Source organism: Symsagittifera roscoffensis, chromosome 8 (assembly GCF_963678635.1).
Source record: "Symsagittifera roscoffensis chromosome 8, txSymRosc1.1, whole genome shotgun sequence".
Taxonomy (NCBI): Eukaryota; Metazoa; Xenacoelomorpha; order Acoela; family Convolutidae; genus Symsagittifera; species Symsagittifera roscoffensis.
The window spans coordinates 11,030,717-11,095,332 of record NC_087069.1 but is presented as its reverse complement, the minus strand read 5'-3'; the positions used below and the strand labels follow the sequence as shown (position 1 = coordinate 11,095,332).

Genomic DNA, 64,616 nt, shown 5'->3' with positions numbered 1-64,616 from the left:
TTGCTGCTTTTGCGTTAATTGGAAGAAATATATCGCGCGTTAGTTGTCCCAAATTGAGTTGTGGTGGTCAGAAGAGCCCCAAGTTCATTCCTTTTTACAATAATAACAAGACTGCTTTTTTTCAGGGTAAGCCTTGAATTTTCCGACTACCTCCTAGCTAGTCTTGAATTTTTTTGTTTAATAAAATTCTGATGAATTACAATAACTAATTTTGGATTGACAATATCAAACAAAATTTGCTAAAACTTGAGTCGAATTAAAATGACCAATTGGTTTGCAAAGTTAAAAATAAATACAAATTGCGTGGCTCAAGTCAAACCGGAATGATGCATACGCGTTAGTGCAGGATGCCTCAATTCAGTTTAAAACGATTTATGAGTGTTTATATTTCGTCGTATCGGTTAGCGCGTTGAAATTATCACCTATTAACCTTTACTGCAACTCCTTTGTAGGTAAGTGGCAAGCACACTCGGATCGCCAGCCGAAGATTTCCGGTTCGACACCCAGACCCTGTCAACTTTTATAAGATTGGTCTGAATAAAAAAATCATCTAAGCAAATTTATCCTTTACTTTCTTCGAAGTTTGGAACATTAAACAAAAAAGCTCATTTAACAGGGTGAAGTCCTGAATATTCAGCCTGCTATTTAGGGCCATTTTTTATTTTTTTTGGTAAAAAGTTGACGAAAAAATGGAAAACGGCTCTTTTCCAGTCCCCCCTTTCAAGTAAAATTTTGAAAAGCTTATTTAACGTTATCATAAAGCAATGAAAATTGGGGTGGTGAATAAATCAACAATTGTGAACAGATTTGGTCTTCATACTTTACAGCGTAACATCACGCATTAGCCGTAAAAACACGTAAAACAAACATAAAACTCGGGATTTTGAAAGAGGGGGAACTGGAAAAGAGCCTGGAAAACAATCTTTTTCCTCCTTTCCAACTTCATCCCCCCAGAAGCTAATGTAAATTACACTACAAAGAGATGTAAACAGCTTCTTGTATCCTAATATTGAGACCAAGTGAATTGTCTCAATTCAATTTGGAACGTTTTAATCCGCCGCTTACGCGTGCTATCGTGCTTTAAAAATCGCGCCCTACTTACCCTAAATTGGTCAAATGAGCAATTTTCAAACCCACATAATTTGACAAAAAGTTGTCTCAAAAAAGATTTTTTTTATAAATTTGATTTAAAGAAAAAAATGTTTCAATTGATTGAAAAAACTTGTCGAAAAAAAGCTTTGTTAAAAAAGCGAAAATTTACTGAAAAAAACCTCAAGCATAAATATTCCGCTCTTTCTTCGAAAGTCGGAACAAAAAAATGAAGATTTTTATAGTTTGATCTGTGGATATCAACATCTTTTAGATTGTGTAAAAAGTTCGCAATTAGCAAATTTAAAAACCAGTAGCAAATTTAGTAATGGGGGACGCCTCTTCCTTAGGTATACGACCTTCTGCCGACTCAAAGCGTCCCGTTTTGTCCTATTTTGAGATATCTATTCCTAGCTGACTGACCCTAAATCTTTAAGTTCGCTTTCAGCGCCAATTTAAACTAATTTTTAAGGGGCGTGCGCCAAGACTAAAAACTAATTTTTTTGGAGTATTTCCAAAAAATACTTGCGGCAATGAAAATTTGGCCAAAATAGGGTCTTTAGGGAGAACTCAAAAATTTGGGAGAGCTCAAAAAATCAATTTGGTCGACATAGAGCAAAATTCGCCCTCGGGAAAATCCTAGATCCACCCCTGTAACAAAACAGAATTTTGGTGGGAGAAATTTTGTCCTGGCTCATTTGTCTTTTCAGCATGTGTTTTTAATTATCGAGCAATTCAATTCAGTTTCATGAATAAAAACGGTTCATGATTAAAAAAATAAATTGGCTGATGGAATAAATGTTTCTGTGCTTGCAGGTCAATCTCTGATATAACATGTCAATTGTTTAAAGAGTGATTTTTAGTTCAATCGTTGGTAATAAACACGTTGCAATGCTCCATTGGGACTTTAATTGTTTTTCTTCGATTGAACACTTTTTAGTTGACCTGCAAGCTCAGCGAATTCCGTAGACTGTTACCATAATCACTAGTTTGCAGTTTCTTTGAATTGCAACTCAGCGATTGAGCTGCTCAAACGTTATAAACTCAAGTTATCTCTACTGAGACTCAAAAAGGATTATGCTGGCTAAAAGAAGCCAGTTGTAAGATAAGACTGCTCGTATCAGTATTGAGAAAAGTTCAAAAGCTAAAAAAAAAGGATGACAAAAAATCATATTTTAAGTGTTAACAAGACACTGCTCATATCGGAGGCGGAGCCCTAAAGATTACGACTGCCTTTTAAGGTCTAAGGAGCAGTAATAGCACGACAAATTTAAATGTAAAAAAAAATATCGATTTTTTTTAATTACAGATATTTTGTGAAAATCATCACACACACGCCATATAATGTAACTGTTATTTACTAATGTAAATGTAAATATAACAACACATGCCTTTTAAGTTCTTTGGAGAAGTGTTTGCTTTTAAAAAATGTCGCAATTTTCAAACATCAAGAAAAAATTTGGATGACCATTGATAATCATTGAGAAGACGAAATATGATGCTTCCATTCAACTTAGAATAACTTCTAAGAGGGATTAAATCTTCTCCGATGACGCTTTAATAGCACGAAAATTATCACGTGTTAATTATCCTGATGATTTGCAATCTTTAAACACCTATAAAAAAATGATCACATGTAAAAAATATCTTTATTAGATTTGAGTTCGGGACTATATTTTTCAGCTGATTTGAAAGAAGTCCATCAAAAATGTCTAGTTAAAAATTCGAAAATTCGAAATTTATCTGGCGAAAAAAAGCACGAGCAAAAGTATTCCGTCACTTCCTCCGAAAGACGGATTATAAACAGTGAAAATGTAGTCGAGAAAAACTTATTCGTCAAAAGATAGTCAATATAAAAAAATATCTCATTAGGAGAACAAGAGCCCTCGTATATCAGAGCAAAGGCTCGAATCGCACTGATTATAAAGTTGATTCGAAATTAATTATACTGTTAACATTTTTCGAAACATTCGAAACCATTTTATAATAGATTATTTTCAACTTATTTCCAAAAACTTTTTTCGAAAGGAAAATAGTCCCTTTTAATGTAATATAAAGGATTAAAGTTAAAGTTTAACAATTTACTGAGCTAATTTCATTTATTCATAATAAATTTCATCGTTGTCAGTTATTATGTGATATTCCCAAACTCTGTCTAATTTTGGTGTGTGTAAAACGTGGTTAAAGTACTGTTAAATTTAACTTGCTAACCAATGTTTTAACAAAGGTTTATCGTAGCTTTGATTTGTTATGGTTTGCATACGAGAGTACATAACACTGAACAAACCATTGATACGATTCTAGCACCACCGATGGCCTTAACCACGCTTACATAATAAAAAAGTAATTATATAACATTAATAAATACGCTTACTGCAGTTGCAGTGACCGTTTAGCTGTCGCTCAAGGTTAGCTACTGCTAACGCAGTGCCACATTCCCCCGAGGACCAATAAAATTTTATTATATACATATAAAATTTTAAGGTTAAAAACATATCAAGAGTTTTTGTCTCAGTTTGTGATCCGGTAGGTGTCGCAAGTTTTAGTGGACAGTTTTAATTTTGTTTCTAGCGTAAGATCTAGTGGTAATTTCCACTGTGTTTTCCATGGTCGCGATGTGTCTAACGCTGAGTAGCCGAAATTTCTCCTGAAGAGATGCCGTTCTAGGAGATTCAGTCTCGTTTCCAGTGGCTTGCTCGTGTCCGTCTTCAAGTTCGCAAGTTTATATCTGTACTGTTCCAAAGCCATCGCATTCAGGTCTGCAATGTCCTCATCAGTACTTATATCTTCAACTGAATGTTTTCCCGGGCTACCGATTCTCTTGGGCCCTTGGTTTTTTGTAGCTCTTTTACTGCGTCTGACACTGGTTCCCGTTTGCTCGTCAATCATCGATTCGTCCGAGAAATCTGGTGGAGAGCAATGTTCCCCTGTCGCTTGTTCCTTTGACACAGTGTCCCTTGAGTTTAGTATTTCCTCCGCTGTTTTTTGTAATCCTCTTGTAAGTACTTGATCTGCGAGATTTTGCCACTTCTCTGGGGCCATGTCTTGCTTCTGGAATGCGTTCAGAATTGAGCTGGGAGATGTGTCCCTAGTAATCCGTTTCTTTGAAGGTTTTGGTTTAGCGCTTTCTAAACCTCCTGAGCTGCTAGGCTGGTCTTGAGGATTTATTGTCTCCGCCGGCTTTGATTTCGGAAGCTCCTCCGCTGCTATTGCAGCTTTTTTCTTTTCTTGTGTCTTTCCTCTCGGCTAGATTGCCACTTGTTCTTGAGTTTTCGGCCCCCCCATCACCGGCCGCCTTGATTTGGTTTCGCTCTCCTTACTGCTAGGTTAAGTTCCCCTCCTGTAGGCGTTTCTCTCGATCTGACTATAATGTCGCTGTTTTGGAAGAGGAGGTCTTTTGTTTGCTCGTCAAAAGTGTTTTTATCTTCCTCCTCCTACTCGGTTTCTTCGTCCTGCTCAGCATCCTTCTTTTGATGCTTACTTTTTGGCTTTTCCAGCGGGCTTTTTGCTTTTTCTTTCTGACTAGTTCACTCCTTCGGTGTATTTTTCAGAGGAATCGCCGCTTCGGTCAGATCGCTTTTCCGATATACTGCGCCCGCAGCTGTTGTGATTGTTTTTGGCGACTCGGCCGCTACTTTTCCTTTGAAAGGCTTATTCAGCGCCGCCCCACTTCTACGGTTCTCGTCCCGGAGAAGTAGCTTATGGCTGTTCCCCTCCGGTCCTTTGGTTTTGCCTTCTACGAAGCCGCGCTCGCAGGAATAGAGGAGTTCTTTTCTAAGGTCTGGGTCTATGGTGCTAGTAACATCGACTAGCTGTTGTAGGTCCTTTCCCTCGAGTTTCTGGCGTTCCGCATTCCATTTAGCGTTCGCCTCCAGTAACGCTCTGAGGTATTTTGCTCGATTTCTTTCTTGAGTCGACATATTTTCTAGTTTGAAAAGAGGGGCTGATGTCTCGACTCCTCTGGCCTTTCTTCACAATTTTGAGTGAGTCCCGTGATTGGTTTATTCTCTTTTTCATCTGGCTGGCGGTCAGTGCCGATCTCTCCAGGTGCTGTTTGTGTAAATGATCAAAAAAGTTTAGGACTTGTCCCGAATAATTTTAAACTCCGTTTTTGGTAGCTTGCCAAAATGTGCCTCAAATGGTGATTTCTGGATGTTTTCCTGTTTAATCCAATGCATATCCCAAATTATTGTGCTCAGGCATAGTTTGATCGATTTTACATTTCTCCCAGTAGCATTATCCCCAATCGTCTTTTTATTGTTTGGATTGTCCTCTCAACCAAACCACATCCGCGATGGTCCCCCACCAGACAAAAATTTTGTTCGATGTTATTTTCTATCGTTATTTTTTCATCGCTTTTCCCTTGAATCCCGAGAATTGCTCTGTTTTTATCGATTCCGGAATTCCGTGAGTATCGATGTATGAGCGTAAAAATTTTATAGTAGATTCCCCCACCCCCCCCCCCCCCCCGTTGATTTCGTAACTTTGACAGAAGAAAATTTTGGGTATCTATCAATCGCTGTTAACAAGTAGATTTTCTTCCCCTTACCATCTTCTAGTGGACCAGCGTAATCTAATTGGACCTCCTGCCCGGGCTTTGAAAGCAGCGGCAGAGGTTGAGAGGAGTTTTTAGGGATAATATACTTTGCGTTCTTACCATAGCGTGTGGATTCTCGACGCTCTTCGGCGAGGTTTACGATATCTTTATGCATGTGGGGCCACCACAGATAGTTCGAAACATCGAGCATGGACTCTTGCCCCGGATGACTTCTGTGAATCCTCTTCATGACCGTCGGTCGGAGTTGTACCGGAACTGCTAGAAGATTGTCGACCAGGATGCAGTCGTCTACCACAGATAATTGATTCCATAATGGGTTCGTATACGGGCCCATTAATTCAAATTCTGCTCAACCCTTTCTCTCTATCACGCGACGTAAACGATCCATCCATACATCTTCCGAGATGAGTTCGGCCAGCAAAGTTTTATCGAATAGCTTAGACAGACTGAAAGTTCCAATGTTACTCATGTCCTCTAGCGATTCGTCCAGTTTTTTTTCGGCTTTTGTTCATCCTTCTTGTTCATTGGATTACACTTACGTCCTGGCTGCTGGCATCATCCTCTGCGGTTAGATCAACTTCAATGATGGATTTCACAGGTGAGTTTGACCGATTTCGTGACCTCGGACTGCTGGTGAGCATTTGTGTTTTGTGTTGCCGCCTCCAGCTCTCTAATGTTTCCCGTATATTCTTTTTCTTGACTGACTAAGTCCCAGATTGACAGCAAGTCCTTAGTTTCAATTGCATCCTGGTTCCACGTTACTGCTCGTGCAGCATAGTTGTCTTCGTCGAAGCTATCTGATCCCGATCTGTCCAGCGCTCCCCTCCTGATTCTGCATGTTCTGTGAAAGGTTGTTTCCGTTACTTTCTCCTCCGTTATCTTGTCAACATCCTCCTGCGTCCTGCAGTCTTCAATCCGTACTATTTTATTCTTTGCCTCTCCGCTCTCCATTGCTTCTGTGCTTAACTCTTTTTGTTTCTGAATAGAATTAACGACTGAATTGTATTCGTGAAATTGACAAAAAGTTTCGCTTCAACGCGATATTCGCAGTTGAAAATCGTGAACCGAACTCGTTCTCGTTCCGGTCGAGCTCTGTTAGTTTTTGGACTTTTTGGTTGCTATTGCAATCGTGCCTGGATTTCTCAGTCTTCTGTTGCTGAGAATATTCTAGAATATTCTAGAATAAACTTTTCATTCTGAATTAGTGAATTTGTATCACTCAGCCTACTGTACAAACAGTCGAGTGCCTTATGAAAACATTCAATTGATTTAACTAGAAAATTTTCATCTAGTTTTGGTTTCCGGCCAGGGCTCTCCGGTCGGTTCTCGGGATAGATAATCCACAATACCCATATCTTTACCAGAAATATGTTTGATTTTAAATTGGTATGGTAATAATCTATCCACCCATCGTGTTAATCTTGATTGGTAGGTCTTTTTAGAACGATTTCCTTCTAAGGCAGATGTTAGCGCTTTATGGTCGGTGTTTATTACAAATTCTTTTCCTAATAAGTAATGTTTAAAACGATCAATTGCTCATCCAACCGCTATTAATTTCAGTTCGTTAGTGGAAGATTTTTTTCTTGATTATTCAAATAGCGCGATGCAAATGAGATTGGGACCCAGTCGTTTTCTTCTGTTTTCTGTTCTAACGATGCTCCCAACCCACTACGACTTGCATCACCTTTGACTCGTGTTTCTTTTGCTGGGTCATAGTAATTTAGCTGGGCTATGTTTGCTACTGGCTTTTTAATGTCCTCGAATCCTACTGTATATTCGGGACACCATTCGAATTTTTTGACGGTGGCTTTTATTTTTTTTCAATTTTTTCTTTTTGTTCTCCTCACGTAACAGTGGTCGCAGCTTATCCGTAAGAGTAGCTGCATTCGTGAGAAATTTCGAAAGATGGTTTATGCTCCCCAAGAAAGACCTGAGTTGTTTCAGCGAACGTGGATGCTCTAACTTGAGTATGGCTTCCGTTTTTGTGATTTTCGATGTTAATCCATTTTCCGATAGTTTATGCCCTAACCAATTTACTTCGGTTTTGAAGAATTCACATTTTGATAGTTTAAGGGATAATTTTTCTCTATTTAGCTTTATTAAGACATCTGTTGTTAGTTTTTTGTGTTCTGCCTCTGAACCTTTTGAAACTATCAAAATATCATCTAGAAAACAAAACGTGTTTTTTGAATTGCTCAGTGTGCGATCCATTGCTTTTTGAAATTCCGCTGGCATATCAGCCAAACCACAGAACCCGGTCAAAAATTGATATGTGCCCATTGCCTTCCCCCCTACTATTTTGAAATTGCCTTGTCTTGCAGTTTCAGGTGTTAGCTTCAGTTGACTGTATGCGTACTTCAAATCCAGAACAGTGAAAAAATAAAGTACCTGTTGCTTGTGCAGTCACGTTTTGACTGACCCCATCTAGCAAATCATCTACATTTGGCTTTTGGTACTTATTTTTGTACAGCTGACTATTAATAGGTGTGGCGTCTAGTGCCAACTTGATGGAGTCATCTTTCTTGACAGTAATGACAGTGGGAGCGATAAATCAAACGCTGGTACATTTATCCAAACGTTGAATGTGACCCTCCAGCAGTAGTTTGTCGATTTTTTTTTCGACTTTCTCCTGTACATGATTCGGTATTCGCCTCCCCTTTTCCTGAATTGGGCAGAGAGGATACTTGAATGTAGTGTTTACCACATGGTGTATTGATCGTTGTTGACGTTCGAACAAGTTTTTGAATTTTGCATGAAACTTTTCTTCCACTATTCCGACAGTTCACACGAGAGTACGTCAAATCGAAACTTTTCTTTTGGGGCCGTTTTTTGGGTAGTACTGATACCAACTTTGTTTTGTAAGTCTAGCCCTAAAATGCAGCGCGTCCAGATTTTTGTGATTAAGAATGTGGCGTTAAGAATTTCCCACCCGGCCGAGCCTTTATTTATTTTCATTGCGCCCAAAATTACAATGGGTTGTTTGTTATAATCAACAAATTGGGCTGGCAGGTTCAGTTGTTCTGAGGTTGTAAATTGTACCTTCCCAGACAAATGGAGGATTTGTTTTGCTACTGTCTAAGTCAGGAAAGATTTTAGGCTTCCTGTATCTACAGTCATGTTGATTATCTGATTATCAATTCGAACTAGCGCTTCAAATGATTTCATCTTTTCTGAGGTTGGGGCTCGACGAATATCAATTTTTCGCATTTCTAGTTGTTTGTTGGCAGTTCCAACTTTGTTATTTTTTTCCGATTTTTCTTTGATGCATCTATTTATCTTCTCGAGCTGACTGTTGTTTTGTTCGAAGGACAAAATTTCAAGTTCCTCGCAAGAGTCAAATGTTTGTATTAAATGCATTCTCCCTCCGAGCTCTCTGTTGTCTCTGTTATCTCGTTTACCTGCTGGGAACGACACATGCGTGCAAAATGGTTAGGTTTATTGCAGTTATTGCATTGTTTTCCCATGGCTGCACAGTTTTTTAAATGTCCTTCCGTAAAAAGTTTCTACATCTATTGCACGGTTTCCTGTCGTCTGTATTATTTTTGGCTGGTGCCCTTCCATCCGGCTGTTTTCGTCTATTCCTATCCCGATTGAATCTTTTATTTTGCTGGTTTCTGTTGCAAAATCGGTTCCTGTTTTATCTTAATTTGCGAAATCGATTGCGATATCGTTTGTGCAGTACTTAATGTCGATTTCTGAAATGCTTGTGTTGTTTGCTTACTTTGTTCAAATTTTAATGCACGTTTCAACACTTCATCAGGCGGCAATGTTTCGAACGTAAGTGTGTCTTACAACGCAAGGCTTCTCATCTTGGAAATGAATAGATCTCTCACAAGTTCATCCTCCAATGTGTCCAGTGCCGACTTCGCTGTTAATGCGGAATGAAACGCCTCCAACGATTCCCCAACTTCTTGGGATCTATTAAACTGTTTGTATCGCTCGTAAGTAAGGCTTTGGCATTTTTCGAAAGTAACCTTCGCCAATCTGACCATTTTTTTAAACTCCAGTTTGGAATTTTCGACGTGAGGATTTTTTTTTGAACAAATCGTTTCTTTCCTTCCGTTCCAAACGCCAGAAATAGCCTTGACACTAGACGTTTTTGCACCTCGTTGTAATAGATATTGTGACCAACCTTTGGTCCTCTTTCTCGTCTCTCTTCATTTTCTGCTGCTACGCGATCTCTTAACAGTCTATCCCGTGCTTCTCGTGCTGCTGTCGCAGCAGCGTCTTCGCCCGGTCGAGGCGTTTCCGGACGTGGTTCCGGTTCCTCTATAACAGGTTAAGGATTCTCCAGAAGTACTTCTGGGTTAACTTTTTCCTTTACTCTTACGGCCATCAGGAACTGGTCGAGCCACACTTTAAAATTCCAGGGTGGGTCGGAGTTCGCTGTGGTTCAGAAAACAGGAATGCCCATATCAATTCCGTTGTCCTGAGATAGGAATCCTGCTGGCTGCGCCAAGTTATATTCCCAAATTTTGTCTAAGTTTGGTGTGTGAAAAACGTGGATAAAGTACTGTTAAATTTAACTTGCTAACCGATGTTTTAACAAAGGTTTATCGTAGCTTTGATTTGTTACTAGTTTGCATACGAGAGTACATAACACTGAATAAATCATTGATACGATTCTAGCACCACCGATGGCCTTGACCACGCTTACATAATAATAATGTAATTATATAACATTAATAAATACGCTTACTGCAGTTGCAGTGACCGTTTAGCTGTCGCTCAAGGTCAGCTACTGCTAACGCAGTGCCACAATTCTGTTCTCTCACTAAATTTTATCCTAAAATAATTCCATTGCATTTTTATGATGAGTTTTTGTTACTCAGTTCTGTTCGCTAGTATCACAATCTGACCTCTTGCATACCCACGTTAACCCCTACCCCCAAAATATAAAATTTCAACCCTTTATTTAATTAGTTGCTGAGAAAACGAAGAAAATGTGATGAAAAAGTTTTCTTTCATTTGCTTGTTGAAATCAAGCCTACTTATTTGTTGCAGCTCGATATACCTATTCCAGTGGATCTTTGGGTGGGACTGATTAGTGATGGTGGGGTAAACGCATGGGGGTGTAAAACGCGGGGGGACGGTAGACGTGGGTGTTTTGGTGGAGGGGCAGGTAGCGGAGGACGTGGATGGGTAGATAAAAAATTCAAAACTACTGTGCTTAAGATCTTCGTTAACTAAGATTGGTTGCTCCAGCCTACTTTGTTGTTTCAAACGGTTTTTACAAAAGTTCATTCGGATTTGCCCTAATACCAACGAGCCTGCTGCTTGTCTAACGTTATATGCAAGATCTGGAAAGGAACCTAACGACAAAAATTAAATGTTTGATTTTGACATGTTGACTTCAGAATTGCAAACCTAAGGTGAAGACTGAATGCAGACAGCCAATGTTTCTTTTTTTTTACAAAACAATTATAATACAACAAAATCAACTAATATTTTCAAACTTTAAGCTACTGCTTAGTATAGATTTTTGTATGCTTTCTTTTTTAATCAATCTAATTAGTTTGTTTGCAAATGATTTGCTAATTTGATCTCAGCCAGCACCAAAGTTCCGTGGAAAAAAATCGATTATGACGGATAAATGTTTTCCAAAATTGGATCAAAATAATCTATAGTTGTCGTAAATTCAGGCCATGGAAACAATTATATTGTCATTATAATCGATTACTTGCGTCAAACACAATCCATTGAAATCTATTATCATTGATTATATTCCATTCAAGTTCATTATAATTGATTTACTTGCCAAAAGCTGCAAACTTTTCGTTATTGCGAGGGTGGGGGGGGGAGGAATGGGTAAGCGCATGGGTCAGCAAAAAAAATACAAGCTAAAAAAAACTTATGAGAAAAAAGGTGAACAAAAAAATTGAAGATAAGATAACCACATTCTCAGCTAAAGTGAACCTTATTTGATCTTATGTAATGCGTAAATACTAAAAAGAACTTAATTTTTTAATGTACTGCATTGTGTGTAAAATTTTCAGAAAAATTTATAATTTTTTTTTAAATCTATGTTAAATGGTTATGATCGATGTACAGGGATTTAATGATTGATAAAGAATAAGATAATTATCCATTTTCATTTATTATAATCAATCATTTTTGATTTCAGAGGAATCTTTCAATGATAATCCAGATCAACCAATTTTTCATCATGAAAGTCCAGTGCGCAAATCATAAGCTAACAATCCAGATAAGCTAACAAGCATAAGCTAACAATGCAGACAAATGTTTTTTGAAGAATAAAAAACATATTTGATGAGTTTTTTCAATAAACTCGAACGCGACTTACAAAACTGGGCATAATTCTAATCTACTGGATTTCTGGATCTTTGTAAGTTGAGTTACACAGCACGAAAAAAATAGGCCGATATAAGAAACCCGAGTTGACCAAAATTTCTAATCAAACAACTTCTACTCATACGCTTTTATATATATGAAATACTTCGTATCATACAACTCCAAACGTACAGAAAACTGTACGAAATTTCTATGACAAGTACTTATCCAAATAGGAAAGTTGTATGACAAGTATTTCTCCATAAACCAAAAAAAAATTTTTTTTTTTTAAATTTAGTTTCTGAAAAATTTTGAGTTGTACTCGTGAACAAACGCAGGTGACAAAGGCCTTGTTCTACTCAAAGCTGGAGTCTCCAAAGGTTGGTTGGTCTTGCGAAAACGACCTGAATTTTTATAGAGCTGTTTTACACAAAGGGTATAACAAAAGTAACAAATATTTAAATTTTGGCAAATTTTAACGAAGATTATTTTTAAAATCTAAATTTTTAAATTATCAGACATTAATGAAGACATACACAAACTTGCCATAAAAAAATAGTTTAAAACGTTTTTGAAAAATTAACTATTATGCGACAATGAAAAATTCAACATCTATGACTACGTTATGCACAAAAAAAAATTAAATTTTACATGCAATTTTTTTTTGAAAAACTCAAATGTTTTTTGAGAAGAAATTTCGACTCGCGTTTGAAAAAAAAAAACGCGAAAAATTTTTTGGGGCAATTTTGAAATTACATGTCGCTATAAAAAAGCTAGTCATACAAGTTCCATATATTTTAATTGTATGAGAGCATTTTTTGACAAAAAAAATTAGTTTCTAATTAGTGCGATACACCGATTTTAAGGGCAAAACCAGAAAAAATGCTTTGAAAAAATCGATGACACTATTTTAGCAATTTGTATTAAATTGATATTATTGGTATGTTTTGATAGATAAGTTTATAGAGTTTTATGATTAGAATTTTCGGTCTATGGAGGTCAACCAGGGAAATGCATATCCCATATTCTGAATTGAAGAAACTACCCTAGTCGATCAAGGGAGGTTATCTTGCAAGATCTTGCAAGATTCTTGCAAAAGAGGGTTATCTTGCAAGATCTTGCAAGATGGAGGTTATCTTGCAAGATCTTGCAAGATGGAGGTTATCTTGCAAGAATCTTGAAAGAGGGAGGCTATCTTGCAAGAATCTTGCAAGAATCTTGCAAGATAACCATCCCAAAATTTCTGTCGAAAAACACAAAAAAAATAACAGAAATTAGGTGTAAGATCAAAAAAATTGTTTCTAGAACGAGATGCTTAACGAATAAAATTTCTAGAACGAGATGCTTAACGAATAAAATTTCTAGAACGAGATGTTTCTAAATGCTTAACGAATAAAATTAGACAAAAATCATGCGTTAAAAAGTAGTCGCATATTTGTTGTTAATTTATTCAATGAGATTAAAAGTATCAACCAATCAAATCTTTTTAATATATTCGCAATTATTGCGGCTACTGGTTTGCGAAAATTGAAGGATTATTGGCCAAAAAATTTTTGTGACGAATTGCTTTCATTAGTTCAAACCGGGGATATTTAGTTTTTTCGACTATCGATTTCTAGTTTTGAAAGTGGAATTTACTTTTTAGATTTCCAGAGAATAAAAACTTTACTTATTGATCCAGTTTTCTCAAGTCGGGTTCATGTTATCAAAAAAGCGCCCATCATAAATTGTTCTAGAAATTTAAAGAGCTTAAAGGGCTTCTATTTTTTTCTTTGAGTTTTGAAAGTTGAGATTTTTGAGCGGGCTGTGTGTATGTATGCGTAGCTAAGATTGCTTCCTTCTTCCACGAACGCTACTTGGTTGTCTTCGCGTGTAAAGCTGTTTTTGCCCAAAAAAATTGTATCTTTAAAGATCTTGCAAAAAAAGGTTATCTTTAAAGGAGGTTATCTTGCAAGATCTTGCAAGAATCTTGCAAGATCTTTTAAAGAGATGCATCCTCTTTAAAAGAATCTTGCAAGATTCTTGCAAGATCTTGCAAGATAACCTCCCTTGATCGACTAGGGTAGACTTATTGATTTACTGTGCTCTCCTTGAATTCCGAAAAAAAACTCTTTTGAATTAAACGGAGCTTCATATCAGGGGAGCATCAGGGGCGGACTTCATATCAGGGGCGGAATGTAAGAAAGTAAAGAAAAGCAAGTAATTTTATTTTGAAATTGTATGATGAGAATTTTTTATTTGTGTATGGAGATCTGGGATTATATTAAATATCTTCCTACACGAACACTCTGAAAAACTGAAGAACTCGAAAAACTGAAACAAAAAACAGAAAATCATTTTTCTTTCCATTATCACTGGCAATCGCTGCTTTTCTCGGGATAATGACACTTTGATGATATGTCGCTGAATGTTTCGGCCAATCAGCATTGAAAGTTTTCTAAAGGCGCCTTGGACGCCAATAACCTATCGATCTGAGGAGAGATTATTTTTTGAAGTTAGCCTTGCTAACAGCAATCAACTTTTTTTTGCCAGCGGTAGAGAAACGCCGGGCTCCATATCACCTAATATTGTTATGGGAGAGCCCGGAAGTTCAATTTGGTCAACACAAAAAGAGTGAACAAAAATTCTTCAAAAATTCGAAAAAGGGATCCGGCTAGCTCTGGATGAAAAATCCACGACTCTGAGAAAAGATATATTTACCGAATTGTAAATCTCAATTTTTGAATAGATAGCTATTGATCACCGTAAAATACAAAAATAAGTAACATGTCTTTTCCTCCGCAAATTGACAAGAACTAATGTTTAATGAACGTTTTATTTGGGAAAAATATTGACACTGTTTTTGAAATATTTTTTGCTCAAACTTTTTGGTCATGCAACCACAATTTGGACATGCCTACAATTGGAACAAAAAATAAGGCAAAAAAAAAGAGTGACAATTTTTACCAGCATTTTAACACTTCAAACTTCTAAAAAATGAGGTTCAATGAAAGCAAATAAAGCATCTAATTTTCTTCTCGATAAAAAATTGGTTCCTAAAGACCTTTTTTCTATGACTTAAAATGAGTTAAAATCTTCTCTTCCAAACCTTTCTAAGCTCAATGTTTGCAATAGTTTAAGGATATTTTCTGTTTTCCTATCAGTAAATTTGTTTTGTTTTTCATCTAAAAAGTATTAAGTTTTGAATCAAGCACCTAGTTGAACTTGGAAAATATATTTAAAGTTTGTGACTTCATTCTTTGTTGCAATTTGTATCGGTTTATTGGTTATCAGAACGACTGGTCGCATTTATGAGTCTTTAAAAATTAGGAGTTGTAGACTGGAATGATATTCACAATCGGTCTTCGGTCCCATGGACATGTCGCTCCTGTTCTTCGAAGCTCTTGGCCACATACCTGGCACAAAGAATGTCCACAGTTCAAAATGACAGCATCTCTGGGACGTTCATTACATATCGAACATTCATTCGAGTCACCACCAATGTTTGAGAGCTCAGTTGAGGGTGCGCTGGGAGTTTTCGCTGTTTTAGAGCTTCGAATTCCTTGAAAATCAGTTGCAGGATTCGCTCTCCGGTTCTGACTCCCAGAAGCACCAGCCAAACTCCTCAAAATGATGGCTTGAAAGGCCTCAGTCGCTTCTGAATTCTGTCTGTCAGCTTGAAATGTTTCTGGAGACAAGATTTCTGGATTTCGCTGGTTGCCCCCGGTCCGTTGAGCTTGGGATTTTCTGGGAGTTTGGGCTGAATTTTGGACTGAACTTCTATGGCTGTTCTCGGCTGGCTGAACTTGATCTTCTCTTGGTGTTTGGGCTGAGTTTCCTGATTCAACTCGCTCTTTTATGCATTTTGGACAACAAATTAGATGCGTAGTCGACCACGGCAGAATTTTGTCGAAAAAAAATATTGATGGTTTGCGAAAAATCCAAAGCGGTCGTATGATTGCCATCAAAACCATGTTAAGAAAAGCGTACAACAGAAGCATCACCGAGACTGACATAGTTGTAGGATGCGTTCCGAGGTAACTGAGGTTCCTTCGTATCAATTCGTCGGGAATTCGTACTAGCAATAGCTGCGATAGAGAAATAGCGATCGAGCTCGTCCACCTCCATATTCTCAAACCAATCTTGTTCTTAACAAAACTCAAATTACTAGGGGCCAAATTGGTTGATTTTAAAGTGTAAAATAATCACGTCAGATTATTGGGGTTTTTGCTCCAGCAGTGAAAGCGCATTCGTTTTCAAATTTTGTGGACCAGAACGAAAATATATTGCTTTTTTGTGAGTTCATTTTTCATTAGGTTGACAAATGATAACTTTCTGCCGATCCAAATAGTTTTTTTTTCGCGCAACCAAATTGCACTTATTTTCTAATTTTTTTTATCTTGCTTCGAGGAATAAGTTTTAAAAATTTGTTTTTTTTTGCATTTTGATACGACGGAGTTTCTGGATGGAAAAACTGATTAAGGATGAAGGATAAAAAATCGGATTTTGGTAAACAGAAACAAATTTAACACCTAAAAATTGAACAGAAACATTAAATCAGTTAAAACCATTTGTTTTTTTTTCGTTAATTAAAAACACTATACCTGATCATTGAATTCTGCAAAGTAACCCAGTTCGATTGACAGCTCACTAAAATGGAATATATTATAATTTGGTCACCCATAAACTGTGCAAATTTGGTCGCCCGAAACCCAAATTAGTTCAGGTTAAATTTCAGGTTAAAAGATGTAAAACAGGTAAAATCTGGGTAAAATTACAATAAAAGAAGTTTGGTACAATGTGAGTTAGGTCCTTGAGGTTAACTCATAGAGTAATTTCGGATAGGGTACATCGTCTGCTCGTCACGCTATCTTAATTTACGGCCGGATAGATTCGTGCAACTTCTTAGTCTAATACCGATCCTAATCTTACTCTTATATCTACTAGTCTCAGGGTTTTAACTAGTCTCTGCTAGGCTCGATAGATCTAGAGTATACTGGCTTATTGCGACTACTGAAGTTCTCTTGGAGAGGTAACTAATTTCTAAGTTAAATTCAAATCTCTCTGGTGCTGAAATTACAAGTAATTTCAGCACTTACAAATAAGTGGGTTGTTAGTTGGATGGATTATGATTGGTTAATATTAAATATTTTACAGTGGTAAAATATCTAATTTATCCAATAATAAAATGTAGTTTAGATCAGGTTCCACCCATCCGGGGTTTACAGAGTTTTTTAGAACTATCTTTCTTCTCTGCAATTTGAAGGATGGATGATGAACATTGGTATTTGGCGAACATCATTTTCTTATCCGGTTCCTCTTGAAGAAGAACGTTCCAGGAGCTGGAATCAGGGATAGGAAGTTGTTATTACGTCATTCGACAACGACTGTGATCCCCAATGAAATCAATCCGATTTCAAAATGGTTTGCTATGTCAGGTTTTTCTGTATTAGTAGAGAACTGTTTGTGTGCAGCCTCGTTTGGGAATGGCGTGAAGATCGTGTTTCGAAGGGATGCCTTGTAACTCGGATCTGTATGTATACTTGAGCATCGAGGTGGTCATTGGTCTAGTTCAATGAAGTCCTTTTCTGCGAAGTCAAGTCGTACTCTAAATCCTTTGAGTCGTGATTGTGGACGGCATGTCGGTTGTGTTTAGCCACTCTTTTCTTCGAGTGTGATGGGATCGTCTAGTCTTTGGATGTTCGTCTTTGTTGTTGTGTATGATCTATATACTGCAAAGTATGATTTACATTTTTTAAACTGATGTTAGTTTGGTTTTTTAATCATGAACTTAGTTAGTCGTTTTCACAAAAGCAATTTGTTTTAGTTCCGTTATTTTGACGAGTTACTCACCCTTGAGTACCTCTTATTAAAAATTGAAGTGTGGTCACAAAGAGTGTAGGTAGCGCGGTGGGTTAGGCCGGCTATAAGCATGCCCAGGACAACCTTCTCTGGCGGGTTAGGCCAGGAGTAGGAGTATGATTCGATGCTATTTCTTTGAGAGGTCCTGTTATGTGACAACGTTTTATGTTGGTTTTTTCTGGTCTTATGGTCTTTCTTATGTTATTTTGGTTGTGTCTTTTTTTCAAAAATCGATTTAATTTTGGTTTGGGTTTGTCTTGCGACTTTTTTGTGTTTTATTATTTCTTTCTTAGACTTTATAATAGTCTTCAAAAGAATAAATTATCCAGTTTTAAACTGGGTTAATCCGGTTTGGGTACCGTTGGTTTTCTTTTCTTAGTCATGCTGTTACTTGTGGTGTTTAGTAAGCTGCGTTGGTTAGTTTGATTTAGTATATAATTCCTTTCCAACCGGATTTAAGGAAAGTTTGAAACTTGTTATCGTGTGTTAGAGTTGTTGATAGTGAAAGTTTGAAACTTAAGATCATTATTTAAACACTCTTCGTGGGCGAGCTGTGTGAGTTTGGATAGAATTCTTGTGAGAATGAATAAAAATATTGAAAAGGTTAGTACTGTTTTCTCATTTTATCAATTTATTGCATAGAATCTGAATTTTACTGCGATTTGGGGAAGTTTAAAATTATAAATTTTCATCGTATTTAATTTTACTGCATCGTGGGGAAATAATTTATAAATGAAATTACTACAATGGGTATGAATTTTACTACATTATTTAGTGCTAAAGATTAAGGAGTTTGAATATAATATAACAAGTTCGTATTTTTATTTGTCTTTTTCTGTTTTGTAAATGATTGTGGTGTGAAGACTAAAAGAATAAATCAAACATTGATAGAAAATGGTTAGTACACAATTGAATTTATTAGTTAAAAGTATTTTAATTTATAGTTATCTTAGTCTTATGGGAAAAAGCCGTTGGTGAAGATGTCGTGAATCATGTCTGATGTTGTTAGTAACTTGGCTAGTATGCGTAGGATGTTTTTAGTTTGTAGCAGTGGCCAAAGCAATTAAAGTGCCTTGATGGTGTTTAGTTCTTCTGTGCCTACTGCGAACTCGTAAGGTGTGTTTTGGATGAGGTTATATATTTTATGGTTGTATTTAGTATTGTGAATGAATTCCAGTATGGGTATTTCAAAAGGTGTGATAAATTCATGCGGGATAAGGAAGGATCTTGATTCTTCAGCATTGAAGGTCTTTGTGATGGTACAGAATATGTACATTTGGATAACTGGGTCATAGTTGCGGAGGATGCCGTGTAGGTTAGTATCTTTAATGCAAAATGTAGAATTTAGAAAAATGGTGACGTGTATTTTGAGTTAAGAAACTGAAAACGATGGTGAGGTTGTCTTGATGGAGTGTGAAAATCAAAAAGATTTTGTATAAAACGATAATATGTATATGTGTGCGTTTGTTTAGTGCGTAACATAATATCGGGGTAACAGTGCAAATCGCGTTCCTGTGGTGAAAGAAAGTAAAAGGTTAGTGAAAATAACTAAAATTTATCATAGAAGCTTTCATATGATTGAATATCAACAAGTGATTCGAAAATAAAATGACCCTGCTTTCTGTCAAAAATATTGAGTGTAAATACGTATGATGTTTTAATGAAAAATGTTTCTGTTAGTTGCGGAATTGTGAAGCGGTATTCATCTAAAAATTGATCTTGATTAGGGCGGATGATATTATGATCGTAGTAATCAATTGCAAAATCGTTAGCTCGGGGTGCGGTGAATATTTTTAATAATTTTTTATATCCAACGTAAGTAAATTTTCGAGGTGTTAGTGTTGTGGTGAGAAACATGTTTTTATTTTTCTCGATATTTTCAGTAGTATTAGCTAATGGTAGGCAGAGGGAGTTAGTATAATGATAATAAGCTGTCCAGTGGAGTGTTGGCATTAGAACGTGCTCATCAACAAAATTGCGTGTATCGTTAGCAATGGTAGGTGTATTTAATGTATATTGCGGAAATGAGGGTAATGTGATTTCGAGAAACTTTTTCGTGTTTGTGTGTTCCGGGTGATTGATATATTCGCGGGCTGTTCCGGGTTTGGTTGGGAATGGGTGATTTGGAAATTTTCGTTTAAAAGTGCGATAAGTTCGGTTAGTACTGGTAGGTGTTTCAGTGGATATGCATGATTGTGCTAATGATGGAGTGTAAGCTGAGGAGGGTGAGGGGGTAGGTGGATTTGAGGATGTTATTGTGGATGATAGTTGATGTATTGTAAGGGTGTTAGGGCGTATTAATTGTTGTTGTAAAGTAATAAATTTATCAAGTTCTTCGGAGATTTGTAGGGTGTCTGGGGAATTATTATATGATCTGTCGAAATGAAGTGGAGAATAGGTTGGTGTTACCTGGGTAGCATAAGAAGGAATGGAAACGGATGGTAGTGGTTGAAAAGGAGGCTTTGAAAAAACTGAGGAGTTGGTTTGGGTATGGGTAGAGGGAGATGGTTCGGAGTCTGCAAATTCGTCGGGGGTTTCTACATTAGCGTTATTAAATTGTGAGATAGTATGACAAACCGAAACATCTGAGTTAGTATCAGAATTCGTGCTTGATGGTATATTAATAATTGGAAAATCGGGTGGTGGGAAAGCAAAAAGTGGGATTAATGGGATAGGAGTTTGGAGGTTGGCTGGGTGGGAATTTGAGCGATGGAGGGATCCAAGTTGTCGGCTCATCGTGGGCTAAAAAAATGATTATTTTGAGATTGAAAAGTGGTGGTGTGAGGTTGTTCTATAATTTGTTCATATGTATTATCATTTTGTGAATGATGTGTCATTATGTGTTGGATGAGACTTTGTGATTTGGTCTAGAATTTGGATTATTTGTGATTGCTAGGTTTCAGAAATTACGGGGAACTAATGATAATGGATGGTGTTGTGGTAAGGGTGGTAACTGTGGTGCGGTAGGTGTTATTTCTATATTATTATGTTCTTCGTCGTATGTGTTTTGTCTTGTGGTTATTTTTGTAATAGATTCTTATATTTGTGCATCTAGAAGTATTTTGTTAATTGATAATCAAAAAATTCCAAAAAAATCCTGCAAATAGTATAAGTGCTACACTTGCTTGTCGGTTTACTTGTGTGTGTATAGCGCATGTGTTATAGATTCCTTTTAACAGTAAAAAAAGAAATCGTATAAAAATAAACATGGCGTATAAGATAGTTAATTTTTCTAAGATGTAATAGGGCCATCCTAGAAAAGCTAGAAATTCATTTTTTAAGGTGACAAAACTGAAATTATTTATAGGTGAAATATCTTGTGGTCTGTATTTTCCACCGTTTAAATATATGTAGTCTTTAATATCTTTAAAATATCCGCTATAGTCTTGTGTACAAATGTCTGCAAATCCTGCGGTTTCGGCAAGTTTTCTTACATTCTGGTCGATTGACTGCCGTTGTATTGTGTCCATTTGTGTTAATAATTCCTGAAACTGTTGTGTTCTAAGGTGATGTTGGATATCAGATTTAGAATATATTCCAATTGATTGTAAATCAATATTTGGGTTACGAGCGATAGCTCTGATTTTTTCGGGTGAAACTTTTTTGAGTGGTTGCATTAATGTAGGGTCTGGTGTAAGTAGGTAGTATTTATCTTAATCAGGGTTTAATTGTACTACATTGTGGCTATTTTCTGATCCACATGGGACTGCGGTATCCCAAAAATATGTTCGTCTTGAAAGTGTGTCGACAAAATGTACTTTATTTTTATAGAATATGGGGATTCTTTTATAACAACGTTTGTCTTCAAAAACATATAATGGTGATACTTTTTTGGTGCAAGTATAGAACCATAAAATGTTTCCTTCATAGTCAAGAAAATTTGATCTGTTTCCTGATAATAAGTATCCTGCGTAAGGTATTTTTAGTACTGCTAGTGCGAGTGATTATAGCATTTGTGTTCGTTCTAATTCGCATAGTTGATGAAGTGTTTTTAATTCAGAAAGTGACATTTGTTGGAAAATTCTACTATTTGTATTGTCTAATTTCATTTCTAAGTAGATATCATAATGAATTTTACCAAAAAAGGTGCTATTCATTAGGGACAGTTCTTGTAAACGTGTGCTTTTACTGTCATATGCTTTTAGTTTTCCACCAGGTTGACCTTTGCTTTTATAAAAGTTAACTGGGACGTATGATGTTCCTTCGTTAATAGGATGATTTGTGGCATAAGGGTCTAATTTTTTTTCCAGTGGTCATGTCGAAACCTTTTTCGTATTCGACAAGTATTTCAGAGTATTGTGTTTTATAAAGTGGATTGCTATATTTACATGCAAATTCTGTTTCTTGATAGACTTGAAAGCGTGTTAATTTAATGAATTTCAAAAATCTCATGAATTTTTTTGAAATCAGTGCTATGTTTACAAGATGGGTTCACTTGTTCGTATAAGATTGATTCAATAAAATATTTTTCATGAAATTTTATCATTCGAGCGTGTATTTTTGCTACTTGAAATATTGTGCATGTATCTTTGGGAAACCAAACAATTGTTGCTTGGACCCTTGTTGTAGGCTCACAATAACCTTGATCATTTTTGCAAAGTAATCTAATTCCTTGATAGATCATGGTGTTATCAGTTAAATCTCGTGTAAGTTGTATTTTTTCATGTTGTATTTTCCAATCAAAAAGTATTATTTCCTGATATCCTTTATTTTTGTGTCTGCTTTACAGTTTGAAGGGTCATTTATTTCAATGTGTGGTATCCAGTGTTTGTCGTGTATTTCATAAATTAATCTTCCGTGTGCGCCGTTTTATGGGTATTTTTTGTCAAATTTAATATGTCCTTGATATCGTTCAAGTTCTGCTTGATGTACAGAATCGGCAAAGACTTGAAAATTTACTAGTTTACTGTCTGTGTTTTTATTTATTGTTAGATTTAGTCTAAGTAATTCGTTTTTACAATCATCGGGATTTAGATGTAAAAGACGTTCTATATTACTTTGGTAAAATGATTCGTAATCAAGTCGGTTCTTATTTCCGTTGGAAACTTGTGAACAATGTACTTTCTTTTCGGAAAATGTTGCTGTAAATTTATATTCTGTGACTGTTGTTGCTCGGGCTTTTGAGTACAATGTTGCTATTACTTTTGTAGTTTCTATAGCTTGTGGTTCTGTTTCGCATTGTGATACTTGATTTATTGCATATTTGTGTAGTGTTTTTTGTTCGTTTTCTTCACAATCATAGTGTGTCACTAATAAATCCTGGGGTTCTGTGCAAGGAAAAGGATTTGTGTTTTGGTCGGAAAATATTAGAAAAAAGATGTGTTGAAATGTTAATTTATTTTAGAATGAACATGTGTATGATAATCCTGAGTATGGGTTATAAAATATTATGTAACCAATTGTGTTTTTCGTATATCTATCGTATTTATAGTGGTGGTGGTAGTGAAAGAGTTGTTTTATTTGGTGAATTTAATGGGTAGGGGTGTTGAACAATATTATTAAGTTTGATCGTGATTTGAAATTTTAATTGGGGACTATTTTGTTGAAGTATTTGAATATTGTGTTCTCGAATATCTTCGTGGATATCTTGTCTATATTGTATTCTATTGAGTGCCCAGCTGTCGAGTCGGTTACTTTCTTGATGTTGTCCAAATAATGGGGGAGGTGCTACGAATGTGTTCTAATCTAATCGGAAAGGGGTCCTTGATGATGATTGTTCTCGATATCTAGCGTCGAGTTTATTTGGAAAATTTAAAGGGAAAAGTGTCGGTAAGATTTGACTTAAGGATGGTGTTGACGGGAGTGATAGTGTTTCTGGTAATTATGATAGTGTTGTATCAGCAGATATCTATTGGATCATTTACCAAGTTTGGTCACCTTGTGTATATGAGTGTGTTGCCCAATATGGTAGTCGTGCGGTGGGATTGGGGGGTTAAAGGGATTTTCACGTATTTGTTAAGATGTCGGTGTTGAACCTAGGTAATCTGAGGGTATACTTGAGGTGCTGTGTTGTGAAAGGAGTGTGGGAGTTTCTGGTAATGTACTACTTGAATTTTCTGAAGGAGTTGGTGTTGGTGATTGGGGTATATCAAAATGAACTCTAGGGGTTTGAAAATTTCTATTTCTTCGTGGATGTATAATTTGTCTATTTATTTCGACTGTATTTTGATTTTGACTAATGTGTCTTATTCTATTTAAATCTTGTGGTAATGGGGGGTAAAAATTATATGTTGGTTCACTTAGGGGTGCTTTTCGCTGAACTGGTTCTAATGGTTCAGATAAGCAAGCGTGTCGTTCTTCGAAAGTGTACGGGTTATCTTGGAAAGAAATTCGTGTGGATGTTTGGGGGTTTTGAGTAGTTGTGGGTATGACTGGGTTTTCTTGGGAGGATGTCGGTGAAGACTGATATTGTGGTGGTTGGTTAGCAATTTCGGAAATGTGTCCAAGTGATCTTTTTCTAGTGGGAAGATTTACGTTTGTTGTAATTTTCTTCGATGAAGAGGACTAAAAGTTTTGTGACTATTGCCTATTTTACACATTTGCACATTGTCATGATTAGGGAGGATGAAAATGTGATGAAAATTACGAATTGTAAAAAAATATCTGTTCTACTAAAAATTGTTCGTATCATTTGAATAGACTTTGAATTATCGTACCTGTGAATGTGGTCAATGATTTGGGAAAGTTAGAGATATATTTCAAATAGGGAGTAGAAAATTAAAAATAAATTGCAAAAAATTATTAAAAGGATTATTAAAGCTTCAAAAGTATCAAAAAAAATATGAGCAAAAGTTTGAATAAAATGAAAAATTTTATGAAATGATTTGAGATTGTGTTTTTCAAGATATTGGCTGTTTGAGAGAAAAGAATTTAAGAAATGATTCGTTCGTCGAATATTTTTTGTTGCTTGGTGGGGCGAGATTCAGATGTGGTTTGATTATTTATTGGTTTTTTGACAAGTGGGTTGATTTTTGTGAAAAAGTGTTGGGGGCTAATTTTATGGTGTTCGGGAGGTCTTCACTGCTTTATTTTTATTTGTTGGCTGATCTGGGGTATTTTTGAAATATTTGTACTTTAGGCCAAATGATTATGGTCCTTTTTGACTTTAGGCTAATTCGCCATTTTTGGTTGGAGGGCTTTTGAGGTCTGAGTTGGGAAAATTTTGTTGATCTTTGCGTTATTAGATAGGGGAGGGATGTAATATTATAGTGGTATTTATTTTAGTTGTCAAATGTTAGCGGGTTGCTTATTTTTGACCTGGAGGTTTTAAAGTTATAGTTATAGATATGCCTGGAGTTCAGTATCTATCGGCTCTGCTTCTGTGAATAATCGTGAATTTGCTGATATAAGATTCATTTTATTTGTTTCATTATCTGATTGTAGCAATGCTGCGCCGATGCCAAAATTTGAAGCATCGCACATTGCATAGAATGGTTGATTTGGATCTGGAATTGTGTTTGAAATTTGTTCTGTCAAAAGCTTTTTAATTCCTTCAAATCGTGTTTGATGTTCAGTGGTCCATTCAAAATGATTTTGTTGTCTGAGGATGCTATAGAAAGGTCTTAAGTATGATTGCATTTTGTAGACATATTTCTTAATAAATTCACCATTCCAAGGAATTCTTGGATTTTTTTTTATTTGTAGGTGGCTGAAGTTTTTGGATTGCATCAATGCGTGATTTTAATGGAGTGATAGTGTTTTGTTCAATATTATATCCTAAAAACTTATCGCTTGTTAAAAAGAAGTGTGATTTATCGGGGGATGCTTTCAGATTTTCGTTCTGAAGTATTTTATGATATTGTTCTAAAACTGTAAACATTTCGTCTTTGGTTTGTGATGGCAGAAAAACATCGTCTAAATAGGTGATTGCATTTTTCTTGAGTAATAATGGTCTTAAAATTTTACTCATGAAAGCTGAAAAAGCTGCTGGTTCTATGAATATTCCATAAAATAAGTTATTAAATTCATATTGTTGATTTCCAATAACAAATTGTGTTAAACGTCGTGATTTTTCATCTAGTGGCATTTGATTATAAGCACTATTCATATCTGCGGTTGTGAAATAATTACCATTTATCTTTGTTAAGATAACTTGTATGGGTTCAATAGGCCAATTGCATTTTGATTCGTCAATTAGTGAAATGAGATAGCTAGCGTCTAAAACTATTTTTAGTGATTCACCTTTTGCTAGAAGGATAACAGGGTTAATGAAGGTGTTTCCTTTTGGCTGTTCTTCTTTATTTACTGGTGATATAATTTCGTATTGTTCTAAAATATCAAGTAATCTATTTACCTTGTCGTGTAAATGAATCGGTACTTTACTTGCTCTTTGTTTTTTGAAAACTGCGTCAGGTTTTAATGGGAGGTGTAGTGATGAATTGATTTTTCCAACGTCAAATTTTGATGTTGCGTAGACTGTTGAATATTTTAACAGTTGTTTTGCTAATTTATCAAATTCATCTTGTTTGATTTGTGAGTGTTGAAAATTAAAATTGTTAAAAACTTTTGTTGTTCTTTTGTGTAATTTGTTATATTGAATATCGGTTTAAAATATGGTGTTTTTGTGAAATAATCTGTATTTTTTTTCATTACTTATTATATTATTTTTGGATAATTCTTCATCAAGAATTGTTGATTGACAAATATCTAATAGTTGTAATATATTAATTTCTCGATAGGTGTTTTCAATTATAGGTGAAATTGTAGCATTTGTTTTGCAATATCCTAGAAATCCTAAGGGTAATGTTATTTGATATGGTGTACTTTTGAGTATTTTATGGATGAGCTTGTAAGTTTGAAAAATTTGTGAATAGGTTTGAATTCGAAGTCTGACATAAAAAGCTGTTGTTTGTTTTGACTTTTGTCAAACTGATGAACTTGTTTTATTAAAAAATTATATACATTTCCTGATAGTGTTTTCAAGTGTTTCCGTTTTTGATCATAAATGGGGTAAAACTTTGAGAAAAATGGTGGTTGTTTGTTTAATATTGGGAAAAAAATTAAGGCTGTGTTTTTGTTTTTGTATATTTGTCTTTGATATGGATTTTACTATTTAAGATATTTATTGTTGGTATATATTTAGTAATAAATGGTATGCCAATGATATTGTGCTTAATATCAGTAATATGAAATGTTTGTTTAAATGGCTTGTTCAGAATCTTGTTTTGTTCCATTGTTCTTGTGGGAACAAGGAATAGTTGGATTTTTCCATAGTTTACTAATGTTGATCCTTGTGCTGTTGCCAATTTACTAGATGTTTCAAGAGGTGTTAAATTTGGTTGTAGTGTTTTAATTTCATTCCATGTGGGAATATTAATTATATTTGATTCAGCTCTTGAGTCGATTAAAAAATCAATTTCAAGATCTGGTTGTTGAAATTCTTTACTTCTTGGACTCTCTAAGAGAAATGGAATTGTCCAAATTTTTTCTCTTGGTTGTTCTTTTTGAATATTTTGATAAATATGTTTTGTGTTTGAGCATTGTGTTTCATCTTTTTTATCAGGTTTAATTACCGTGGTAATTTCGTTTACTTCTTGTGTAGTTTGTGTATTATTTTTAATAGGTCCAATGTAGTAATTATGAAGAAGTTCCAGTTGATTTTCATTTATATGTGAAGTAAAAAGTTGTTCGTATATGATAGGTTCATAGTCGTTTTCGACTGTTATCATATTTTCAGAGATGGTATTATCTGTATCACTCTCAGTATCCGATGATTCACAATTAATGTGGTTTAGTTGTAGTTCATTACTTCCTGTGTCATCAATACCTGGGGGGTCTGAAGATGTTTCTTCATGTGTTTGCACTTGATTAATATGTCTTTGATGTTTTGGTGTGTTAATTCTGTATCGATGTTTAGAATCGGGATAACGGTTATTATTCCTATGTGGTGACTGGGAATAAATTCTGTATCGATTATAGTAACTTGAGTTTCGATTTTGTGAAATATTTTGTGATCTGTTTTGATAGTTATCATTTGATCTGTGATAGTTCGATCTATTATATGAGTTATTCCTTGATCTATTGTTTGAATAGTTCTGATTTCGATTGTTTGAATAACTTCTATTCCTACTGTGTGAATAATTTCTATTTCTGTTGTATGATGAGTTTCGTGATCTATTATTGGAAGTGTCTATTCCTTGGGTTTGAATGGGAACTGGATGCAGAAACAAATTCTGTTGTGTTTGAATTCGATCGTGAATAGTTATTTTGGTTATTCGATCGGCTATGTCTATTTTGTGAGAAATTTCGTGAATTTTTTCGTTCGGGCGATCTAACTCTATAACTTGAGTTATATGGTGATTGATTTCTTGAGTAATTTGAGTTACTTGGAAGTGGTTTTCCTGAACTATTATTACTATATATATTTTTGTTGGTAGATTTTGATCTATTTTCATGTATTGATAGTATGATTTATTTGGTTCTTTGTGCTTTTGAGGTTTATTCTGATTGTCTTGTTGTTTTTGTCTAATTTCGGCGATACTGTGTCAGTATCGTCGGAGTTAATTACACCATTTTTTGAAAGATGGTTTGCCTTTAAAATTTGGATTTTGTTCGTAGATGTTTAGTATTTCAGTAATTTTTTCAATCAGGTCTGTGTCTGATTCTTGTATATGATTTATATGTGTAGTATTTGTTTCAATTCGATTAACAGATTTTAGTTTTAGATTTTCTGTTTCTTCGAGTTTCATTGTGATTTCTGCTTGTTCTTATTTATCTACTAATTTTCTAAAATCTAAATCTGGTTCTCGAATTGAGGAAGGATGAGATGCTCTCTTTTTATAGCTATTTTCCTTAATTGAGGTGTTAAGGTCATCCTTAAAATTTCTGTCAATTTTGTGTTTTTGTAGTCATGTGTATTAAGTGAATATGTTTTTCGAACTAGTGTTTCCAGTCGAACTGCTAATTTTTTAATTGTTTCGTTTGGTAATCTGCGTATTTCGTTGCATAAAACTCTTTGATGTTGTTTGCTTCTTTCAGAATCAAACCTTTTTGAAAATTCTTGTGTAAATCTATTTTAATCTGATTTTATTTCTATGGGTAATACTGAAAACCGTTTTTTAGCTGCGCCATCTAGAGTTGTTTGTATTAACGCTGTGCGTCTATGTATCCAATTTTGATGGAGTGGTGTATTAATTGGTTCGGGTCCTATATTTGAAATTAAATTTGCTGTTACTGCATTTAAATAATCCTCTACAGAATATTCAGGGTCTGTTCTTGTGAGTAGCATTAATGGTTTATTCGATGTTATTGACGATCCACCCATGAGGTATGGATTCATAGTCATCTGTAGTGATTCTGCGGCATTTGGCATTTGTGAAAAGTTTGAAAGTTGATTTTTTGTTTTTTTTTCATGTTGTTGGAGGTAATATGGAAGCGGTATTTCATTTTGCATTTGAGTCGGTTGGTAAGAATGCATAGTCATTGGGTTTTGTGGCTGTATTGGTTGAAAAGATTGTGTGTTAAATGGGTTTTGTATATGTATTTGTTGTGGATTTTGTATATCTGTTGGATTTTGTGGGTAAATTTTCATATTTTGAGATGGTTGAGATTGTCGCGGTCTCTGTATGCGATATTCTTTAGTATATGGTGCAAAAATATCTGGTTGATGATAATCATCATCATCAGATGATAAATAGTTTGTGTTATATGGTGTTTGTTGTTTATTTTTATTTTGCTGGAAAAATGGGTAATTTTCACTATAATCCTGTGGAGGGTGTGGATTATCTGGAAAATTTACTGAATTAGTCGATGTATTTGGGAGATTCCAATAATGGGAACATACGTGATTTAAATTTTGTGTATTTTTTCGGGGGGGTTGATTTGTTTTTTGTTGGTGTGCATAATTATAATTGTGTTCTGCAAAAGTGTTTCTTGTGAACGTTTTTCGTGTTTTTGACGGTTTTGTAATTGGTCTATAAGTCTGATAGTCCATATATGAGTACTTTGGAGCAACCGAAGGATTAACTGTTGACTGTAAGGTTACCTGTGTCAGTGATGTATTCGGATTTTTTGGTGTTGTCAGATTTGGGTGTATTGGTGAAGTATTTTGTTGTGTAGTTGTTACTGTTGTTTGAACGATTTCTTCATTTATGAAGTGTGATGGTGTTTGAATTTCTTGCTGTGTAAGATTTCTGGTTCCATTGAGATTTTCATTATCAATGACTGTTGAATTTAAGCTGTTATTTCGTGTATCAGGTAAAAATGTATTATAGTTTAATGGTGTTGCGTCAATCGTTAATAGTATTACTTTTACATAATCTCTGTGAAAAGATATTGTACTTATCGCTTGACTCGAGATATCTTGTGGAATATTTATAAATGCGGGATGAGACCTTTCAGGGTCCCGAACGTAATCTGATTGTTCTGCAATGACAGTGTCGTCATTGGTACTTTGGGTTCTGAAATTTTTTTTGCTTGTGAAATTAAATCTAGGTTGTGGGTAAAATATTCTATCATAAACCATGCTAAATTTTTTTGCAAATAATGTTTAGTGTTTTGTGAGACATCATTATTGGTGAAATTTTCGCGGAATATGTATAAAAATGTTGAAAATATTGTGATTTCGTTTCTTACTTTTGTATGTTTGGATGTTTCGGTTGGTGACGTGCTTTGATCTTCTGTTTTTTTCTAAAATAGATATATAACTATATTTTATTGCAAAAACTTCGTTAGTGAATATGGAGTTTGCTCTTTGTTAATTATGATATTGTATGCTTTTGATATGTTCTATGAATACTTTTGAAAATTCTAAATCAATATCGTCTGTTTGAATTATATAATTATTATGAGCTGTTCGTGGTGTGCTGAATTCTATGGTGTAGATTCCGTTTTGTTGTGTTAGGTTACATATGTCTTTCAGATACTGGTTCAAATAAATTTACGAGTAAGTTTTTTCAAAATCGTGTTTGTCCTCTATCATGGAGTGAATCTATAAGAAAAGGAAAAACTGCTTCTTCATCTGGACTTTCGTCACTTTGAGTGTGGCTCAATTTTTCGTTTGATGACTGTTAATATATAATTATCAATATGTCTAATTGGTTGATTCCAATTATATAGGTCTACTGGAATGTGTTTATATTGCTTTTTTATTCTTCTTTTTCCTCTTTTTGATGAATTTGAAGTTGTTTCTGAATCGGAAAAAAATAATTGGTCATTAATGGGACAATTTTTATTTATTGATTCCTTTAAATTGTATAGTTCGTCTAAACTGCTGGCTTCTGATTCGGAAAATGCGTTTCTAATTTCTGAAAATCTTTTTTGGGTTATTTGTCTTTGTTTGTTTATAATTTTTCTTTTTATTGTTTGTCGTTTTGTTCGAATGTATCCAACTGTTTGTGTATGTGGGTTATTACAAGGTCGTATTTTTGGTTGTCTATTTCACAATTGTGTAAAACGATTGTTTGTTTATTTCCTAGATTTTTGAATGACATAAGGTTTAGGATGAGGGATGCTAGAAGCTATTAATGATTTTTATTTTCCTAGACTGTTAGTCCTTACGATTTTTTGGTTAGCTTAACCTGGGCCTTTTTGTTCAGGGTTGGAGAGAAAAGTATATCAATTCCGGAGAATGATTTTTTACGTTCAAGGGTTGGAATTTAGTAAATCGATCCACAAGGTTCAGGTATAATTATAACAAGTAGTTCGTTAGATACTATTTTAAACTTACTAAGTCTAAGTTTTATCCTGGGTCTGGTAAAAGGAGGGTTCAAGTGAAGGATGAATAACCGAAATTCTTCACTGTTTAGCCTAATTTGAATGGTTAGTTTTATTAAAAACTTCCATTAGTCCTGGGTATTTTGAAAAAGTTGGGTAGTGAATCGACGTTTGAGGTCGTTAGACATTTGATAAGTGGGTGGGGGAGAACAAAATTGTTCTTTTTGATCCAAGGATAAGCCTTGATGATCAGAATTTAAAATTATTGAGATGGAAAATTTATTAGGATCCAAGGATAAGTCTTGATGATCTGGTTTAAAATTAAGTAATTTTAAGTATAAAATGGTTTAATCTTATTTGATATAGAGTTTTAGTTTTTTATGATGTTAGTTAGCTTATGATTGCTGTTATTTTTAGGTGATGAAGCTGGAACAACAGGATGATTTATAATTTTTAACTATTTATTGTCATGCTACGAATTTTTATTTTTATTTTCAATAAATATGTTTTATATAATACTGCAGAAGTTGAGAAAACGACTTCAGATCTTTTTATCAATCGTTATTGTACATTAGTAATTTGTTCAGCGCCTGAAATAATCATGAAGATTTACTTCAAAATTTTATGTTTGCAAATGAAAATCTAAATTCATTGCTAATAAGATTCTAAATATAAAAGTTTGTGTTGGCTTTTGCCGTACAACCATAAAACTAAATGGTAAGTTTATGTGTAGCCGTATGTCGTCTCTTGTCCGAGGTCTTTTTCCAACACCTGGTAGTTCTCGTATTGCGCGGAATATCGGCTCTGATCTATTGAGTCGTAGAGACATTTCAATTAAGTTATTATTGTGTAACATTTTGAAAATGTTTTGTCTATTTTCTAATCTATATTTGGTTAATTCTAAGCTATTAAGGTCTTATTCGAGACTTATGATCGCACCAGATGAGTTTGGTCCTTGAGGTTAACTCATAGAGTAATTTCGGATAGGGTACACCGTCTGCTCGTCACGCTATCTTATTTTCGGCCGGATAGATTCGTGCAACTTCTTAGTCTAATACAGATCCTAATCTTACTCTTATATCTACTAGTCTCAGGGTTTTAACTAGTCTCTGCTAGGCTCAATAGATCTAGAGTATACTGGCTTATTGCGACTGCTGAAGTTCTCTTGGAGAGGTAACTAATTTCTAAGTTAAATTCAAATCTCTCTGGTGCTGAAATTACAAGTAATTTCAGCACTTACAAATATGTGGGTTGTTAGTTGGATGGATTATGATTGGTTAATATTAAATATTTTACAGTGGTAAAATATCTAATTTATCCAATATTAAATTGTAGTTTAGATCAGGTTCCAAATGGGTCTCTTCTGTTCAAGTAGAGGTTTAGGATTGGTATTCAACTGAACCTAAAATGGGAAAGGGTTCGACTGCTGCAGCGTCGTACGGAGTCGTCTGAAGGTGAGATAACGGGAAGCTTGAGTGAAAGAAAGTTTGGGGGAGGTTTGGGACATCTGCAATAACCTGCTCGGTTAATATTATGATTGGTTAATATTAAATATTTTACAGTGGTAAAATATCTAATTTATCCAATATTAAATTGTAGTTTAGATCAGGTTCCAAATGGGTCTCTTCTGTTCAAGTAGAGGTTTAGGATTGGTATTCAACTGAACCTAAAATGGGAAAGGGTTCATATACAAATGAAAAATGGGTTTTCTGGATTGTGGAGGTCATGTTTTTTCCCGAGGTTTTAAGGGAAGACTGAGGTGACAATAATTAGAAAGTAGAGGGTTTGAAGGGATATATATAAGGGAGATGAGGGGAGTAAATAGTTGGAAAGTCATTGATGATGATGGGCAGCATTAAAAATTTTTGTTTAAAATGAGTTTGGGACATCTGCAATAACCTGCTCGGTTAATATTATGATTGGTTAATATTAAATATTTTACAGTGGTAAAATATCTAATTTATCCAATATTAAATTGTAGTTTAGATCAGGTTCCAAATGGGTCTCTTCTGTTCAAGTAGAGGTTTAGGATTGGTATTCAACTGAACCTAAAATGGGAAAGGGTTCATATACAAATGAAAAATGGGTTTTCTGGATTGTGGAGGTCATGTTTTTTCCCGAGGTTTTAAGGGAAGACTGAGGTGACAATAATTAGAAAGTAGAGGGTTTGAAGGGATATATATAAGGGAGATGAGGGGAGTAAATAGTTGGAAAGTCATTGATGATGATGGGCAGCATTAAAAATTTTTGTTTAAAATGAGTTATCTAAAACTGGTCAGACAAAAACTTTGTAGATGATCAGTAATGTTTCTTAAAATTGATCCCATTTTTTCACTAATAAGGTTTAAATACGGTTTATTCAGTGATTTAGGTGCGGTGAGAGTGGATTTGCTAAGTTACTAGGGGTGGGGGTTTGTTGCAGATAGTTAGATGAGTCTGATTACCTTTAGAGCAAAACTAAATCGCTCAGCTTGAAATTAACAGATTTGATGTAAGGTCTTAACGATGGAAGAAAACTCTGATGAAATTAGTTTTATTTTGGTCATTTGACTGTGTGCAAAAAATGAGTGTGCAATTCTGAGCCATTGAAAAGTGCCATTGAAAGATAAGTGTTTTTTTTTGTTATCATTTCGGTTGTATCTAGAACCAAACGACGCCAAATGTCCGTAGCCTCAATGTTCTATAACCAAAAACCAAAATTGATTCACTTGAAAAACTAGCGGCACAACAAATCGTTTCGCCGCATTTTAAAATGATTTTGTTTGTGTCATGGTTTCAATTAGAATTAGTTAAAAAACTTACTAAGAATAAGATTAATTAAAACGTTTCATTACTTAAAAAAATCTAAGATACAATTAGATTCTTTAAATTTTTTCAATAATCTAAAAATACTTAAAGATAGAACTAGATCCTTTCAAGCCAGAAGTTTTATGGTAATGTTTGAAATCAAAATTCTATACCTAATTAAGGAAGCCAATTAAAATCATATTAATAAAATAGTGAAACTAGACAGCTCGTATCATTCTAAAGCCTTGAAAAAGTGTCTGAAATTAATCCAAATTAAATTTATTTTCGACAAATGGAAGACCTATTGAAACTAGTTTGTGGACTGAGCCCACATTTTTGCCAAGCTAGTGACGACGCTAGTGAGAAGTCAGGTGACATTGCCGATGAATTTAATTCATATGGCAGTCAAATTTAGTGGTGATCATTTAGTGGTGAAAAATTGGTGATTCTACTGTATTAGAAGCTATAGAGAAACCTGAGCGTAAGATTGGTTCGTCATCAAGTTAAGTAGTACAGCAAACAGAGGGTAAAGTTCAAAATAGTTCAATCTTCGAAAATATAGTCCCTCCTATGGTAGAAGATGCGGAGGGAGTAAAAACTGCAAACCTTCCCCCCAAATGGGAACTACAGTGGCTAGGTTTATGAAACTCATAGGACGCATACTAGAGATGATTTGACCCGGACATGAAAAAATCCATAACCCTCGGATCCCCCGGGCCCAATTGATAACGGTTCCCGGAAGTGTAAATGGCCCTATCAGAACTCGGAAACTAGCGGCGGTATTGGGCTCAAATTTTAGTAGGTTGTAGGCCTAGTTAAGGGGAGCTTAAGTTTCGAAACCCAGACCCCCAAGACCCCCACTTCCGGTTTTATGCCCAAAGTAAACAAACCCACCCCTAACTTCCGGAAGTCGTTTCTCGGCCTCCAATGATCGCAGGGAGCTGAATCTTGGAGGAATGATAGGTAGTGGCAAGATACATCTTGTATTATAATTTGAACCAATTCCGGCGGTTGGTCCGAAAGCTGTTAGCACTTGGAAAAGCACTCCCTTAGACCGGAAGTAGGCAATTTACGCAAAATAATGAGCGAGGGCATGTCGATTTTATGGTGGCATCAGATACTACAACTCACCCCCGAAAAAAACCCCGAGTGATTGAAACCCCTCCGGTGACTCCTTCCGGTGTTAATAGCCTTTCCTTGGGAAAAGAAATAATGGACCTTAGAAATGGGATAACTTTGGAAGTAATAACGGGATATGGATGAAACTTGGTAGGTAGGACCCCTATGGGATTCTAAACCTGAATATAGAAGTTTGACCCCAGTTGACTCCTGGGTGACCTTAAGTTGATCCTTGGGTGTTTTGACCCCAAACTTGCATGGAAAGCCCCAATATTAACACCGGAAAGTGGCGCATTTCCCAGCCCAACCCTTGGAAATGAGAATGGGTCACCTTGCTAAAAATTGGGAGGAAAACTTATATATTGGGAACTAGAGCAGAAGCTGATAGAGATATAGTTTTTACCTTGCAGCATCGGAGTAGAGGATTTAATTTAAAGTAAACTTGGCAAGCATTGCGTTCAATTTAGCTTGGCGAATGCGCTATTAAGAGAATATCAATCAGGGTAAAAGAAAATTAGTCCCAGAGGAAACTGATAGTAATGAGACCGCGGTATGAGAGTTAAGTTTCCTAAATGGTATGATTGGACGGGAAATTCACTTGGCTCTCCGGAGTTGATTGTTTGGTTTAATTTGACACCTAATAGACGAAAGACCTTACCCTGATAGCTAGAAGGTTCGGGATTGGAATAGAGAACAGATAGAAAATTTAGATGCCTGAAATTAATTAGCTACCCATGAAAAGGGCCTCCACCTACATTTGGGAGGTCGGAACGTTAACGTGATAATTAAAATGAAAACCTTGGGAGGATCACTGGGTAAACATAGCATGGTTTAGAGATTCGGGATTGTGGATCATATCGTGTCCTAGTCTCCCCCGCTATTATACGGTATAAAGGGGAGAAACTCTGCGGCAGTTGAGTAGAGTGAAAACCTGCTTAGAGGAGACGTTTCCCGGAAAAAAATCTACATTGGCGCTCCTGGGTGGGCTTTCTTTATCGAGCGAATAACAATCTTTGGATTCGGCAACAACGAGTGTTGGACTAATAGACCGAACAACGAAGAAGAAAATGGATCGAGACAATCAAAATGCAACCGAAGTGTTATTCAAAGCGAGAATAGATGATCTGTTTCTGTTGGGAACCATTTTAGGAAGCGTCGGTTATTCGAATTGGATCAACTACGTCGATTTTAGAGTGATGCATCCTATGAAGGAACTGAGGAACTACTGCGGTCCAAGGCAAGACGGTGCTGTCATTCGTGGCTGGACGGTCATGAAGTTGGAGATAGGATCAATAACAGAGAATGTAGCAGTTATCGTTGTGAAGAACTTATTCAGAGCAATGTTGATCAGTCTCAGCACTCTGAAAAGAAAATCTGAAATCAGGGTGGACTATCAACAGCGCTGTATTCATGCAGGCGATCGTTCAGTGCCATTGCTGGAAGAGATTGGCCCTCCTTTGGACGAAAGCAGAATGAGGCAGATTATGGCTCCCTTCGACTATCCCAGAGTGCCGACAGGAGAAGTTGGAGGAGAAGATTTTGCCCCCAGATCGGAATGGGCTAACAAGGGACGAATTTTCTTTTGGGGCAGTGTGTGTGATGAAATAATGGACATTGAGATTGACAATATGACAGGTTACAACTTCATATCCGAAGGTTTGCTTGAACCCCTCGGTTGCGAAGACGCTGTCCGGAGATTCAATGGAAAGTTGAAAGGAACATTCAATGGAAAAGAACGAAAGTCAATGGAAAAGAAAAAAAGTGCTCAGGGACTTGCGGACTGTCACAAACTATTCGTGAGCCATGAAAAAAGAGCGCCGTGTCACGAGAGCAATCTAATGGAGCCAATGCCAGTAGTTTTTGAGAAACTACCAAAGACATCAATGATCATGCTGGACGAAGAAACGATTGCGACGAAAAAGAAGGTATCGATGTAGATTGCGGAAGAACCGAAGAAGCCGAATACAAGTATGGTTAGCGAACAAACCACGATGAATGAAGCCGGTTTAACGACTTTAACTCGTTCAAGAGGAAGTGATGACGATGATTCATTGGGCAGTAGAATGCTGCTGGAAGCGGCTGAAGGACCCACCGAGGTTAGCGCGAAGCAGCACTTGATCGATGGGTTTGTGGACAACCTTCTAGTTCGCAACCTTCTAGTTCGTATGGAGCTGGAAGAGACTACTGCAGTCCACATGATGAAGGTATGTGCTTTCATGATTCTAGAATCTTCCTCTCAGCTTCAGGCGTTCAACGGAAAAATTCACGAAGGCTGGGATGATCAGATTAGTGACGTTGTTGCCAGGCAGAAGTGGATGTGCAGATTGGGACATTCACCGAGCGACTGGATGTCGTTGTGGTGGCGGCTACTGAGATAGAAGTCGACGTGGTGCTGAGCCTCAAGCAATTGGAAGAACGACACGGGATGCTCCTCGAGCGTCCTAGAGGGTTGTTACGGACTGGAAGCGAAGGAACATTTGAGGTGATTACGGAAGATTGCGAGAAAATGATTCCACATCACTTCGATGTTGTGCTTGACGGGGGCAGAAACCCCGAGGTCTGAAGAGCAAGGAGCAAAGTAGCAACTGACCGAGCCTGTTGGCAGAAAGGGCATCACATCAAAACCACGTAGTGGTGAGGCAGAGCTTACTGCCCGCGCCGGGACCCAGTGTTTTGATTCTATACTTAGCGAGGATAACGTTGATGTCGCAACTGAAGTCGAATCGAACGCAGGACGGAGAATGAGATCAGTTGAAACTAGCAGGAGGTTTGTGAATGCATTCGCCAATGGTGTGTATATGGATACCGAACTTGACGACAAGATTGCGGGCAATTTGATGCGACTGGACGCTTACCAGACGTTGCAGCCACAGCCAGCTATACTGCAGTTCAACGGAAGATTGATTGGAAGATGTGACGAAAATGTCCGAGATGTCGAAGTGTTGGGATTAATTTCGGTGGAAATCAAGTTGGGGAGACTGAAGAGGACATTCCCAGCAGTACTCTTGGAGAACTACGAGATGGACACGGACATGGTTGGATGAATGAATATTAAGGAAATTTCTATGATGAGCAGTCAAAGAAATTCTTCACACATTCCGAACCAAGCTCGGCGGTTTCATTCGAATGGGAGTCGTGCCCAAGGCCACAGAAAATTGAATTCGCAGAGGAGCCTCAGACAGAGTTAGTAGATCAGAAAGCTGGAGATGACAAGCCGATGGTGTGGCGCCAAGTGAAGGAGTCACGGGTTGTGGCCCCCAAGAATGCGAGGAAGGAAGTGAGTGAACCGACTCCCGCGGAGACAGAAGACATGTTTTGGATGCCCATGAGAGCATTCACGGATGGCTATGTCAACGACAGGGCTGCTAAAGTGGCACTTGATCCAGACGTTGAATGGACCCTGTTAAGCTACAAAACCTACCGGTCGATTGGATCAGAGATGCCCCTGAGACAAGCCGAGGAAACTCTCGAAACAAAAACAGGAGTCAGTTTGGAAGTAGTTGACAGAGCGTCGATCGTGCTGCAGCTGGGACAGTTTAACAGAAGGACCGAAGTCTTGGTGGTCGATGGACTGGATGTTGATCTAACACTTGGACTCGTTTGGTATGAACAGAAAGAAGACTTCGTTTTCGACATGAGGAACGAAGTTCTGAAAACTGAAACGAAGTGCCGTAGTCCAACTCAGGTTAGATTCAGATGTCGTGGGAGAACGAGATTTCGGGTCCGAAATGGAATGGATTCAGGCAGAAGATGCGTCAATGCAGCTGAGACTACAGACTCCTGTGACACGGGGCTGGTTTATCACGAGGGTGCGGGATCTGGCACAGAAATGACTGAGATCAGAATTGGCGAATCGGCGATGGCTGACAACGTCAGCGAGCGAGTCGAAATCGAAGTTTCCGAAAGTAGCGATCAGGAAAACGAGCGTAAGGGAATGAGTCATGGCTCTTTGAGAGAAGGTGATCTGGAGAATTGCGAACCCGACGACAACTCAATGGAACGCGTCTGCCCGACGGAGATGTGACAAAATGAGAAGTCGGTCGATGAGCATAGTGAAGGGAATGCTGTGGTAATAGGCGATGTTACGAGTGGAAAAAAGATTGAAGTGGGGGAATCAACGCGTCGAATTGGATTATTTCCCCGTTTCTTTCAAATTTTGAGTCGCCAAATTACATCCTTGCTGTCACACAGATACGATACACAAAGCGTATTCACGATGGTTGGACGGGAGAGAAGAGATGTAACGACTGCTCCGGGCGGGAATGAGAACGACACGAAAGAATCTTTCGACGGATCTGACGATGATGAGTTGAGTTTTGACGAGGACGAGATGGCAGCTGCTTTTCTGGGTAGTGGGTACAATGCCTCTGCGGGAGGTCAGATGATGAGTGAAACCGTCCAAAGGACAGATGACATTAACATGGACGAAATAAAAATTACTTGGGCTGAACTCTGCCAAGAGATGACGGAAAAGACATGCGAACACAGACTATCTACAAAAGTATGGGACGGATGTCAAAATCTGCAAGCGAGTAGCAGATCAGAAGTTTCCCTCAAGGCTTCCAAGCGATGCCGAACAGACAAAGAACGAGATGGATTTGACGACAGAAGGGAAGTAGGGCCTAAAAAAAGAAGGCTGCCTACTTCCATAACTTAATTGATCGGTGGAAAAGTGTGGACTCATTCGGGGAAACGGAAGTTGACCGGGGCCGGGTTAATCTGAATGCGAGGTCCCCAAGCAGTGCTGGCGACCACCCGACAATCCAGTGACGGACGAAGACGGAGGAAGTGACTGGACGGTGCCGCAGCAGGACTACCGGCACCTCGTTACATATGGAAACGACAGGAGGAGCGATGAAAGAGACTTGAAACAAGAGGTCGGTGAACTAGTACGGGTTCAGTTCAGTTCAGTGAGTAAAACTGAAAACTCTTTCTCCCTCTCTCACATTCTAATCTCATTTGCGGTTTTTATAGGTGCTTTAGAAACATCTCCACCAGTAAGACAATAGAAACTCAATGAAAATTTTGGTAGTTTAATTTATTGTTTCGATAGAATGGTGGAGGTATTTCACAACGCGTTTAAAATCTTTCTTAGACTCTTAGTTGCTTCCTTCAAGGAAGCAACCCTTGGTGCTCACATAGATAAATTGATTTTGTAAGAGTCTACGGAAATTGAAGCCTGCGGTTCGCTGCGTCGCAACACGTATTAAATGGTGCATGTACCGGGTCTATACGGAGCTATATTCAGAGAGTAGTGCAAGGCGGTATATTATAGCAGAAAAACCGAAAGTCTAGTTAAGCAAAAAAGAAAAAAATGGCGTTAAAAGAGGGATTAGATATGAGACAAAGAGTCGAGGTTGAGGTGTTAGATTGGTTATTTGTCTTAATAGAAAAACGGTGACTTGATCATTGTTATTAGCAATATTCGGGTGAATAATAGACTAGAAGGGAAGACTGTAGAAATGGTGATTCTATTGTATTACATGCTATAGTGACCTGAGCTTAAGAATGCTTCGTCATCAAGTTAAGCAATACTGCAAACAGAGGGTAAAGTTCAAATTAGTTCAATCTTCGAAGATATAGTCTCTCCTATGGCAGTAAATGCGGAGGGAGTAAAAACTGCAACCCCCCCTAAATGGGAACTACAGTGGCTAGGTTTATGAAACTCATAGGACGGATACTAGAGATGATTTGACCCGGACATGAAAAAATCCATAACCCTCGGATCTCCCGGCCCCAATTGATAACAGTTCCGGAAGTGTAAATGGCCCTATCAGAACTCGGAAACTAGCGGCGGTAGTGGGCTCAAATTTTAGTAGGTTGTAGGCCTAGTTAAGGGGAGTATAAGTTTCGAAACACAGACCCCCCAGACCCCCACTTCCGTTTTATGCCCTAAGTAAACAAAACCACCCCTAAATTCCGGAAGTCGTTTCTCGGCCTCAAATGATCGCAGGGAGCTGAATCTTGGAGGGATGATAGGTAGTGGCAAGATACATCTTGTATTATATTTTGAAGCAATTCCAGCGGTTGGTCCGGAAGCTTCTAGCACTTGGAAAAAAAACCCCTTAGACCGGAAGTCGGCAATTTACGCAAAAGAATGTACGAGGGCAAATCGATTTTATGGTCGCATCAGATACTACAACTCACCTTCGGAAAAAGACCCCTTGTGATTGAAACCCCTCCGGTGACTCCTTCCGGTTTTAATAGCCTTTCCCCGGGAAAAATGATAATGGACCCTAGAAATGGGATAACTTTGGAAGTATTAACGGGATATGGATGAAACTTTGTAGGTAGGACCCCTATGGGTTTTAAACCTGAATATTGAAGTTTGACCCCAGTTGACCCCTGGGTGAACTTAAGTTGACCTTTGGGAGTTTTGACCCCAAACTTGCATGGAAAGCCCCAATATTAACACCGGAAAGTGGCGCGTTTCCCAGCCCAACCCCTGGAAATGAGAATGGGTCACCTTGCTAAAAATTGGGAGGAAAACTTATATATTGGGAACTAGAGCAGAAGCTGATAGAGATATAGTTTTTACCTTGCAACATCGGAGTAGAAGATTTAATTTAAAGTGAACTTGGCAAGCATTGCGTTCAATTTAGCTTGGCGAATGCGCTATTAATAGAATATCAATCAGGGTAAAAGAAAAGTAGTCCCAGAAGAAATTGATAGTAATGAGACCTCGGTATGAGAGTTAAGTTTCCTAAATGGTATGATTGGACGGGAAATTTACGGAGTTGATAGTTTGGTTTAATTTGACACCTAATAGACGAAATACCTTACCTTGATAGCTAGAAGGTTCGGGATTGGAATAGAGTACAGATAGAAAATGTAGATGCCTGAAATTATTTAGCTACCCATGAAAAGGGCCTCCCCCTACCCCTGGGAGGTCGAAACGTTAACGCGATAACTAAAATAAAGACCTTGGGAGGATCACTGGGTAAACATAGTATGGTTTAGAGGTTAGTTGAACTCGAGAGCTGAAGTTCACAGAGTTCAGGAATTGGTTGATTAGAATCGTATGACATTTGTTTGCTTGGTCAAATTGTGACAGCTACCGCATACTGGGTTTCTAATAAGTGTGAAAAGATTGATAAAAGAAACCGAAGTTGGCACGTGGCAGAGTTGACAGGAGGAGGGATATAGTCTTAAAACATGTGCAGACGGGTGATTTAGGCGGATGACTGATAGGGAATGGCGTGACTTAAGTAAAACTAAGTGTAAAGAAAGTTAAGGAATAGCAGGGTACCGGAGAGCCTTTAAGAGTCAGAACAGTGTTAGCTACTACTAAGGGTAGTTGGTTCTCAATCAGAGAAGAGAACAATTATTGCTAGTGAGCGAGTTGCGCTGGAACCCGAGTTTAGTACCGGGTTGAGACAGTTGTGCGAGCAAGTTGCGCTGGAACCCGAGTTTAGTACCGGGTTGAACTAGTTGTGTCGCTGCTCTGGTAGAGTAGGCGAGTTTTGAATCCAGTCAACCGAAAATTGACGAGCGATTGAAGGGAACGGGACGCGGGCTTCAATATAGAAGTTGCTAAATAGTAGTTAGCTCATTAAGGGCACTGTAAATTGTTTTATTTCCTTTGCGATTGAGTATTTACCCATTGTGCCCACGATTTGCTGAACTAACTAGAAGCGTAAAAGGAGAGCCGAAAAGAGCCTAAATTAAGGGGGAAGTTGCGTAATCCTTTGATCGACCGATTTAGTCTGACCACCAAGATAACCCTTTCGGGATTGTGGATCATATCATGTCTTAGTGTCCCCCGCTATTACACGGTATGAAGGTGAGAAACTCTGCGGCAGTTGAGTAGAGTGAAAACCTGCTTAGAGGAGACGACTCCCCGGAAAATAATCTACAAGTGGGGTAAATAGTTTTGTGCACGCACGTCAAATTAACTCCTATTCAAATTGACAAGTTTTGAATTGCCAATTTTTTCAAAATCCATACATAATCGGTTATTTAAAAAGTCGAAATTGACCAGAAGAAAAAGCTTCAGCTAAGATTTTCGTTGAATGTTTGGAAAATTGGTAGAGAAATGAAATCAAGTTACAAAACTACACAAAAAAATTAAAAGTTTAGAAAATCAGAGGACACTGTTCTGATCGATTTTAGAACCTATTGAGAGTCAACACCTACCTACACATTAAAAAAACTGATTCATAGAAAAAAACCTATTTCACATGCCATAAAAACGGATATAAATTTCCGAAAACATTAAACGCAGAAAACCTACAAAATAGCATGGCCTGCATCATGCAACAAACAGAATGGTAGCCACGAGATTGCGACAACCAGCATTTTATCTGCAGTTCTGTATGCAGCAAGATTTTGTCCCTTTTCCTTTCTGAAACAAAAAGTGAAAAAATTTGATTTCATATTCTTTTTCAACTCTTCGCTTTTTTTGTTTTTGATGGAAAAGTACTCACAATGTGTTTCGAACTGTTTCTCCGCAGACTTTCTCTGCAGTTCCATTTGTGGTGCAAAAAGAGGAAAAACCAGCTTCTATTTTGTCAAAATTGAACTCGTCAAGGCGAGTCGTGTCGAGATGCCACAAGGAAGATTTGCCCAAATGCATTGAAACCGAGAGAATTCCGATTGTGTAAATTTGAAACACGAGAGTAAGAGCGTAAAAAATCAAACGAAATTTAGTTGATTTATTGAACGACATTACTTCCAATAAAATTGAACTAGTTCAGAACGATGGTCGAAAATCAATCAGAATTTCTAAAATAAGAACGTTTTTTTTTTTGCTTAATGTTACAAATGAATATTAAATAATTGGTACAGAAAAATATTCCGTTTAACCGTCACAAAAATAAAAAACACTTCTACTGTTTTATTTTAGTGTAACGAACAAGCCAACAAATTTTTCATTAGATATAAACTAACACAGTCTTTTTTTCACAAATGTACAATAACGATAATTTGTTCAGAAGATTTAAGAAATACAATACGCTCAGAAAAGTAATTCTACTTGATCATTATAAAAAACTGAAGTATACAGTATTTATGAAAAATAAAGCTTTACTTAGCATTCATTTATTCAACATGAATTATTTACCATCAAACTGCAAACACTCTTGCTACAATCTCGCAAAATTTTTCTTTCTTTAAACATTGATACTGGTCTTAAACAAAATTTCTCAACCGAAACGTCTTTCTGACGTATTTTTGACCACTTTGGGAATTTTTTAACTCTTTGTATTCAGAAGTTTATACTTTATATTTAACCCTTTTACTCGCTCACGACCTCAAAACTCTTTGAAACTTTTGAGGTCGTGGAGGTTTCTTTACTATGAACAAAGTTTGCATATTCTCAACCGCGTTGAATTGTTTCATCATAGGGGTGATGATTTGTTACCAGGTACCAAAAGGGAGATTATGTTAAAAAGATCCAAAACTGATTAGAAAATTAGATTACGAGGCCAAAATGTGCGCTGGTTAGGGTCAAATTTTAGTGTCTGTTCATTACTGGATTCCAGAGACAAGTTACTAAACATTTTTCGAAAGTAAAAGAGTGATGAAAACATCGTTTTTCCGGCTATTTTCAAGTCTCTCTTACACTTTAATTTTGAAAAGATTTAACTTTGTCATAATGCAAGGAAATTTGGCCTTGTGAACATACTGACAATTTTAATCAGATTTATTCCAAACTTCACCTCGTAACTTCACGCATTTAGCAGTAATAACACGTAAAACAAACATGAAATCGATATTTTGAAAGGTTGGTAAAAAATCCAATGTTTCCATATCTGTGCAATAGAGTACACAAGTGTTTGAGTATTTTAATAACTTGGCTGACTGTAGAAATGCTGATCAACGTTCGACTCAAAAGGCTGATCATTTTTCGAAAAAAAAACAATTGCTGTCTTGCAAAAATTCTGAGAGTTTTTTTCGGAATTTCTAATTACCTTTTTCGAAATCAACTGTTTGAGTATATGTATTTGTATTTTCTTAACAATTTTTTGTTGAGAAGAATAAGCAAGAAAATGTCTTAACAGTTTTTTGGCTTACACAGAGTCTGATTTCAAATTTGTTTATTATTAAGACACTTTGTTTATGAATATGAATCGATGAAGTTAACAACTATACTGTAGGCAGGCTTTCTAAATTTTCATCTTGAGTAGGTTAACGATATAATTCTGAGAGTTAATAACTGCTCAATTAAAAATTTAGGCTATACAAGTTAGGCTGGCTCTCTTAACTTTCGGGTTGAAAGACCGTTAATAGTATTGCTTTCGAATCGAGAAAAGCTTAAATTTGGTCCTCTTTTTGTAAAAAAAACTGAGACTAGAGCTGTAGTTGGGTTTTCCCTTTGCTTTGGTACGAACGACGGTTCATGTTGATTGATGCTTCTTCGCTGTTGATACTGCTCCTAGTCCTTTGAAATGTGGGTTTAAATATAGTGTGTCATGACACTGACAAGTCATTCCGTCGACCTGCTTGCAACCAAAATCGCTAAACTTAAATTTCTCTTGAAAAAAAACAAAGGAGGCTGTCAAGTCTTAGCTGTGTCTAGCATTTGGCATTTCTCTTCTTCTACAAAACGTGTTGTTTTGACAGCGTCTAAACAACCGTATTTGATGAGTGAAATGACCGTTTCAAAGAGAATTTTTTTTTGCTGAACAGTTTCGACAAAAGTAAAGAAGGTTCCGTAACAGTTAAGTTCTCACAACAGTCCAGTTTTGTCTTGCCGAGTGTGAAAAGTTTTTTTTTTCTTCTGCGCGCTGAAACTTCGCATTTAAGATTGCAGAAATATGGTTTTCTGTCGGTTACACGACTTTTGTTTTTCGCGCCACGTGTTGCTTTATAGGGCATATACCCGCACCGAGCGTCCATGGATTCTAGTCGGTTATAATGGATTTCCGAGACAAAAGTAACCTTTATTATAGTTCATTAAATTATTTCATTTGTGTAATTTTTTTTACCTCTGTTGGTGTTGCCCTGACAGGTTTCTAAAACAGGTCAAGATTGTTCATTGATTCTATCGGTTAGTTTACAAGCTTTTCATCAGCAGCATTATTAAATTCTGCTGATACAACTTGAGATAATCCAAGCTTTTTGCTTTTGGTTTATCAGTTTTTCCTTTGAGCAAAAAAGGGTTTTCTGTAAGAAGAAAGCATAGTCAAGTCCAGTTAAAACAAATATATTGGCATTTCTTCAAATAGAGTAGTCAGGACATGTTTCTAATAACTCGCTACCGGCAGATTTATTTGAAAACTAAAAACTATTCGGATTTTATGCATTCAGATGTTTTTGTTGTGGTAATGTATGCTAAACTTTCCAGTGGCAAGGATTGATATTTCATATTTCATCAGTCGTTCTAGTTATTGTCCAAATCTGTTTTTTTTTGCATTGAAAGTGTGGTAAAAAGCCAAAGGTTATAAACAATGATCACAAATATTTTACCATCATTTCTAGTAGTGCTACAAGTGCATCATTTGAGTCTTTTTTCATATAACACATGAGACTTATTTTATTACCCTGTTGAACAAGAGATCCATCGCATTTTGTTTCTCGGTTTTTGGTTGAAGCTGTGGGAGTTTTTCAGTTCACACGATCTTTGTCATATTTTTTTTCAAAAACGTTTCAGTGAAAAGTAAAACACCAAAAGATCAAAACATCAAAACATCGCGACTGCTGTGAAGCGTATTTGATCCTTCTTAAACTTTACTACTCATTGATTTGAATTCCTTTACCAGCTGCATTTTAAAATTATGTAATTTAAAAAAAGCCTGGAGGGGTCACTGTAGAGTATTTAAATTCAACGAGCAATGACCCTTGGTCTTGCTGAGAGAGCAATTATGAGGGACATGATTTTACTAACTGTTTGAAAAAACCTTGAAAAGCGTTTGAAAACATTCTAACTTTTCTAACAAATTTTTAGAACATATACTATTTTTGATCAGCCAATTATAAGCTAAAAGCAGCTGATGTTCGTCTGATTTCCGTATTTGAAAAGTACTACAGTTTTCCAAAGGTAATATGTATTTTGTAGTATTTCTTGTTTGTCGTCAACTGTGAAGTTGTTCTCGATGAAGAAACTTATGTTGAGAGCGGCCACGAAGCTCGTGAGAAAGCATTTTGAATAATTCACACAGAAAAAAATCGAAAACAGTGAAAAACTCATGGTTCTCCATAATGTCGATGAGTGACTCAGAACGCTGTTTAAAAAAATGCTCTAATGATTCGTTTTTGAACATTTATTTAAATACGTTTTATACATATGCGTAGTTAATTTCATAACTCAATATGACTGGCAAAATGCATTTTAATAAATCAGTAGATGCTTTTTTGAGAATTACCTTTTATTTTTATAAACCACCACACAGAAGTGCTAAAGTTTTTTGTTCATTTTTTCAATGTGACATCTGTAGCATAATTTTTTGTCTATTTCAGTTTTTAAATTTTTTGAGCGATCAACAGTTTTTAGCACTTGCCGTGAAAGATGCAACCTTGATGTTGAGGCCTTCCCCAAACTCATAAAATAACAATTATCGGAATTTACTGCCAGACTGTTTTGCCTAATCCGATTAGTTGTTTTACTAATTTCACCGGCAAAACCCTTATTTTCACTTTTTTTTCAGAATGAAAAATCGAAGTGCCATCAGCAAATAATACTACATATTGCTTTTCTTAAAATTTTGTGGTATTGTGGTAAGTCATTAATAAATAAGAGAAAAAGTAGAAGGCTGAGCACTGAGCTTTGGGAAAAACCATGCTCAATTTTCAGTGGTTGTGATGATGTTTCAATCATTTGGACAAACGGTTCCCGACTCGCAGAATTGACTTGAGAATGTAGAAAAACACGCCTCTGAAACCAAAACGTTTTAGTTTTCCAGGCAGACAACGGTTAATAAAAGTGAAAAAACTTTAGAATCAAAAGTGTTGGCAGTGATTGAAATTTTTCAGCTTGATCAAGGTCCTTTGTGAATGGCGGATTGCGAGAAACGCATGACCACTAACGCAAGACTTAACATCTTGAAGTGTATACTACAAGCAAAAAATTTATATTGACGAATTTTTCGTCCGGTGTTCGACATGTAAACTCTTGTGCCGACGCAAGTCCAGAAGAACAACATCATGCTGTTTTTCAACATTAACCGAGTGAAATTAGCTCTGTCCTTCCTAATATCTGCAATAGTTTTTAAGTTTCGGTAATTACTGGTTTGTAACAAACAAACCAAAAATGAGCGGTGGTTTGCGCATAGTGTTTGTTCAGCACCAGCGAAGCTAGACATGGCTTTTGTGAATTCTTCTGTAAACCATGGCAGTGGCGAATCTAGGATTTTCCTGAAAGGGGGGGAATTTTAAAAAAAAATTGTAAAACCTTTTTTAGATTTGATCAAATTTGATTTTCTGAGCTCTCCCAAATCATCAAAAAGACCCTTTTTTGACCAAATCTATTCCGCTGCAGGCAAGATTTTGAAAAAAAGGCCAAAAAAGGCGTTTTTTTTCTGCAATTTTTTTGAAAATTTCGACCAAAAAATCACTCTCCCCCCTCAAAATTAGAATAGATTGACACCAAAGGTGCATTTTGACAATTTTTATGGTGTATCATCAAAAATAGATATCTCAAAATAGTACAAATGGGGGACCCTTCGGGTCTTCAGGGGGTCGACCTCCTGAGCGGATAGCAAACGTCAAACCCCCCCAAAGCCGCCCCTGATTCATAATCAGCTGAAGTCAGAAGCAACACATGTACGTCTACCAGTCAACAAATTTATTATACGCAAGCTTAGGTTTCATTGTAATTAACGACTTAAATTACAAGAAATCACTCAAGGAAGACATGTTTTATTTTTTGTAACTGTTTGGGGGAGGCCAAAATATTTGAGTGTCAGCAGTTTAAACCGGCTAAACTTTGAAATACTATCAGTGAGGCTATATTCCACCCAAAACTGCGAAAGACCGAACAAAAAGTGACATCACATTTCTTGCAGGCTCAGTTAATTCAATGCTTCGGAAACCGGACTATAAGCTTTTCTAAACATTTTCAAGAGCTTCAACTTCTATAAAAAGGTTCGAGTGACACGTTTCAATTTCCTTCTGTTTTCTACGAAGATATGCCGGCTCTGTTATTACTCGGTACTATTTATCATCCTAGTGATGTTAAAGATTTCGAAACAATTTGTCTTGAAGTGAAAATTGAAAAATTGCAGAGCACATCTTTTTCAATTTTATCGATTAAGTCGTCTTTGCGCAAACTTTTCACCTGGGGAAAAAGAGTGTAAACTAAAACCAACAAACAACCACGTCAAATTTATGACCAGTTGATCAATTACACAAACTCAATTTTGAAACAGTTTTCGAATCAACCAGAAACAGTCTAGATCGAAAAATTCAAAAAACGAGTGGTTGAAGCCAAACTTTAAAGAAAAATTCTCGTATCAAATACGCTACATGTCGCATGTTTGTTTACTAAGGTTTAGCCATTCAAAAGAAGTGTTCTTTTTATTTTCCGAACTAATGTTTCTCAATAACGGGTTATCAAAAAATAAAAAGAACACGATTTTTCAGCGGCTGTATCTTAGTAGAGCGGCTATGACCTAAATTATGGAATTGTATGGCTATCTTTTTTGGTCTATGGAAGTCAACCTGTCACAACAATGCCGAAGTACAGCAGTGATGAAAAAAGCGTGTTGAAGACTTTCATTTTTGGCACTGTCGTATTTCGGCACTGTTGTACTGCCGCTTTCAAAAAAATTAGGCCAAATTAGGATAATTACTGCACACAGTATTTCTATGAACGCTCTGCGCAGGTGGCGAAGTAATCCGGCTCAAAAATTGAATTGAAGCTGTGCTATGAACGCAAACCATAAGTTTTGAAAAAAAAAATTAATTAGTAGCATGCATATAGTGCATTAAGTTGGGAGGGGGGTGTTGTCATACATGGATGATTAGTAAGTATAGATTACACTGGTCATCATGTAGTATCTGACAACCAATGGTCACCATGTAAAAATCCAAATTGTCACCACGTGTTATTTTATAACTAATAGTCCTCATGTAATAAAACTATTAGTCATAATGTATTAAGTTTTAACTTATAGTCACCATGCAACCTGCAATTGTTTCTTTTTGCAACTAATTTATGACTTTAACTAAAAAAAATTGTAGTGTAAAAAGTTTAAGTTGTCACTGCAGTTTGGCTTAATATGAGTTGCGCTATCAGCACTCTTTTAGCGTTTCCTTCCTTTTTGACAAAATTTTTGGACAAAAAAAATTAATTAGTACGCATTGATCTATAAATTGAATTGTATATAAAATTAAACCATGTTAAAAAAATTAATTAATAAGAACGTCGTTATTAAGGTATACAGAACCAGAGTATGCATATCGGAGTCTTCCTTCTTGGGGTCCGAGTAGAGGAAAACGCAGGGCGCTCGACACTCAGCTGAAAGTCAGCGTTTCGAAACCCGTCCGGAGATTGTACTGAAAGGAGGCCCCCCATAGATCGATTTTGTATATTTTTGACTGTAGCCTAATTTCTCGGATTATTAATATTCAGTTAACAATTGGGTAAGAATGTCAATTACTGAAAAATCGTAGTGTTCATAATTAAACATAAAAGTGTACAAATGAGCCATATTAAATGTTATTTAATTGGAAAGCATGTGAGTTAGAAAAGGTTTCAGCACATGATCATTTATGTTTAAAAAATCAGAAGCATCGCTAATAAAGTTCTTATCATAAATCAATTGTGCAATATAATTACAAAACGAACCGCACATGGTAGAGTTTGAGTCTTGCTTGGGAAAATTTTTCATCAATTCAGTGACCTGATAAAAATTCTCGTTCAATCGTTTATATAGATTAGTGCACTGCCAAAGAGGAAGATCAAGAGGATCAGCAAAGTATATAACTTTTTGTCTATTGCATATCACAATCCAATGAGTCCCCGGAAAATCTGATTTTGAAGTGTTCACAATCACAAAGATATTGATTGGGATGTGAGGTGGAAAAATGTCGGCTGCAAATACTCCAAGAAACATATGTTTCAGATATTTACAGTTCTGAATGAGATCTTGCAACTGAATTTCATCCATTTTCAGACTGTCGAAATTGGAAGGACGTTCTTTGTAAGTTTGCGGTCGGATGTAAAAAAAAACATTGGATGAGTATATACCTTAAACAAATATTTCAAGGTTTGCTGTCAAAGGGTTTGAGAATTGAAGATCGAGTAAACCTGAGCAGTTAGTGAATTCTGGACGCAACAAGTCAGGAGCTGCCTACTGGGTGCTCGTGAGATCGAAACACACATTAAAGTGTTGCTGGTAGTTATCCAGATATTGTATTGAAGAACACCCATTGCTGATAGTGTGTTGAATAAGAGACGTTTATGATCTTGTGTACTTATTGGTGTATGTACTAATTGGCAAACCGTTCCGTCTCAAAGTAATCTGTTCCAAGCCAAGCTTTGATAATGAAAAAGATTTGTTCGGTTTGTTCCAAGAAATGCTCTATTGGTGTTCATTGCTATTATAATTTGTCTCACCGGTTCACGAGGAAAAATATCTTACTGTTGCCAGCTGGGCTGATGATTTGTTACAAGAAATGTTTAGGTAATTTTCTCTTGATATGGGTAGTTTGCAGGAGTTGTGATCAAATTTGATTCAAGGGTAGAGGGCCCAATGTCGTCACAGCCATTTTTCTAATAAATATGTTCGCTTCGAGTATTTGCAGCTTGTATTGCTTCGCGGCATCTTCAAATACAATGAGAAAGTCTTCATGAGAGCGTGTGTAGGAAAGTCTGAGAGTGATACCGCTCAACAAATGCTTGTCACAGGTTTTAAAAAAATCAACTCTAGCGGGTCAATAGAACGAAAACTCCCTCGGCTCAGAGGACCAATTCTCGTTGAGATGCGAAAACAGCTGCGTCTATCGCAGCGGGATCGTTTTCGAGACAATATCACTGACCATTGAGGCATGAATCCTTGGCTCCTCTGCTGTTAGAAAATTCTGTCCCAATAAACATTTTATGCACAAAATTACGATTGGCATGTGAGATTTCGAGTCCATTAGCAGAGAAGGTACAGTCAGAAAGAAGAAAATACAGGAAGTTGTTTAAGAGCAACAGTGAATCAGACACAGTAGGATCAGTGTTGTCGTATCTCAGATCATCTCCATTTGCTTGCGTTATTTTGCATCGTATTTCCAATTATATTTTTTGCAGGTCAACAAAACTGTTACAGTCATCGGTGATTTCAAACTCAATCACTGTTCCATTAGGTGAGCAGACAAGTCCAATTTTTTGGTCAAAAACTTTTTCAAAAGTAATCAAAAGCGGTTGATTTTCAAAAAAAGTCCAGAGAGCTTTGGGTAGCTTCATTGGATATTAAATTAGCGATCATTTTTCATGTTTGAGAAAAAATCAGCTCGAATTCTCGCTGGTCTTCTTTTCCTTCGAATGGTTGTTTTCCTTTTTCGAGCTTCTACTGACCATCTTTTTCGTAATCCATTCATTGGTGCCTTTGCCGACGTCTACCACCACCGAGTTGATTTTAGCAGTTTTTGTGATAGTGTTCTCAGTGCTTGTGTTGCAGAAATCTTTCTCCTTGCGACATCAATCAATCCTCGCGCTGCACTCATCAAAAGTTCTCTGCCCAGTTTTTTTGCAGCCGGTAGATTAACCCGTCCTGCAAACGATATAGCAACACGACCAATACAAGCCGATAAAGTGCAAAATCCACTGCGTTGTCGGTAGTGTCCAGAAAATTGAGGAAGTGAGCTTGCTTTGCATAATAGTTTTCGGTTGGTTTTTACTCAAAGCGCATGAATTTTAGAGTCAACACAACTTTACTAGTTTCTGCAAAAGGCCTTAGTCTTCCAGTTTCTGTGCGCAACTTTACAGATATTGATTGTACTGATGAGGTGAATATTTTTTTGAAGTCTATACGCGTGAAGTTTTTCGATGATTAGGTTCAATGCGGCAGGCACTACCGTTTTTGATGCGTCTATTTGAATCAATGAGTCGTAACAAGGGGGTCTTTGCATCTCCAACAATTTGGTATTAAATATACACATGGTAGTCAATATACACAAAAATTAGTCTTGTTCCACTGGATAAGTCATATGGGAAATGAGATTCGGACAGTTCGTTTCCCTCATAAGATGCATCGAAGGAGGGTATCATTTTGTAACCTAAGTGACCTTCAACGTTCCCGTCAAGTTTTGCAAAGTAGCCTAGCAGACTGGGTATTTCGGGACTTGGAAATGATATTCCTTCATTTGCATTCATCCAAATGCTCATGCTAATCGTGATCTCTTGAGGACTTGCATCGAAATTAATTTCGTCTTTGAGTTTTGTTTTTGATCTCCTTGATCAATTATTTTTTATAAAAATGTACTATTACTATCCTGACTTGATATTTTTTATCGCCATAATTGTTTTCCGATTGCCAGCGTAACCATTGCTTGCTACTACTTCGGATATTCTGAAATACGTTAATTCTTCATCAGTAAAATTAGTTAATTTCGTTGAGAAAATTAGTTCTGAGCAACTCTCTAATCTCGGTCTAAAGCTACTTCCTCTTAACATAAAAATCTAAAACTGCCAAAGTGTTGTCTGGGTAATAATACATTTATGCTTCTGATATCAATTGTACAGTAAACTCAGCATTGCCCATTTTTGTCAAAATCTGCTTGGATTCCAATCAAATCAAGTTCTTTTTCATAAAACTTTCCGTTGGTTTCTTCCTTCTTTGCATAATTGAGACTGTATGTGGGAGGCAAGTCAGTTTCGGCAATTTGCACATAGTCACCAAAATAAAACTTTGTTGTTTGTACAATTTTTCTTGAACTGTTTGCAATTATCGATACTAAAGCAGGTACATGCGTTCGCGTCACCTTGTTAATTTGGTTACCCTGTTCACACGTGAGTTGATCGTCTGAACGAAAATCTGTATTTTTTCAATATAACTCTATGTCCATTCAAGCTGCAACTACTTGTAGATAAGACTTTTGAGCAATCAAAAAATCCGTTCGGCAAACGCTGATTTTTTCACTTTGAGTGTTGTATGTGACGATTCGAACTCTCCTTTAAACTCTGCTGTTTTAGCTGATTTGGTCTTTAGGGGTTCTACTTGTAAACAGCGAGGTAAACAATCGACAGCAATTAATAATTGTAGTACTCCTCGTTTATACTTGGCCAATTTATCCACATATGCCAATTCAAGAGACCAAATTTCGCTGATATCGTTAACGATCACTTTCAGGTGAGAATAATTTTTACGAAATTTTCCATACTTTCTATGTGATGACTGATGCCGCAGAAAATTTGAAACTTTTTTTGGCGAGAGTTGACTAGCTTTTGTTTAATTTCTCACGCCACCAAGTGCAGCTGCCTGGACCTTTCGAGTAGAGTAATTTGAAATTTTTTTTACTCAAAGTAAGATTTCCATTCTTTTGTTGACGTCGAAAACGATTCTCTACTGCTCTCGTAGTTTTTTTTATCGTCGTCGTCTTCGATGGGAAGAAAACTTATTTTCTGGTTTTTTTGTGTGATTGCTTGGTTCTGGGTTTGAGAGTTGTCGATCGAGTCTTCGTTGAGGAGGGTTTTGATTTTTTCGTTTCCTCAGTTGTCGGTTTTTCTGCGACAAAAAAAGAAGTCGGGGACTGAGCTGCTTCGCTCTTAAGTGAGCGAAGAATATGTGTGGCATAACTTTTGGACACAAAACTGGGATCAATATCCAGTCTTTTCAAAATTTCTGGATAAAACACACTCCCAAGTTTCTCTACGTTTTGCTGTGGATCAAAAAAAAGATTGAACCTTAACGTATGTCTGCTTTCCTTGAATTGAAGTTGTTAGTTGTTCGCTGCAGAGAATTGTCTGATTCATCATTTCTTCTGCTTCATTGTCACAGAATCGCCACTGAACATTGCCACTCAAACTAGTAAGTGCAGATAAATTTCTTTTCAGGGATTTGGCACATTATTAGAGTTTGAAGGAATAGGAGTTGTTGCGTTTGTAGGTAGTGGATAGTTGCGGCTGGCATTTCGTTCTCGAAACCGTTCTAATTAATTGAGTTGAGATGATTTGTCATAAATTGAATGATTATGAAGGACTGGAGATTGTGGTACAGTTTTTTCGTCTGGAGCATATGTCTTGCGAGGAATGAGGATAATTTCCTCAGGCATCATGCTTGTTTTCTAGTTTTTCAAAAAAAGGTAATCCAATTTTCCGATTGATTCATCCAGTGAAATATTGTTTGCCGAAACATTTCATTTTACTCTGTTACTAAATTTGGGGTCAATATTTTCTTGCTCTCGATGAAACATTTGTTAGCTAAAACTTTCCCCAGAAAATCATTTATAAAACAATCGTATAGAATTCTTATAAAAATCGAGTCAGTTGTTGTCAAAACTGATCTACAATGCTGACTTCTGAGCATTTGCTTCAAAATGCATAAACTATTCTCTTTCCTTTTGAATAGACGTGATGACTGCTTTTCGAGGATGGTAACTAGAAAATGGTTGGCGACAGTGGAGCTATGTTTGACAAAAAACGAAGACAATCTGAAGTTATGGGATCTAAGTCTATCAGCAAATGAACAAAACCTTCCTTCGATGCCAACTAATACGCATGACGGATGAATTGAGCTTTATTCAATTGTCTGCCCAAATAATCATATTGTTGAATGTCTCGAGATTATTTCAACTAAACAAAGTGAGCTGTATTTGAATATATTTTACGTGATTGTTTACTTTGCTGAAATAAATTATGCTTGATTTGAAAAAAAACTGAATATTTTTATGTCGGCCTGCTGTAGCAATTTCATCGAAATCTCTTTCAATGAAATTTTTCTTTGCAGATATCATCCCGTAAGTTAATAACAATTTCAAAGCTGGATGATTGTATAAATTCATCATCAGTTTTGTGTTGAGAAACACAAGAACGATGCTTGGGTTGATCGCAAAGATAAAAATAAATTATCTATTTATACGGTGGATAGAAAATACCTCTGAGAAGCGCTTGAAAAAATAAATCTGTTTCGCCGGATCCTGAGGGATCTGAAATAGGCATGAACAGACAATCTTTTGTTGAAATGATTTTATTCATTATTACAACTTGGGCTTAGGTAACATGTAACCAAATATTCTGGACAGTATTGAAAGCCAAATGGCATTCTCGACACAACTTTTTTTATAAAAAGACAAATAAAAGACAAATTCGAAATAGATGAAGATAGCAAAATGAAAATAAAACAGACTTGTGGAAAAATCAAAAATACAACTTCTGAAGATGGAAGGGAAAAAAAATTTGAGTTTCTCAGATGTGTTTCCGCCAGATAAAGAATACTGGACACCACCAATGTCAACAAAGCCAAAATCATTGTTCTCGACAGTGGTTACTTCAATTTCCTTATTTACTAGAAGACTTTTTTGCTTACTTGTATCAAGGTTGATAGTTACAACTGCATACCAATCGCCTGTTTTCTCTGTGACCGATTGCCGTTTGCTTTCTATTTTGTTATAATCTTGCTATGGTTTTGTCTGTCATATCTATCCGAACTTTTTTTCTATGTTCCGATTTCGCCTAATAATTCTCTTAGTAAATTTTCATCTGTTACTTTCAGATTTGTGTGTTTTCTTTTAGCATAACTTTGTACTTGAAACTTTGAGTTTTTTAAACACGACATGTTAGCAACAAGTGATCACACAAGATCAAATAAATATGAAGACATTCATTAAATAAATTTTCAAAATTCACAAAGCTTAGTATGTATGTGTTTCTTTATTTTTGTTCATCAAGCAAATCACTTCTTCGTTCAATGAAGAAGAATTCATTTTTCTGAACTTATCATGCTTACAATTAGATTTGAACTTTAAAGCAAAATGAGCAGGAACTCTGGTAGTGGCTTGAACTAAAATTATTTCTTCAACGTCAACAGTTTTGACTAATTCTTTCAATTCAGCTGAAAGTTGTTCGTCTTGTAAGTAGATTTGTCTTCTCTCTCCCAGCTGAGATTTCAGCCCTTCCAAGTTGAGATTGAACAACTGAGTTTACAGTCGAAATTTCTGGAGTCTGGAGACTGTACAGGTGAAAGTAGTCCAGAACTGTAACGAATTTTCTTAAATGAACTATTTCGATATCGTTCAATTTCGCAGGAGAGGTTTTCCTCGACAGTCTAATATGCTTGTCCGCATAAGAGTAAGTTTAAATCTTAGTGTTAAATTGTTGTTAGGATTCTGATTGGTCATCAAAGCATAAACCGCCGAAATTGGAGGTAAAGTTGTTTGCATCATTTGAATTCCAATCGAAAAGAACTTCTGATTTTCTAAAGGTACCAATTTTTAATAATTGATGCGAGGGAAATGAAGGAGAATGTCGTTTGCAAATACGTTTTTCTTGGCCCAATAAGTGTTCAATCTTCGGGCAGTCAATATCTTCCGAATTTGTTTTGAGTAATTTCAAATATTCAGCTAATAAAACAGATTTTTGTATACTTTTATCAAAAAAATGGGAGATTGGGTTCCTCGAACGAATTCTGTCAAAAATTAGATCCAAATAAGAATAGGGGTTTTCACATTTGAAGCCCTTGCAGAAATTTATATATCCAATTGAAGGCTTTTTCTCTTCTTTTGATAAAGTTTTCAATGGGACTGGTGGCAGAAAATGAATTGTATCAGTAGTATTAGCAGAGCAAACGACAAGTTCTTTGGTTATGAACTGTTTCGTGCCGCATTTAAATCGCTCAATATCTAAAACTATGGGATATATTACAAATGAAATTTTTGGTTTTATTCTTAGGGTTTATCCTAGATGACAACTTTTTATTGGACAAGGCAAAACATATGTTTGCCCAGGTCCGGTTTTTTTTTCTTCTAAACATCCTGCTGCGTCATGCAATATATCTTGTAGTCTAAAAAGTTTTATTTGTTTCAAATGTTTGTTGAGCGGCGAATTGTCTCTTCCAATTAAAAAAAACATACGGTCTGTTTTCAAAACAAAATCCAAAATGTTATTGGCATCCAAAAACAAATAAGAGGCAAAAAACATTGAAATCTGACTGATTTGTCTTGATACTGGTTTTTTATATCATTAATTTTTTCATGCATTAGTTTCAAACGAACAATGAAATCATGTCTACATAATGTAGTGAAGCATCATTGTCTACATCAAGTTTTCAATACCCACTTGTCAAAAAGTCGATCAACTACAAAAAGCGGCAGAAAGGGGTCTTTTAATTAATCTTTCAAATCTTCTCAATGTATCTGTATTCATCTTAACTCTTTGAGCATGTCTGCTTTCCATTGTTTCTTTCGAACTGTCGTCAAAGTTCTTGCGGATTTGTTTGATATCGATGATGAAGCTGGTGTAACTGTGCAATCGATTCGTTTTTCCCCCAACTGCAGGAGATTTTTGCTGGCGTTTTGGTTTTTTGAGGAATTGTTAGTTCTTAGTTGAAGTTGCAGAAAGCAACAATAAATTCGGTAAACGTTTCTTGCTTGCAGTGAAATCTAACACATCGAGATCGGCTGCAGTAAAAGAGAGCTAATTTAATATTGAAAAATCTATCACCGTTTGCTTTGACATCTCTAGCAGGAAAAACTAAATATTTGAAGCAAGTTAAAATGCAAGGAGCAACGAAACATTTTTGGGAAGGAAAAAAAGTTCAACTGTTCCTCTGAATCTTTGTGAATCATTCAATAGTAATATGATGCTTTTTTCATTGTCTACTGAAAAAAGGCAAAGCTCAGATTCGAAGTGGCTTCGTAAAGCATGTTTTTTAAAATAGGATAAATCGGGAATTTTTTCGGTAATACCAAATTTGAAAGTTGTTTTTTGTTTTTTTTTAATAATCAGGTAACACAACTTCTAACAAAACTTTGTCTTTTTTTGGAGAATTTTTAACTCGAGTCGTGTTTGAAACCGTTTTTTATTTTTCAAAAAGATTGAGATTTCCTAGCAAGTTTTCAGTTAGACTGTGGATTACGTTTGCTTTCAACAGTATTAGATATTTCCCTCGTTTGCGCTCGGATTGTTTTTCCCGATTTTACTGTTTTTAAAAAAATTTTCGCTGGACAAAGCAATCTTTTGTGAACATTCGAATTCAGCGTCTTCAGCTGTTTTTTCGAAAACTTTCAAGAATACATATGTACCACTTTGGTTTTCAATGAAGCACGCACTAATGTTTACTCTTTTCCAAAACAAGGAAAAGACAATCGCTAAATTCTTTATCTGCAGTTGCTGTGGTGTTTGTTTTCGTTTCACTAATTATAACGAGCAAAGCTTCAAAGTACCATGATTTCAAAAATGAACAGCATGAAATGGTTTGAATTGGTTGCATAGGTTTGCAAGAGAAAGCCTTGTATCTCTTTTAACATAAGCACATATGTACTTTAGATCTAAAGTGTAATCGGTTGCAATTTGGTTCGAGTGAAATAGTATTTTGAGCATGTAAAACTGATAAGAAAATTAATGGCCGTCAAAGGCCCCAATGTTTAAATGTAGTATTTCAAACTAGCCATTTGTTTGAAAGCCAATTAGATATACATAGAATACAGTGCAATGCAACATAAATAACTTACACTCCCTCCCTTTGTATACTGATAAGAAACTACACAGGGTGTCCCAAAATTTCTAGTTTTAGAAGACCAATACCTATTTATTCTCTTAAAGAGTTTTCACAATTCTGTGAAACTTAAGGAGTTTTCACAATTCTGTGAATTACCATCACGTTTATGGTAATTTTTTTGTAGCAAATAACAAAGAAAAAATTTTTAATTCTGATGAGTGCACTTGTACAAACCACATTATGATGCCCAAAATTTTTTGAAGATTTATTCAGCAAATTTTCCCTAAAAATGTCAAAGGAAGCCGAGAACTCAAAAAAAAAGAATCTGAGTTACCTTGCAAATTCTGGAAATTATAATGATCCTGACGAACTTCTTGCTCTTTAGATTGATATTTCAACTTCATCAAAATCAGTGAAAAAAATTTTCTTTTAATACGATTGTGATGTTACTCCGATGTGTGAAAACCAGTTACAAGATTTTGAAGAAATTGAAGTTTTTGACCCTTTATGGGAAATGGAGCAGATTGAGTCGAATTATTAGTTACCTCGAAAGCTAATTCTTCTTCTACAATGTCACTATGGCTTGATGAACCTGGTAGTTCAACTCCAACACGCACCCCTCTAGCGACAATGAGTAATCACTTGAAAAGTTTAACCCCTTCTCTATTTCTTGCGCCAAAGAAGAAGCAAAAACTAACAACACTAGAAAAAGCTCATTACTTGTTGGATCTAATTTACCTTTGAAACAGAGATTGAGATCATTTGATTTCCATTTTTCGAATTTGAATAAATTTTAAAATTTGAAATTGAGAGTGAAGTTTAGTAGCTTTCATTTAGTTTTATTGTGTATGAACAGCTTCGTAAATAAAATTCTCTGCCTCATAATGCTTCACTCTTCAAGTTGTAAGCGATTGTTAGACAGGTCGTTAATCAAAATTCAAAAAAACTGATTCACATCTCGGAAAAAGGTCTGACAATTTATCTCGTAAGCTTGGGGTCCTATGGTTTTTAAACTTCTGTACAAAAAAGATAACCTGGTTTAGAGAAGCATTTTGATATGTCGCACGACTTTGTTCAGACCGTCCATCTAAAAGATACACACTAAAAAGCCTCATCCTTTACCAATTTTCTAAATTTTTGTTACAAACTCCGAATATAGGCTTCCGACCACTCATACTGCTGCTCTCACTGAGCTTTTTGTGCGGAATCAACACTTCTTGTGGCGATTATTTTTTTGTGGGGATCAACAATTCAACCACAAAAAAATAGCCTTTTTGAAATATTTTTTTGTTTATTAGTAAAGAACATGGGATGTTTCTACTGGAAAAATGGTAGTAAGTTGAAAATCTTCAGCAGGGACCTTTAAATTTTTAAATATATATAATTTTTGTAATTTCAAGTACTATGGTTTTTTAAACATGGCAAGAATTTTTATTAGTTTTGGAGGAAAACACTAAAAACCTTGCTCCTCCTTGAAACAACAAACCCACCTTTGACAACTTAAGGTAATTTTTATGAAATTTTAAGTTGATAGTTTCAATCTTACAGTTTTTAAACCCGGAGTTTTACAAACGTTCTCTTATATTCAGTATCAAAAATTGTGAATGTTGAAGTTTTATAGAAAGATGATGATAGCAAACAACAATTAATTGACTAAACGAATCAATCTGTAACTGAATAAGTCTGACATTTTCAAAGAAAAAAATCGGTGTTAAGACACATCACTAACTTGTGTAGACATTACATATAAGACAAAATGTGTTCAGTACATGTATTAGGACATGCTAAGTTTAGATTTGAGTTTTCGAATTATTCCCTACTTGGTGACGTACAATTTGAAATATGAAACTCAAAACTAAGCAAACGATTTTGGAATCATTTACTTGATCACGTAACTCTGATCCAGTCATTTTGAACTGAATTTGATCATTTCAAGGAGATTGCTTGAATAATTTACGTTAACCATCTATGTCAACCAATAGTATTTCAGCAGGTACATTAGGGCTGAAATTGTAATTAAATTTTGATTTTTGGCGGTAAAATTAGTTCAGATTCAAATATGCGCGCCCGAAACACGAACCATTTTGTTTGCAATTGGTAGATGAACAGTTATCTTTTCCTACTTTCTGTTGTATATGATTAGATGTTGAGATCACTCGATTCTACTTCTTTCTAGTAATCAATTGCATATCAAATTTCAAAAATTGTTGAAGTGCAATTTTTGTTCACTGACATGCAAACAAGAGCAAAAGAAGTCGCCATGGGCGTGACAAAACGTTTGCTGAAAAAGGCCTTATTGTTTATCGCTGCAATGAGTGTTCATTCACAGCTCAAATGCTCTCAGATTTAAAAAAAACGTAAACTTCACACTCATTGTCAACTTGGAGGTGTTTCTGACTACTGTCATTTGGGCGTTCATTCGCCACAGAACCTATCAACCCATTTACTAACAACTCATGGTCTACCTGTTATGAGACCTGCCTCTGATAATTTAGCTACAACAAGTGCCGCTTTTAATGCTGCTCTCGGTGATGTGCGTGCTGCTGATGGAGGCGAAATAAACGGCAAAAATCTTTAAAAATTGAGTCTGCTTTTTTGGTGTTCTTGAGACATACGTGATTGGTGGGAACCAACCAACGGATGAAAATCAATCGATTGATCTCTTGCTATTTATGCAAGAAAAAAAAGATCAAGCTCAAAATCTCATAATGGACTGTGTTGTAGAAAGACTCAGAAAAGTTCAGCTCAGCGCTAATTTGGGTTTGGTAAAACCCAGAGCAATAATCGAATCTAGTAATATAGAACCACACGAGCGGATTAGCATTTATGCAAACTCCGACATATAACCACTGATGAGCTTGGGATGAGATGGTGCCAGGTTTTTGAATTGGTCGAAAAAATTCAAGCAGGTTTGGAGACTTTTGAATCTTATGGAAGCGGTTGGGTTTTGCAACACATAATTCAAGTTTTTGTTAAACTTGCAAAGTTTTCATCAGTCCGTGGTCATCTTTTATTTACTTGCCTTTTCGCATTCGAGAATCCCAGATTTTGATAAACATTAGAAACCACGACGAAAACAATTGCTTGGAAGTTTGCTTTGAACTTTTGCGTCTTATGGAAGCGGTTGGTTTTTTCATCACGTAATTCAAGTTTTGTAAAATAAACAAAGTTTTTGCCAATCCGTGGATCAGTTTTTTAAAGGACTACTTTTTCGAATCTAAGAGACCCAGATAAATAATAGAGAGCAAAAGAAGTCGCCATGGGCGTGACAAAACGTTTGTTGAAAAAGGCCTTATTGTTTATCGCTGCAATGAGTGTTCATTCACAGCTCAAATGCTCTCAAATTTACAAAAACATATTCATTACATTCATTGTCAACTTAGAGGTGTTTCTGATTACTGTCATTTGGGCGTTTGTTCGCTAAAGAACTTATCAACTCATTTACTAACAACTCATGGTCCACCTGTTATGAGACCTGCCTCTGATAATTTAGCTACTACAAGTGCCGCTTCTAATGCTGCTCTCGGATTTTGATAAACATTAGAAACCACGACAATAACAATTGCTTTGAAATTTGCTTTGAACTTTTGCGCCTTATGGAAGCGGTTGGGTTTTTCAACACGTCATTCAAGTTTTTGTAAAATAAACGAAGTTTTTGCCAATCTTTAACAGAATTTGATAAACATTAGAAATTACGACGATCATAATTGCCCTGAACTTTTCATTGCGGCTCTTATAGTCTGGACGTGGTATTGACCTACTTCTGACAGATCATAAGAAAAACGAACCCAGCAGCTGCGCGAACACAATCCGATACATACACTGCTGAAAGTGCACACAATGCCCAAGGCACTGTTGATTTGTCCCTGAGTTTCGTATCAATTGGAAAATTTGAACAACTCAACAGTTTGCGGCTCCAGTAACAAAAGGGAGACGTGTTGCCTATGTATTTATCAAAACGACCAAACAATGATAGCAACACCGAAATTGAGATATTTTCTATGGATCTACTTCTCTTGTACGAGCCTGCAAGGAATCACTTTGTACTTTAACCGATTTGCTGAAATTCCTCTGTGAGATCAAAGGATAGAGGCATCGCCCATGCACGCACCTATATAGAAACTGTTTAAAAAATAGTAAGAGTGCAGAAGTTCATGAGCAACACATACAGTCTTGCAAGGATCATAAGCCTGCCGTAGTAGACATGCCTTCAGCAGAAAAAGGTATCAACCGATACGAGTTCAAAAACGTTCAGGAATTGTGATTTGTAACACTTGTAATTTACTTCGATAGTGAACTTTTTCTAAAAACTGTACGTATTTTCCCTGATAGTCCTTTGCGAACAGCAACCCGATTTGTACAAAAAATGAAGCTTGTTATTACTCATTGGCTGTTGTTGACTACGGAAATTCACAGCCCTAGTTCTTTGACTAAAACGAAAAACACATTGCATGAAACACACTGCTACGAGCCAACCAGTACAATGAGTGTTATACCCAAAACCGACGAAAAAATTATATCGTTAAGCCTTGGAGTCTTAATTGATACTTTAAAAAGGAAGAACTGAACTGATCAAAAAATTTTCGAGTACCTCAGATTCATTGACTCATGCAAGCTCTTAAATTTTTCCCTGCAAAATTTGGTTGATAATTTATCAGACTTTAAATCTTTTCTTTGGTCAGCTAAAATTAATTTTGGTTTGTAATTTAAATTTATTCGGTCGGCAAAAACTTTGAAAAAAAAAAATTGAAAAAAAA

General features: G+C 36.3%; 1 protein-coding gene across 1 annotated transcript; it reads right to left on the bottom strand.

Annotated features, from left to right (window-relative positions):
* Window positions 1–15,227: 15,227 nt before the first annotated feature.
* Window positions 15,228–44,263, bottom strand: LOC134853077 (uncharacterized). The gene is made up of 4 exons (XM_063869012.1): window positions 43,765–44,263; window positions 43,572–43,682; window positions 16,522–16,567; window positions 15,228–16,065 (listed from the first exon to the last, which is right to left on the bottom strand). The coding sequence occupies exons 1-4, from the start codon at window positions 44,004–44,006 to the stop codon at window positions 15,244–15,246; spliced, it is 1,221 nt and encodes a 406-aa protein (XP_063725082.1). The 5' UTR covers window positions 44,007–44,263; the 3' UTR covers window positions 15,228–15,243.
* Window positions 44,264–64,616: the final 20,353 nt, after the last annotated feature.

Excerpts from the sequence above, each read along its gene's own strand:
- LOC134853077 (XM_063869012.1), bottom strand. The coding sequence starts at position 44,006 with ATGTCGTTCAATAAATCAACTAAATTTCGTTTGATTTTTTACGCTCTT. Across the intron at positions 16,568-43,571 it reads GATGCAGGCCATGCTATTTT|TGAGCTGTCAATCGAACTGG; the intron begins GTAGGTTTTCTG and ends ATTCCATTTTAG. Across the intron at positions 16,066-16,521 it reads TTGCAGAATTCAATGATCAG|AACAAGATTGGTTTGAGAAT; the intron begins GTATAGTGTTTT and ends AGTTTTGTTAAG.